The following is a 72089-nucleotide window of genomic DNA, read 5'->3' as shown; positions in this document are numbered from 1 at the left end:
CAAACCGCGCTCCAACTATCACATGCGGAGAGGAGGATGCTAGGAGTATGTGATCTGTGTCCTTCCAGCGTTCCTCCATATGCAGATTACTGCTATTAGTGTTTTAATGGCTATGCATCATTATCATGCAAAAGATGTAACACAAAATTATGAGCCGTCACTAAATTATGTCTCCACAGCCCCCACCCCCATCTGCTTTAACAACTCCAATAAAAACATTTCTTCACTGGTACTTTGCAACTATTTACAGATCTCATGTATCAGCTAAGGGTGGAAGACCAGCCAAATTGAATATGCGGACATTTGTTCTCGGCCATTATAGCAACAATATATGTTGGGCAAAGGACTCATATTTGGTATTGTTATTCATGGGAGAAAGACAGAGGATTATATTGTTATATTGTGGTAAAAAATATAAAATGTAAAAATAATAAAATGTGCAACTTGTGTCCATTTTTTTTCCCATTTTCACTTATATAAAACCTAAAATATTAAAAGATACTCTTTGTATTTGGGTATCATATTAATGTCCCATCTGTGTTGCAAAAAAAAATAAAAAAAATAAATATATATATATATATATATATATATATATATATATATATATATATTTACAGTACCTAAAATTTGAAATAAAAAAAATATATATTAACCTTAAAAATGTGTAATTTTGAAGATTCAATTTTGCTGTGGACATTCGGCTGTTGAAAAGACTCGGTTTTGGAATGGTTGATATATAAAATGGCCTAAAGGGAATTGTGTCTGGGCAAGAGCTTCAGACATGTTTGGGGCAGGGATAAGGTATTTTCCATAGTTTTTTTTTTTTTTTTCAATTGTTATTTTAGTATTATTTGTTTTATTTTCACAAACTTGTTACAACTTGTCCCCCAGTGCCAGTAATTCAGTAATTACCTTTGTGGTACATTATTTTCTTTGTAGTTGGAGCTGCCTTAGCAGCCCCTAGTTACAAGGGAAAACAGCCCTGATAATGTGACAATCGGGCTGCGCTGCCGCTGCCTTTATCGTATGCACTTCACTCATTGTTCATAGATTCTGAAGGCAGAAATGGTAAAAAAAAATAATTCTGTGCAAGCACTATTTTAAAGCACCATGTTTGGCGCCGCAGAACAAAACCCCTTATGGCCGACGTAAAAACTGAGTGTGGTCATTAAAAGGCTGAAGGACTTACAGTATATGACTATGAGATTAGAAAAATGTCTGATTTTTTTTTCAAGTGCCCCTCTTATCCAGTATTGCAGCTCAGCCTTTTTTGGGCAAGGCTGACACTGTTTTTTAAATTTAAATTTTGTTTTTTTCTCAAAAAAATCATAATTTTTTTTATTTATACTACTTAAAACTAGCAAAATTAAAACTTACTCAAAGAGTTCACGGCATACTTTGTGCTTAGACAAATGACTTCTTATCATACAATATGTTTTAATGTGTCATAACATTGATAGCTCTATTGGGTAAAAAGATCAAGCATTCATATAAAGCAAACAAACAAAAATGTAATTAAAAAAATAAATACAAAAATAAAATATTTTTTTTTTATATATGTATGTATATATATATATATGTATATATATATATATACACACACATATATATATATATATATATATATATATATATATATATATATATATATATATATATACATATATACATTTTTTATATTTTATTTTTGTATTTATTTTTTTAATTACATTTTTGTTTATATATATATTATGACCAACAAAATGTTTCATTTCTTCTCTGTCATCAAAGTTTATCCTTAATATTCACTGTGCCTGTTATTTCTGGCAGATCCTGAGTAAATCCTCTCGCATCTGTTCTCAGTTACTTCATTGATTTCCTTGATTCCCGTTTTTCTGCCATGGGAAGGAGATAATCCCTGGCAGGCTCCATGCCCATTGTTTTCTTACACTAATACCCATCTAACCCCTTATTCTGCTGTGATGTGGCTTCTATTCTCTCTTTTTCATTGCACATTACATTTTTTCTGACAGAGTGAGCTCCTCCACCGCATACATTATTAGTATAGTTAAGGTGACTGCTTTCAGTGTGGTGAATGGATAAATGAAGAAGTAGGATCTATAATGGCGCTGCTGTGTGGTAGGACGAGGAGAGTACACGTAGAGTCGGTTCTATATGAAAGGATTTTATTGTTCAAGGTGGCTACGCGTTTCGATGCCGAACTGGCGTCTTCATCAGGCATGACAAACAGGAAACGGCATGTATATATACACAACTGGACTAGTCTTGATTGGGCCAATTCAGACATGGTAAACGCCAAAACCAGGCGGGTGGAAGTTCAAAGGTACATATACATAATAACAATATAATACATATCATGGTGCAGTTAAAAGGCAATACAAAGTAATATGGTAGAACTGTCTGGTTAAAATTTGAAAGGATAAAAAAAGGGGGTTACGTAATTAGCACAGAAACGAATGTCACATATGGATGGTGAAACAGTTCCTAAACAGTGTGTTCTTACTAACACTATCGGGGAGGTGTTGAATGGACACTATATATATATTAGATTCGAGTGGTTGAATACGTTGGAAGGATAAAGCGAGTCCCTGTGTTATAAACAACGATCGTAGTCAAGGGAATTGTAAACACTACGGTGGCCAATGGTGTCCAAAAAAGGAAATGGAACGCATGGTGACCCGCAAGATGCGAGGAGTCGCGGAGCTATACACTCGTGAAACAAAGATACGAAAACACAGCTGACAGCAAGAGGGTAAATATAAATAGAGGCAGAAGATATATGTAGCAGGTATATGTCATATTTAACAGTATATTCATCAACATTCTCAGAAGGGATATCTGAAATTACTGAGGGACACAGGTTCTTCCCTAAGGGATATCCGCTAGGATAAAGAAATAGCCATTGGTGGTAGGCAATAATTAGTACTACTAGAAAGGGGAATACATAGTATGTATAGTCAGTTGATGATAATCGGGGGAATGAAATGAATTGAAAAACTTGCAAGGTATTAAAATATATATAATTCGTAAAAAGCCGTAAAGCCGTGAAGGTAAAAAGGGGAATAAAAAGGTATATATGGGAATGATATGTTCCTAACTCGAGGGACTTGTTCATAAAATAATTTTTATTAGAATTTTGATTGCTAAAGGCCGAGGCGACAAAGCTCTCTTTCCTGCTTTCAGTGTGGGTCATGTTTTATTTCCTGTTTTTATCCACAGTTTTTATTATTGTTTTTGTTATTTGGGTTGCAGTAAAGATATGAGAATTTATATGAGAACCTTTGAACTGTGTACCCTTTTTTAGGTTTTTATTAGTAAAGTAAGGTAGTGTGGTCCTCAACAAAGGATTGAGGGTTGTGGACCCACAACTTTTGTGATGACCAGGCATCTATATGATCAACACTTTACAGTGTACTGCTAGTTATAATCCATATATATTTGTAGGTTTCTTTGCTTATATTTTAGACGACCATAAACCGTTATAGGAGTTTTCCAGACAGTAAAAATTGGTGGCCTATCCTCAGGATCGGCAATCAATAGCTGATGGGTTGGGGTCTGACTCCCGGGACCCCGCCCATCAGCTGTTTTGAAGGGGGTGCAGCACTCGTATGCTTCAAAACAGCTGATCGGCAGGGGCCCCGGAAGTTGGATCCCGATCCATCAGCTATTAATGGCCGATCCTGAGGATAGGCCATCAATTTTTACTGGCTGGAAAACCACTTTAATTCTCAGACCAGACCTTACATCTTCCATTAGTCCCTGCTTGTTCAGTGTCTATAAAACAAGTTCTAAAGGGTGGGGGTGGGGGGGGGGCTTAATTAAAATAGCTCTTGTATTCGGTAAACCATTAATTCTTAGACCAGACCTCAGATCTTCCAGTAGCCCCTGCTTGTTCAGTGTCTATATAACAAGCTCTGGAGGGGGGAGGTTATTATTATTGAGGTGTAATATGTACAATGGACATTTAACAATAACCTAATGTAGATACAGCTAAGGTTCCGTTCACATCTGCCTCCGAGGCTCTGTTAGGAACGTTCATTTGCAGATCCTGTGAGAAATAGCATACAAAATGTCGGGCCACTAGTCCAGAAACCCGCTGGAACCAATTAAGGGCAAGGGGTTCTGTCGGGCACCACTGGATCAGGCCCTTGACAGAGCAGAGCATTGGCAAAACAGAACACAGATGTGCATAAAGCTTGAGTCCCCCAGAATTTATTATTATGGTAATTGTTTGGATCTTTCCAAAAAGAAGAGAATAATAATAATAATAATAATAATAATAATAATAATAATAATAATAATAATAAATTTTTTTTTTATTATCTACAACTACTAACATTAAGCAGATCAAGATATATGATAAAAGTATATTAAATATATCCTTTTTTTATGGATTTACACTATATGGCCAAAAGTATGTGGACACACCACCTATTTATTGAGTTTAACCCCTTCCATCTTTAGCCACTTTTGACCTTCCTGACCGAGCCTCATTTTTCAAATCTGACATGTGTCACTTTATGTGGTAATAACTCCGGAATGCTTTCACCTATCCAAGCGATTCTGAGATTGTTTTCTCGTGACACATTGCACTTTAAGTTACTAGCAAAATTTGCTCGATATGTTCAGTATTTAATTGTGAAAAACACCAAAAATTAACGAAAAATTGCAAAAATTAGCATTTTTCTCAATTTTAATGTATCTGCTTGTAAGACAGGCAGTTATACCACACAAAATTGTTGCTAATTAAGATCAACCATATGTCTACTTTAGATTGGCATCGTTCTTTGAACATCCTTTTATTTTTCTATGACCTCACAAGGCTTAGAACTTTAGCATCAATTTCTCACATTTTCAAGAAAATTTCAAAAGGCTATTTTTACAGGGGCCAGTTCACTTGTGAAGTGGCTCTGAGGGCTTTATATATTAGAAACCCCCAAAAAGTCACCACATTTTAAAAACATCATCCCTCAAAGTATTCAAAACAGCATTTAAAAAATGTCTTAACCCTTTACACATTTCACAGGAATTAAAGCAAAGTAGAGGTGACATTTACAAATTTCATCTTTTTTTGCAGAAATAAATTTTTAACACAATTTTTTTTGCCCAGTTTCTGCAGTTTTAGGAAATATCTCACATGTGGCCATAGCGTGCTACTGGACTGAAGCACCGGCCTCAGAAGCCAAGGAGCACCTAGTGGATTTTGGGGCCTTATTTTTGTTAGAATATATTTTAGGCACCATGTCAGGTTTGAAGGGCTCTTGCAGTGACAAAACAGTAAAAATCCCCCAAAAGTAACCCTATCTGGGAAACTAGACACCTCAAGGAAATTATCTAGGGGTACAGTGAGCATTTTGACCGCACAGGTTTTTTACAGAAATTATTGGAAGTAGGCCGTGAAAATTAAAATCAACATTTCTTCAAAGAAAATGTAGGTTTAGCGATTTTTTTTCTCATTTCCACAAGGACTAAAGGAGAAAAAGCACCGCAAAATTTGTAAAGCAATTTCTCCCGAGTAAAACAATACCCAACATGCGGTAATAAATGGATATTTGGACACACGGCAGGGCTTAGAAGGGAAAGAGCGCCATTTGGCTTTTGGAGCTCAAATTTAGCAGGAATGGTTTGAGAGGCCATGTCACATTTACAAAGCCCCTAAGGGGACAAAACAGTGGAAACCCCCCACAAGTGACCCCATTTCGGAAACTACACCCATTGAGGAAATTATCTAGGGGTATAGTGAGCGTTTTGACCCCACAGTTTTTTTGCATAAATTATTGGAAGTAGGCTGTGAAAATGATAATCTAAAGGACTGAAGGAGAAAAAGCACAGTAAAATTTGTAAAGCAATTTCTCCCGAGTAAAACAATACCCCACATGTGGTAATAAACAGATATTTGGACACATGGCAGGGCTTAGAAGGGATGGAGTGCCATTTGGCTTTTGGAGAAATTATTGGAAGTAGGCCCTGAAAATAATAATCTACATTTTTTCAAAAAAAATCTAGGTTTAGCTAATTTTTTCTCATTTCCAGAAGGACTGAAGGAAAAAAAGCACCACAAAATTTGTAAAGCAATTTCTCCCGAGTAAAACAATACCTCACATGTGGTCATAAACGGCTGTTTGGACACACGGCAGGGCTTAGAAGGGAAAGAGCACTATTTGGCTTTTTGAGTTCACATTTAGCAGGAATGGTTTGCGGAGGCCATGTCACATTTGCAAAGCACCTGAGGGGACAAAACAATGAAAACGCCCAAAAAGGGACTCCATTTAGGAAACTACACCTCTTGAGGAATTAATCTAGGGGTGTAGTGAGCATTTTGACCCCACAGATGTTTCATAGAATTTATTAGAATTAGGCAGTGAAAATAAAAACAGTCCTTTTTCTTCAATAAGACGTAGCTTTAGCGCAAATTTTTTCATTTTCTCAACAAATAAAGGAAAAAAAGAACCCAACATTTGTAAAGCAATTTCTCCCGAGTACGGCAATACCCCATATGTGGTCATAAACTGCTGTTTGGGCACACGACAGGGCTCAGAAGGGAAGGAGCGCCATTTGGAGTGCAGATGTTGCTGGATTGGTTTCTGGGCGCCTGTGGGCCCAAAACAGTGGAAACCCCCCAGAAGTGACCCCATTTTGGAAACTACACCCCTCAATACATTTACCAAGGGGTGTAGTAAGCATTTTAACCCTGCAGGTGTTTTGTAGAAATTAGTGTTCACTCGATGTTGCAGAGCGAAAATGGGATTTTTTTCCATAGATATGCCAATATGTGGTGCCCGGCTTGTGCCACCATAATAAGACAGCTTTCTAATTATTATGCAGTGTTTCCCGGTTTTAGAAACACCCTACATGTGGCCCTAATCTTTTGCCTGGACATATGACAGGGCTCATGAGTGAAGAGTACCATGCGGAGTGGAGGCCTAATTTGGCGATTTACAAAGTATTGGTTCACAACTGCAGAGGCTCAGATGTGAAATAATAAAAAGAAACCCCTGAGAAGTGACCCCCATTATGGAAACTGCACCCCTCAAGGCATTTATTAAGGGGTGTAGTGAGCATTTTCACCCCACAGGTCTTTTCCATAAATGAATGCGCTGCGGATGGTGCAAATTAAAAATTTATATTTTTCCTAGATATGCCATTCAGTGGCAAATATGGCATGCCAAGCTTATGACGCTGGAGACACACACCCCAAAAATTGTTAAAAGGGTTCTCCCGGGTATGACGATGCCATATATGTGGAAGGAAACTGCTGATAGGGCACGCTGTAGGGTTCAGAGCCGAGGGAGCACCATTTGGCTTTTGGAGAGCGGATTTTGCTTGGTACTATATTTGTTTGAGTATTGCTGGTGTTTCCATTTATAATGTGGGGGTACATGTAAGCGGGGCAGAGTATATAAGGGTTAACAACCATAATGTCTCACAGGTATGGTAAATTTGCTAGGTATCACCCACACGGCGATGTATAGTACCTCCAAAAATGTCACTATAAACTAGCGAAAACTCCACAATTACATTGGAAACCATGAGGAAAAGGAGTCAAAAACTATAAGTACACAAAGAAATATAATTTTATTGTTACATACGAAATACAAAAATATAAAAGCACAGATACACAACGAGGTATTTAAAACTGAAAGTAAATAGGTGAATCAGGTATCAAAAAAAAAACCTCAACACGGGGATGCCATAAGTACAAAAATGTAAGAGGTTCTGTTGACATATAAGTACATGGGGGAGAGAAAGCACATCGCCGTCCTATACAGACTGTGCTGATTCACTGCGACGATGCCTGTGCCATCTCACCACCGAACACATGCATGTCAACAATAGACGAAATAACGTCTATGCAATAGTAACAAGAGAGTTGCGTCTAACTCCTTATTTGCATGGTCCCAGAGATAGAACAAGGGAAAAAGAGTCGGCCCAATATAGCCTGGTATGGAGAGGAGCCGAGGTCCACTAAACAGAACCTATAAGATAACAAAACCAAAACTGAAGGCTTACCCATGGAGGTGTTCTTAGAAGTGAAGTGATCCACCGAGTGTTGAGGCACCCCGACGCGCGTTTCGCAAGTGTCGCTTCCTCAGGGGGTGTAAATTACTATGTGTCCCGTCCGTATATATCGCTCTTACATCTGTCTGTAAGTGTAATCAGCTGTACCCATTTCCTAGGTCCACGGCGCATGTGCGGAAGTGCTCGAGGCCACGAGACCTCCAACCCCCGTCGTCATACGGGCACCGCGCCTGCGCGTCTCCAAAGACGCGTCTCCAGGGAGACAGCGCAGGCGCAGAGCCAGCAACCAGACGAAGGGAGACAGAGACGGGCACCCGGCATCCACGCAACATGCGCAACCCCATGGAAAGGAGTGAGGTAAGTATTAATGTCTATGTCTATGGGCATTCTACCAGTATATTTTCCCATGTACTATGTCCAGAACAATATAATGTGAGAGAGTTTATTTAATGTGATAAAACTCAGCAAAGGTTGAACAATATATATATATATATAGCATATGTGTCCAAAAAATGAAGAATAACAAAACGGGATATGCAAAGAGTAAATAGGTGATAAAAAGGTGAAAAAAATATATACAAAACACGATACAGTGTATATATGAAGGGATGGAAATTGACACATCCCTATAGAAGAATATGATAATATATCAATCATATAAAAGGTAGTACATAAAAAAATATTAAATAAATTAATAATTAATTACATAAGTAAATAAATAAGTACATAATAATTAGTGATATTAATTCATGATAGATTAGATACATGTGTAAATAAATAAAAAAAGTGAAACAAATAATGAAGAATAATGAAAAAGTACAAATTATAGTGACAAAATACTAAATTAAGAAGATATAGGAAATTAATAATAAATCATCAAAAGTCAATAATAAATTGACTACTGATGAAACGTGACCATTGTGTTCATTCGCTGGATAAGTACAGTGTATTAAAGTACATGGGAAGATCTTTTCGAGGGGGCCCATATATATAGCACAACCATCTTACAATATTATTAATAGATATAATAGTAGAATGACTAAAGAGAGAACTCCATTCTTCGGTGTCCAACACAGATGGTCAGATGAAAATTCGTCAAGATATTGTTGTTCAAATATTTATTCTCGGGACATCCATGAAGATAACGCAGTACGGAAATAGTTCAGCAACTAAACTCAAAACATCAAAAGACATAGTTACCATCAAACACGGGACAGAAAACACATTTTAGAGCCTCTATAGATAAAAAAATTACTTAAAAACTTTCGGTGGGTTGATAGAGTATTATAAAAAGGCAGAGAAGCTCAGCTGTTCATTCAGTCCAAAAGGGGTCAGAGTGCCTAGTGTGGTAATCCACCTACACTCTTTCTGTTCCAAAATCTTCTTTGCATTACCACCTCTGACACCACAATGCACCATATCTATCCCCCAGGCCATAAAGGTTTTGGGGTCACATCCATGGTGTATTTTGAAGTTAGAGATGAACGAACTTTTCAAAAGTTCGGTTCGGCTAGTTCGCCGAATTTCACAAAAAAGTTCGATTCGGACCGAACTAGTTCGGACCGAACCTGTCACTTCCGTGCGCCGAGCATGCTACTGTCCGGGGTGCTGATAGAGTTAATGGGCTGCACTAACTCTTTCAGCAACCTTGACAGTACATGCTCGGCACGCGGAAAATAAAATGTTAATGTAATAAAAAAATAAAAATAATATGTTCGTACTTACTTTCCTCCTGTCCGGCCTCCAGCGATGACGTTTCATCCCTTTCGCCGCTGCAGCCAATCACAGGCTGTAGTGGCGGTCACGCACGTCAGGATGACGCTTCATCCCACGTGACCGCCTCTGCAGCCAAACACAGGCTGCAGCGGCGACATGGATGAAACGTCATCGCTGGAGGCCGGACAGGAGGAAAGTAAGTATGAACGTATTATTTATTTTTTTGGGCATGTATGTATGTTGTCATGTATGTATGTATGTATGTATGTATGTATGTATGTATGTATATATGTGCATGTATATATTTGCATGTATGTATGTTTGCATGTATGTATGTTTGCATGAATGTATGTTTGTATGTATGTTTGCATGTACGTATGTTTGCATGAATGTATGTTTGCATGAATGTATGTTTGCATGTATGTATGTTTGCATGTATGTATGTTGTCATGTATGTATGTATGTATGTATGTATGTATGTTGTCATGTATGTATATATGTTCATGTTTGTATGTATATTTGCATGTATATATTTGCATGTATGTATGTATGTTTGCATGTGTGTATGTTTGCATGTGTGTATGTTTGCATGTATGTATGTTGTCATGTATGTATGTATGTATGTTGGCATGTATGTATATATGTGCATGTGTGTTGGCATGCATGTATATATGTGCATGTTTGTATGTATATTTGCATGTATATATTTGCATGTATGTATGTATGTTGTCATGTATGTATGTATGTTTGCATGTATTTATGTTTGCATGTATATTTGTGCATGTTTGTATATATGTATGTATGTATCTTTGCATGTTTGTTTGTATGTATGTATGTTTTCATGTGTGTGTGTATGCATGTATGTATGATAGTTTGCATGTATGTATGTATATATGTGTGTATGTTTGCATGTATATATGTGCATGCTTGTATGTTTGTATATATATATGTATGTATGTATGTATGTATGTATGTATGTATGTTTGTATATATGTATGTATGTATGTATGTTTGCATGTATGTTTGTTTGTATATATGTCTGTATGGCCATGTATGATACTGTCTGCTGCCGCCCTGTATCTAAGTCAACTTCGCGGCAGGCTTCTATACATGGTATAAGAGTCAGTATCACACATTAAACTGAATCTAAGCCTACAACATGTTTTATTTCATTTTTTTTTTTTTTTACAGGTTTGATGTTTGGACTACGTCGGTTTCGAGTACTACTTCGATGACAGTTTTTTTTTCTATAATAAAATGGTTAATGAGGGTTGTGTTGGGGGTGCTTTATTTCAATAAAATATTTTATCTATATCTTTGTCTTTTTCTTTTCAAATTTTATTACTACCACTTTAGTAATGGCCGCTGTCTGAGTGACAACATCCATTACTAAGGCGAGGCTTAGTGTTAGCCGGTGCAGAGGCTAACACTAACCACCATTATTACCCCGGTACCCACCACCACCAGGGGTGCCGGGAAGAGCCAGGTACAATCCAGTACCCGACCATCTGTTGTGATGGTCGGGCTCTGGGGCGGCCGCAGGCTGGTATTATGAGGCTGGGAAGGGCCAAAAACAGTGGACCTTCCCACCCTTGTAATGCTAGGCTGCTGCTGCTGTGTTGTATCTGGCTGATTATAAAAGTGGGGGGGACTCCACGTCATTTTTTTAAATTATTTATTTATTTTATATTTTTTTAAAAGACATGGGGTTCCACCCAATTTATCATAACCAGCCACATACAACACAGTGTTATTAGCCTGGGAATGGACAAAACCAGTGGCCCTTCCCACCCATGTAATGCCAGACTGCTGCGGCCTTGTATATGGCTGGTTATTAAAAATGTGGGGGACGCAACGTCTATTGTTAAATAAAAAAAAAAAAAAAAAGACGTGGGGTCCCCCCCATTTTTATAACCAGCCCGATACAACACAGCAGCAGCAGCCTAGCATTACAAGGGTGGGAAGGTCCACTGTTTTTGGCCCTTCCCAGCCTCATAATACCAGCCTACGGCCGCCCCAGTACCTGACCATCACAACAGATGGTCGGGTACTGGATCGTACCAAGCTCTTCCCGGCACCCCTGGTGGTGGTGGGTACCGGGGTAATAATGGGTGGTTAGTGCTAGCCTCTGCACCGGCTAACACTAAGTACCGCCTTAATAATGGACGCTGTCAATCAGCCAACTGCCATTATCTAGGCACTAATAAAGTTTAAAAAAAACCACAAAGACAATTCTTTTTTATTGAAATAAGAATTCCCCAACAAAACCCTCGTTAACCATTTTATTAAAATTTGAAAAAACGTAGATCTACGCAGTAGTCCAACGAATCGAAGATGTAGTCCAATCGGTACATCAAAATCTGCAACAACATAAAAAAACAGTTATCAATGTGAACAATACCAATACTTCTACTCACCTACACACATATATACACGCACACACAAACAAACAACCATACACAAACACACACATATATACACAAACACAACAAGATATACACACACACACATATAAACAAATACACCCATATATACACAAACACACACCCATATACACACATATACACAAACACACACACACAAACATCTACACACAAACATATACACAAATACACCCATATATACACACACATATACACAAACACATATACACAAACACACCCATATATACACAAACACACTCATAAACATACACCCATATACACACATATACACAAACACACACATACAAAAACACACACACAAACATATACACATACACCCATATATACACACACATATACACAAACACATATACACAAACACACCCATATATACATAAACACACATATACACAAACACACATATAAAAACAGACAAAGACACATACCAAAACACACACACTGTTTCTTTTAAATGCTGCTGGGGAACCCGCTCAATCCACTATATAAGGCTGCGCTATAGTGCAGCATTTAAAAGAAACAGGATCCTGACCTGTCCATAGAGTTTAAGGCAGCACAGAGTATTTCAGGAGATGAGCGTGCAGATTCAGTGCTGCTGTGAACACTGTTCTTACCATTACGTAGCTCTCAGTCTGTTACCTCTCCTCCACTCCTGTTCTCAAGAACACCTTCACATGATTGGCAAGTCACCACGTAATGGTAAGAGCAGAGTTCACAGCAGCACAGAGTATTTCAGGAGATGAGCGTGCGGATCTTGTGCGGGGTGGTGACTTGCCAATCATGTGAAGGTGTTATTGAGGACAGGAGTGGAGGAGAGGTAACAGACTGAGCTACGTAATGGTAAGAGCAGAGTTCACAGCAGCACAGCATCTGCACACTCCTCTCCTGAAATATTCTGTGCTGCTGTGAACTCTGCTCTTACCATTACGTAGCTCTCAGTCTGTTACCTCTCCTCCACTCCTGTCCACAAGAACACCTTCACATAATTGGCAAGTCACCACCGCGCACAAGATCCACACGCTCATCTCCTGAAATACTCTGTGCTGCTGTGAACTCTGCTCTTACCGTTACATGGTGACTTGCCAATCATGAAGGTGTTATTGAGGACAGTAGTGGAGGAGAGGTAACAGACTGAGAGCTACGTAATGGTAAGAGCAGAGTTCACAGCAGCACTGAATCTGCACGCTCATCTCCTGAAATACTCTGTGCTGCCTTAAACTCTGTGGACAGGTCAGGATCCTGTTTCTTTTAAATGCTGCACTGTAGCGCAGCCTTATATAGTGGATCGAGCGGGTTCCCTAGCAGCATTTAAAAGAAACAGGATCCTGACCTGTCCACAGAGTTTAAGGCAGCACAGAGTATTTCAGGAGATGAGCACGGCCGGCCACAGGCAGCCGGTCGTTTTTCCAAGCCGTGCTCCCATTATGCACACGACCGTAAAAACACCCGTTATTGCGGGTCGTAATTACGACCCGCAATAACGGGCTCATAGACTTCTGTTACCCACGGGTACCTTCCCGTTTTCTCACGGGAAGGTGCCCGTGCCGTTAAAAAAATAGAACATGTTCTATTTTTCTATTTTACGGGTCGTGCTGCTATAATTAGGGTATGTTCACACGACAGCGTCCGTAACGGCTTAAATTACAGGGATGTTTCCGCCTGAAAACATAACCGTAATTTCAGCCGTAACGGCATGTGCAGGCGCTTGAACGCCGCGTCCATGCGCCTGCACATGCCGTAACGGCTGAAATTACGGGGATGTTTTCAGGCGGAAACATCCCCGCAATTTCAGCCGTACCGGACGCTGTCGTGTGAACATACCCTTATAATGACAACACGGCTCGCAAAAGCGGCTGGCTGCCAGTGGCCGGCCGTGCTCGTAATTACGAGTCGTAATTACGAGCACGGCCCGTAAAATAAAAAAATAGAACATGTTCTATCTTTTTAACGGCACGGGCACCTTCCCGTGAGAAAACGGGAAGGTACCCGTGGCTAACAGAAGTCTATGGGCCCGCTATTTCGGGTCGTAATTCCGACCCGTAATAACGGGTGTTTTTACGGTCGTGTGCATGAGGCCCTGTAATGACGGGTGGCTACATGTGTGCACCCGTCATTACGGCAGCGTTGCTAGGCGACGTCAGTAAATAGTCACTCTCCAGAGTGCTGAAAGAGTTAACTGATCGGCAGTAACTGTTTCAGCACCCTGGACAGTGACTACCGATCACAATATAGAGTACCTGTAAAAAAAAAAAAGACGTTCATACTTACCGGGAACTCCCTGCTTCCTCCAGTCCGGTCTCCTGGCCGTTGCCTTGGTGACGCGTCCCTCGCGACATCCGGCCCGACATTCCTTGATGACGATGCAGCCCATGTGAGCGCTGCAGCCAATCAGAAAAGAAGGTCGGACTGGAGGAAGAAGAGGGACTCGTCACCAAGACAACGACCAGGTACGTATGAAATGCTTTTTATTTTATTTTTAATCAGCAGCCTCTTTTCTCTATCAGTGATTGATAGAGACAAGTGGCTGCCGATTTGTATAATATTTTTGACCGGGTTCGGTCAAAACGGGTTCGGCCGAACCCGGTGAAGTTCGGATTCGCTGCGAACCGAACTTTTCCGGAAGTTCGGACCGAAACCGAGTTCGGTTGTCCCGGTTCGCTCATCTCTATTTAAAGTGTTTAGGGATAGTTTTTAATAGAGATAGGTCGTCAATATCTTTTGCGGCCCTGATGTCTCTAACGTGTTCCCTAATCCGAATTCTCAGTTGTCTTGAGGTTAGACCAACGTAAATCTTTGGGCATCCACATTTTGCATAGTAGACCACGTGAGTTGAACTGCATGAGATGTAGTGTAGAATTTTGAAAGGGCGTCCATTTACGGAATCAAAGGTTGTTGTCCGTGCTATGTTAGCACATGCAACACATCCACCGCATGGGTGACAACCCTGAAAGGGGCCACGTTTCGAGAAGGGATTTGGTTGTAAAGGTACATAGTGGCCTTTTACCAAAATGTCTTTAAGATTTTTACTCCTTCTAGCCGTCATCTGAGGTTTAACGGGTAAAGCGGTCACTAGAGCAGGTTCTGTATTTAGAATAGGCCAATGTTTTTCTAATATCGATTTCATAACTTGCCACTGGTTGTTATAAGTGGAAATAAATCTAATTTTATTATTGACTGGACCATTCTTTTTTGTTCCCGTCGAATGTAGGAGCTGTTTTTGTTCCGTATTTTTGTCCCTGTTATATCCCTGTTTAATGCTTCTCTGACTATACCCCCTATCACGGAATCTATCTTTAAGGTCTCGAGACTGGTTTTCAAACTTCTCATCAGATGAGCAGATCCGCTTCATCCTTAGGAACTGACCAACTGGGACAGCCTTTACTGTGGAATATGGGTGTAATGACGAGGCGTGTAGAAGGGAATTGACTGGCGTCTTTTTTCTAAAGACGTCCGTCTGCAAAGTTCCCTCCTCATCTGCCTCAATAGAAATATCTAAGAAATCAACCTTTCGTCTTTCGTCTATTCACATTTAACTCTTGCATAAACTCAGTCAGCTGTACTTCTGTCCCTTGCCAAATCATGAGTATGTCGTCTATGTAGCGTAGCCAGCACAGCACATGGTCAGCGGCGTAGGCGCCGCCACCTTGCAAAACCTGTCGCTCCAAAAAACCGAGGAACAGGTTAGCATATGACGGCGCGCACGCCGCGCCCATGGCCGTGCCCTGCTTTTGCACATAAAAAACATCCTTGAAGACAAAAAGGTTGTGTATAAGGATGCATTCGAGAAGTTCAACTATCAAATCGCACACCTGACTGTCCCAGTTGCTCGTCCCCAAGAAAAAGCGGACCGCACAGATACCATCATGATGCCGGATGCTCGTGTACAATGACTCAACGTCGGCCGTCACAAGGAGCATATCAGGTTTAAGACATATCCCATCTAGTCTAGTGAGTACGTCAGTCGTGTCTTTCACGTACGAAGGTAAACACTCAACCAAGGGTTTCAAATAGAAATCTATAAATTTACATATAGGGTCGCATAGCCCCCCTATCCCTGACACGATTGGTCGACCTGGTGGTTCAACTACATTTTTATGAACTTTGGGAAGTAAATAAAAGGTAGGGATTTTAGGGTACTGGACCACCAGTCCGTCGAAGATTTTTTTCGGAATTATCCCTTTGTCTAGGGCCAGGTTCAACAGTTTCCCCAGTTCCGAGGAAAAGGTGCCAATAGGGTTATATGTTAATCGCTGATAAGTCTGTTTGTCCCTCAATTGGCGGAATGCCTCTTTTTCATAAAGTTTGATTGGCCAGATCACAACGCAGCTTTATATACCACATCATCATATGTTTGTAATTCTTTTAAGGCTAGCCTTTGGGCTGCCGTGAGATTATCAAATTGTTTATTGATGGCGATTTGTTTGAAATCCTCCATCACTAATTTGGTGAAAATTTCAACTTGTGGACATAGGGACAGGGGGGAGGGAAACCTTGTTGATCTTGGGACAATCGATGTTGGAAACCCACCTTGTTCAGGGGGGATCTGTTCCTGTAATAGTTCCTCCAGGGCTGACAGGGTTTCTTTTTCCATTGTACTATCCAAGCCCACATCTAATTCTCCCTTGCTGTGAATTTTTCTCAGGACCAATTTGCGTGAGAATAGCTGAAGGTCTTTTAATGCTGTGAAATAGTCAAATTGATTATTAGGGGAGAACGTCAGTCCCTTACTCAGAACGTGGGATTATGTGTCAGAGAGGATGTGCGTAGAAAGATTGATTACCTCTAAAAATTTAGATTTTTTCCCTCTCTGATATGGGGATGGGGTCTTTCGTTTTGATGCTTGTCTTTCTTTGTTCCTCCGTGGTAGAATTGGGTCCTGCCTATTCAGGCTAGTTTCCCCATTCCATCTATTGCCAACCTGTTCATCAGAGGTCTGCGAGGATAGTGACCCCGATCTCGAGCGGGGCCCTAGTCGGGATCTTCCCTGTCACCATCTATAAACTCTGCCATGTTGGAAATCTTGTACATCCCTCTGAAATTTCTTGGTTTTAGTGGAACAGATCTCCTGTTCCCACTTAAGAAATTCCTTCTCTAAATCTATATTTAATTTCTCAAGTGCTTCACTTGAGAGGTCTTTTTTGAGGACCAGTTGTATTTCCTCCACCTCCTTCTCAATAGATCCCAGAGATGCCTGATTAGATTGAACCAACAGGTCCATATATCCTCGTGAGCATGTTGTGGAAAGTGTCTCCCATTTGTCTTTAAAACTCTCTTCTTCCATATGGAAGGAAGGGAACACTTGGATTCTGAGACCCCTTGGAATAAGGCCCTTACTCAAATATCTATCGAGAAAGGCCTTTTTCCACCAAATCTTTGTTCTTTGTTTGAGCAAATCTTTAAATCTGCCGATTAGTGTTTGCATATCTTTCCCACCGCTATCTAAAAGTACGTTCAAATCATCTTTAAAAACCTCGTTGAGTTGCGAGATCCAAGAGTATATAAGGGGCATAGTCAGGTGGTATAATAATGGGGTAAAAAAAAACAATAAAATAATCCATAGATGTGTGTTACGCTGTGAAGCAATCCTTTCCGCACAGGCCAGTGTCGCACTGATAAATGGTGTCATTTCTTATCCCCCTTTTGGTCCACACTCCGCACCTTTTGTAGTTTTGGGAATTTTGCTGGGAAAGTGTTGTCCTGGTATAATACGGGCACCGTCGCTTCCAGCGGATATGTTTGGGCTCTCCCCTTCCTGGTTCCCTAATTTTAGTTCCTTGATAAATCACCTCTTGATAAAGAAGAAATGTTCCCCTCGGGCACAACTGCATATTTTTTTATTTCCTGACTTATTGGAGCCATAACTAATTTTATTTTCCATAGACGTAGTGGTATGAGGGCTGGTTTGTTGCGGGACGAGCTGTAGTTATTATTGGTACCATTTTGGGGTACATGCGACTTTATGATCACCTTTTATCCTATTTTTGGGAGGCCAGGTAAACAAAAAAACGCAATTCTGGCACAGCTTTTTTCGTTTTGTTTTTTATACAGCGTTTACCATGCGTTATAAACTACATGTTAACTTTATTCTGCGGGTCAGTACGATTCCGGCGATACCTAATTTATAGCACTTTTTTATGTTTTACAACTTTTTGCACAATAAAATTACTTTTGTAAAAAGAATGTATTTTTTCTGTCGCCAAGTTGTGAGAACCATAACTTTTTAATTTTTTTGTCGACGGAGCTGTATGAGGGCTTGTTTTTTGCGGGACGAGCTATAGTTTTTATAGGTAACATTTTTGGATACGTGCAACTTTTTGATCACTTTTTATTCTAATATTTGTAGGGCAAAGTGACCAAAAAACAGAAACTCTGGTAAAGTTTTTTAAGTTTTTTTTTTACGCTGTTCACCGCGTGCAATAAATAATATAATATTTTGATACCTCAGGTCGTTACGGTCGTGGCGATACCAAATACATATGGTTTATTATTATTTTTCAATAATAAAAGGACTTGATAAGAGTAAAAGGGGGATTGTGTTTTATTTGATTACTTGAAACTTTTATTGTTTTCAAACTTTTATTTTTTTGCACTTTTTTTTACACTTTTTTATACTTTTTTTACACTTTTCTCCAAGTCCCACTAGGGGACTTGAAGGTCCAACGGTCAGATTTTTTTTTTTCTAATACGTTGCACTACATTGCACTACCTATGCTAACTTGTTCTCCAATGTCCTCCAAATTCTCTACTAATAAAATTACAGTACACAAGACCACATATTCTGATGGTGATGTAAAAATGATAGACAAAAAATAAGTCGTGGTTGTAGCAATGCAGTGAGGCAAAAAATATTATAAAATTCTTCCAGTCCTTAAAATGAATGTATACTTTGTAAAACCAAGTTATTTTTAGGTAGAAAAAATTGCAAACTTATGAATTTTTTAATATATCTTTATAGCGGTTAGAGTGTTATTTATCTGATACAGAGCTTCAAATCTCCTGCATAGACTGACCTGACCGATACGTGACAAACAACTGTTATCTGCAGCCACCACTAGGGAAAAAGTAGGAGCTTACTACATACTTTGGACCCAATAAATCACACAGTATTCAGTACGCACCATGGCTCCCTCTAGTGGCAGCTGCAGGTGTTTATAATTTATGCAGGGAATTTGGAGAAAGGTTGAACTTGATACACCTGTGTCTTCTTATTTAACCTATGTAACTATGTAATATTATTTATATAAGGACAATTCTGGTCATTGTATTTTTTCGTGTTGCATCGTAATTTTTTATAATCTTTGTTAAAACATTTTGTTAATTTTTTGGTCAGATTAAGGGATTTTTGCTGTTATTTATTATTTTTTTTTAAATATAATTTCATATATCTGTATGTAAATACACAGGCATCTCTTAGGTCATTTTAGTGTGGTAATGTGGCAGTCGATCATAGTCACAATTCCACTGATGATCACGTGGGCACAGTGGTTGTGCCTGCGCGGTCACTGTGAAGTTCATGTACAGAATTGTGCGGTAATTACATCCCATCACTGGGTAATAAGGAGTTAAACACAAAGGGAAAATAAAAATATCCTGTTAGTGTCCCCTTTAATTGGCCATTTTTTATTTTTAGTACTATTTATTACTTACTGCTGGGACAACAAATATGATTAAAACCACATTAGCTTTTGACATAGATTTAATCAAAAATGTATTCCAAAAAAAATTAAGTTCCAAAATATCATTAACATATTATGAAACGACTACTGGGATGTTGTTTAAAGTTCACTCCCTCCTCCGAGACAGAATGCTGTAAGATCTGAAGTTGTTTCTGACAGATAATACTCAGTACTTTGTGTTTAACTCACTTTCTGACTGCATAAATCAAAGCGCCCGGCACCTGCTCTGCATAAATAGAGATAATAACCAAAATCTGCACTTAGCTGTAAAAATATACAGTAAGGTGTGCAAATTGTTTGGGATCCTTTCCACAGATAGTCTTCAGCATACAGTGTAAGGAAAGTTTACAGCTAATTAGGATTAATTGATTTCCTATTTAGCCAAACCGCACAGCTAAGAAAAATCCTATCTATATAAAGCTGCCCTGGTTTAACTTCCAAAACTTTTTAATAAAGACAGCAAAACTGTAATTTGCAAAGTTTAATAAGCAGAAAAAAATGCTTTTATAGCAGGTGTCCAGTTTAGAAAACCCATTTCCATACACCCTATTAGGGAATACTTACCCCTATGTACAAGAATATAAGTACTATAATACTGCACACTATGTACAAGAATATAACTACTACATTACTGCCCCCTATATACAAGAATATAACTACTATAATACTGCTCCTATATACAAGAATATAAGTACTATAATACTGCCCCCTATATAGAAGAATATAACTACTATAATACTGCCCCCTATATACAAGAATATAACTACTATAATACTGCCCCTATATACAAGAATATAACTACTATAATACTGCTCCTATATGCAAGAATATACGTACTATAATACTGCCCCCTATGTACAAGAATATAACTACTATAATACTGCTCCTATATACAAGAATATAACTTCTATAATACTGCCCCTATATACAATAATATAACTTCTATAATACTGCCCCTATATACAAGAATATAACTACAATAATACTGCCCCTATATACAAGACTATAACTACTATAATACTGCTCCTATATACAAGAATATAACTACTATAATACTGCCCCCTATGTACAAGAATATGACTACTATAATACTGCCCCCTACATACTAGAATATAACTACTATAATACTGCCCCTATATACAAGAATATAACTACTATAATACTGCTCCCTATATACAAGAATATAACTACTATAATACTGCCCCTATATACAAGAATATAACTACTATAATACTGCCCTATATATACAAGAATATAACTACTATAATACTGCCCCTATATACAAGAATATAACTACTATAATACTGCCCCTATATACAAGAATATAACTGCTATAATACTGCCCCCTATATATACGAATATAACTACTATAATACTACCCCTATATACAAGAATATAACTACTATAATACTGCCCCTATATACAAGAATATAACTACTATAATACTGCCCCTATATACAAGAATATAACTGCTATAATACTGCCCCCTATATATACGAATATAACTACTATAATACTGCTCCCTATATACAAGAATATAACTACTAGAATACTGCCTCCTATATACAAGAATATAACTACTATAATACTGCCCCCTATGTACAAGAATATGACTACTATAATACTGCCCTCTATATACAAGAATATAACTACTAGAATACTGCCTCCTATATACAAGAATATAACTACTAGAATACTACCCCCTATGTATAAGAATATGAACATAAACATGTAAGAGAAATCTTACAAAGGAGTTGCTTTTTAATTGGCATAATAAATCGAAAAAAACCTGTGACTAAAAAGAGAGGTATATTACATAATTAGTATAAATAATCCCCAGGGAACATAGTCCATTTCTTTATCAATAGTTCTTCCAGTTCTAATAAACTCAGCGGAATATGAGAGGAAGGGTTTATAGTCTCTTATTTATTTAGCATCCTGAAATCAGGCCAAAGCTATCAAGTGCTTTATGGAGGCTGAGCAGGGTGACAAGCATGTTAATAAGAGTGAGGAGAACATCATCAACAAACTTGAATATCTTGGAGTCCATCCAATGACCTCGAATATTAGTAGAAAGCATTGCCAGATATCAGTGTCGGTTTGTATCTGATATTATTCTTACCTGAAAACAATTCTTTGACATGTTTTGTTCTATAAAATTGTTAAAAATCCTTTATGGCCATTTCTTAGTTATATAATTTTTCCTGGAAATTTGGTGACTAGCAATATGGCCACCATTACAGGTCCCCCATATAGTTTTACTAGCAGTGGTAGAAATTGTGATGACCGATACGGAACCATCTCATAGTTTGCATTGATTACTCCTGTGTTTACTCCATTTCTTTTACTTTTGCATGGTATATACCAATGGACGAGACGGACCAAGTCCACAGGTAGGCGTGTACCACATCTTTTGTTTGACCCTGGAGTGCTGTCCATCCATATTAGTGATCCATTAAAAGCAAGATGATCACAATCTTTATTGGACAATAATGGAAACTATGGTATGCTGTAACTTTCTGCATCTTAACTTTAATTATTACATAACTAGAGAAAAAAGAGTCCTTAAAGCCATATGTAAAGTACAAAAAACTAATTTTATTACATATAATTTGCATATCGAACACTTAATAAAAAACATGGCGAGGTTTTCTAAAAAAGAAGAAGTGGCACGTGGGTCACTGGCAAGTAATATACAATATCAAGTCGTATTATGTAACCATGGGGACATGAGCATGACAGTAAATAGCACAGAAGGATACAGGTATGTAGTGTGATGGTAACTAGTGGATCATTGTAACAGCAGCTGCCAGGTACTGATTTTTAAAACCTCACACTACTATAACTGTATCGCTCCAAAAGGAGGGAGAGGGGGGAAACCCTTTACTCAATTGTATGTATCCTACAGTTGAAACAGCCTCAAAGGAGGTCAAACAGTTGCTCAAGAGGAAAAAAAAGATACCCCCTGAGGAAGCTGATACAGCGAAACGCGCGTTGGGGTGGTGATTTTGCCTGCACGTGGACCACGAACTTTAGGGCTCTAACCATGGGTGAGTGGACTCTTCCCTGGCTTTATCTGGGGATCCCAGATGTATAGCTTTGCACACTCTGTACATCCTGCTTATGTATTGCAGGGACACTTGATGGTACTACTTTCGGCTCTTGGGGATTTGTGTATAGTACAGTTAAATTATATTGAGAATTGATGTTTTTTTTTTTTTTTTTCCTCTTGAGCAACTGTTTGACCTCCTTTGAGGCTGTTTCAACTGTAGGATACATACAATTGAGTAAAGGGTTTCCCGACTTGAACCCCCTCTCCCGCCTTTTGGAGCGATACAGTTATAGTAGTGTGAGGTTTTAAAAATCAGTACCTGGCAGCTGCTGTTACAATGATCCACTAGTTACCATCACACTACATACCTGTATCCTTCTGTGCTATTTACTGTCATGCTCATGTCCCCATGGTTACATAATACGACTTGATATTGTATATTACTTGCCAGTGACCCACGTGCCACTTCTTTTTTAGAAAACCTCGCCATGTTTTTTATTAAGTGTTCGATATGCAAATTATATGTAATAAAATTTGTTTTTTGTACTTTACATATGGCTTTAAGGACTCTTTTTTCTCTAGTTATGCTATGAATCAGCGAGTCTGCTATTTTGTGATATTTTGGGGGTGCTTTACACCAATGTTGGCTGCACCTAACCAGTTACCTGTCCCTGTGAGACATTTGTTTATAATTAACTTTAATTATGTACTTTACAGAAACTTGGATACTTCTTGCGTTCTTTGTCTATTTAGCTTTGCAAACCAAGACGGCCACATATCTGGGCTTAGGTATCTATGTAATGTAAGGGTCACCTTTCATAGAGTACTAGTAATACAGCATTTTGCCTACAAAATAATGTAGGCACAGACAGCACCACCTTCCTGTCTCTGTATGTAAATTATGTAGGCACAGATAGTACTGACTCCCTGTCTCTCCTGTAAATGATGTAGGCACAGATAGTATTGTCTCCCTATCTCTCCTGCAAATGATGTAGGCACAGATAGTACTGACTCCCTGTCTCTCCTGTAAATGATGTAGGCACAGATAGTACTGACTCTCTGTCTCTCCTGTAAATTGAGTAGGCACAGATAGTATTGCATCCTGTAGATGATGTAGGCACAGAAAGCATTGCCTCCCTGTCTCTCCTGTAATGATGTAGATACAGATAGTATTGAATTCTGTAAATGATATAGGCACAGAAACATTGCCTCCCTGTCTCTCCTGTAAATGATGTAGGCACAGATAGAATTGCATCCTGTAAATGATGTAGGCACAGATAGTACTGACTCCCTGACTCTCCTGTAAATGATGTAGGCACAGATAGTACTGACTCCCTGTCTCTCCTGTAAATGATGTAGGCACAGATAGTACTGCCTCCCTGTCTCTCCTGTAAATGATGTACACACAGATAGTATTGCATCCTGTAAATGATGTAGGCACAGAAAGCATTGCCTCCCTGTCTCTTCTGTAAATGATGTAGCCACAGATAGACCTGTCTGCCTTTCTCTCCTGTAAATTATTCAAGTACATATAGTGCTGCCTCCTTATCTCTCCCTATAAATGATGTAAGTGCAGATAGTACCTACAGGTACTATCCCTCAGGGCCACCATCAGGAATCTGGTTGAAATGTAAAAAAAGAGGTGCCTAGCTCTGCCACCCATCATTTTTTGTTCCTGAGCAGTGGCGTTACTGTAGTAATTGGGTCCTGTGTGTCTTGCTTACTTGTTGCTTGAGGTTCCTGCCACAGTTACCCGTCAATATCGATGTCTTTAATGGGAGGATCCTGCCTAGCACATGGCTGACAGTATTCCACAAAACGTGGGGAGGCTTCTGCCCGTCACTCACCAATGCCCCATACCCACTCACTCTTAGAGCCTTGACTCATGCTGCTTGGCCCCACTCAGCATTTCTCAACACAGCAGCTTACAGCACAGCTCCTTCTCTATGGGCATGTTGAAAACAGATGCCAAAGGCAGAGAGAACCCTATTTCCCAACTACCATTAAATTTAGTTAATAATCTTTATTATGCTATTGCAGCAAACAGACATACAGACAAAACCAACACATAGGGTTAAAATTTTCAATGCATGGATAGGGATAATAGCCGTGCGTGGCTATGCTAGTATGCACGTGTGCCTGCCGTCTGTATCGTCCGTGGTGGTAGCAGTGTACCGTCTGGATGAACAGTAGCTATACCAGTGAGCACATATGTCTGTCGTCTGTATTTGCATACAGGCAGGTTCAGCGGTCACCGAGACCAACAACGGATTACTAGGCAGTTAGATTGTTAAATTGTTAAATAGTATTTGCCCTAATTCCAGCATGTATTAAAATAAAACAAAGAGGGGGGGCTCTTTGTTTTATTTTATTTTAATACATGCTGGAATTAGGGCAAATACTATTTAACAATTTAACAATCTAACTGCCTAGTAATCCGTTGTTGGTCTCGGTGACCGCTGAACCTGCCTGTATGCAAATACAGACGACAGACATATGTGCTCACTGGTATAGCTATTGTTCATCCAGACGGTACACTGCTACCACCACGGACGATACAGACGGCAGGCACACGTGCATACTAGCATAGCCACGCACGGCTATTATCCCTATCCATGCATTGAAAATTGTAACCCTATGTGTTGGTTTTGTCTGTATGTCTGTTTGCTGCAATAGCATAATAAAGATTATTAACTAAATTTAATGGTAGTTGGGAAATAGGGTTCTCTCTGCCTTTGGCATCTGTTTTCAATTTGATATATTAGACCTGCCAACTACCAAGGGCCCAACCCCTTCTATTTTTCTCTATGGGCATAACCCGCAAACTGAAACCCATGAGATGAGAACAGCCACCTTATAAAGTCTTAGCACCACGCCCAGAAAAATTATGCAAAGTGGCCATTTGTCAGCAAATAATCATCAAGACTTTTCTTAAATGCTGACATAGTATCTGCCATCACTACCTCTTGGGTTAGGGCATTCCATAGTTTGACTACTCTAACTGTAAAGAATCCTTTCCTATATTGAAGTTGAAAGTATCTTTCTTCCACACTCAATGAATGTCCCCTGGTCCTATGTAGAGTCCTTGGAAAGAACAGATCATGTGCTAGTTCTCTGTATTGACCACAGATATACATATTAATAAGATCACCAAGACTTCTTTTTTCCAAGCTGTACAAGCCCAATATTTTCTAGTCTTTCATTGTAAGCGACACCTCCCATCCCATTTAATAATCTAGTCGCCTGCCTTTGAACCCACTCCAGTTCTCCTATATCCTTTTTACAATGTGGAGCCAAAAACTAAATTCTATATTCAAGATGTGGCCTTACAAGGGATTTATACCTGGGTAATATTACATCTGAATAACGGGTTTTTATCTCTCTTTTTATACACCCTAAAATCCTATTTGCTTTTGCAGCTGCTGCTTGACATTGAGTGCTGCTGTTTAGATTACTTGTAACCAGAATATCCAGGTCCTTCTCTTGTTATATGAACTTAAAGTGGCATATGTCACCCATAGGCTCCTGCGGTGTATACCGTGCGGGATAAAAAAATTTGCACATTGTCTCTTTATGAAATAGCGACTATGCTATGCCGTACAGTTTTAGAAAAGTGCCATGGCGATGTACACGAGGTCAAAATTGCCAAAATTGCTCTCTTTCGGCATACCTCGGATTAATGGGGCCCTATAGATAAATTCGGCATATGCGTCGGGAGCTTTCTCAAATGCAGAAATTGTTAATGAACATGTACAGTAACTATTGCCTGGCAGAAACTGGAGGTTTTTTTTTACTATTCATATCAAAAGGCTTTAAAATGGTTTCAGCAAATATAGTGTTACTATTAATTTATATACTGGTATAAAGGAAATTATTCATCTTTACTATACTCTATTATTTGAAGGCATATCTACATTGGACTATTTGATCTGTTTGTTTCCTGATAATAAGCCAGGGTAATGTCATAACCTTTCTAGCACAAAAATATGAATCGTTTTAGATACACAAGAGAAATAAAAACACATCTGCTGAATGATAGAAAACATTGCTTTTTACAGTTATTAAATTAGCGACATTTCAAACCATCTGCTTTCTCTCTGAATAAATGGGAGAGCTGTCATATTTAATTTAAAGCTGCTGTCAGTTTTTACTGTCGGAATTCTTTTAAGCTCAATGTGGAAGAAACTTGATTGACTTATGTTACAGTATTTATACTCGCAATGAATTCACTGACGTGGCATTGTAGACGGTGACAGTCTTTGTGGCTACAATTGCCGTTATGTGATTTAGGTCTTTAGTTTTAGTAAGAGTGGAGAATTATTTTAAAGCAATTTTTCCATGTTGCCTAAAATTAATTTTTTGCCTATCCTTATAGATTTCTTAAAGTGACACTATTTTTAACCACTTCAGATTGGTGGAGGTCCAACTACCGACATCCCCACCAATTAGATGAATAAATGGGCGAGTCTCGGTGTTTCGAAGGTGCGGTCCTCCTCGCCTCCCGCTGGTCATTCTGAGCCCGGTCTCAGCCGCCTAGTCCAACTTCCGGATTTGCGGCCTACCAACGAGGCTAAAGCCGCGGCCTCGATTTGTGCTGCAGCCGCGGCCTGGACCTGTGCTGCAGCCGGACGGACAGCTGTGGGCCTGATGGGCGGCCGGAGACTAAAGAATTGCAACGTTCCCTCCTGGTCCCCTCCTCCTGCCCTCAGCAGTGTGAGAACGTGTCCCTGTCAGGCTGGATACGGCAGGTACTGAGACGCGGCCGCCATTTTGGATATAATTCCAGACTTCTTACAGCCTGCACGTGTGGATGTCGGTGGGGGACGGTGAGTAGCCTCAGGGAGGCAATCGATTTGAACACGCTCCAATTACTACACTAGCCTCACCCCACCCCAGCCCAAATTCCAACTGCCACAACTGTCTGCCACACTAGCTTTCTCTGCTGGACATTATTTTACACTTAAAGGGCCCTCGACCCAATTTTTTTTTCTGTTGCTGATCGGTTGATCAGCACCACCTGTGCCTGCCGTAACTCGTTTGGTCCCATAACCCTTCCCCTCTGCGGAACCACTGTGACATCGAGAGTAATTTCGATTTTTTCAGGGGCAAGTTGAGATTACCGCAGGGATACTAACCGCTTCAACTGTACGTGCTTTAAGACCACCTATGATTATGTAATACCCCTACAACTGTGGCGAGCTTGAATAGAGAAAATACTTCCGCTACGATATTTTCTTAGTTAATATGGTGAAAATAGGTCCGAAACAAACAGCTACGGTCTCAAGCCCACACCCACAACCTCCACAAGCAGAGATGGACAAATTTGTAAAAAAACAAGGAGGGAAGTCGGGTCACTCCAAACCACTCTCATCCTTAAAAGACATTCAAAAACGTAGAGACCCCGAGCTGGAGCAAATGAACGAAGATGACCAAAATATAGAGGAAAAGGAACTCCCAGTCTCAAGGTCCTTTATGAAGCGAATATTGGCTACAGCACTTGAACCGCTTGCCAACGATCTGTCTGACATCAAACAAGAGCTTTTACAAGTTGGAAATAGAGTTGACGCGCTGGAAAAGACGCAAGCGACCTTAATCTCCTCCTCCTCTGAGCTTACAACTTGCCTACAGTCTCAAGAAACACACATTAATAAAATGTATTCCATACTAGAAGACCACAAAAACAGAGATAGGAGAAACAACCTGTGCATTAAGGGCCTGCCTGAGTCAATTGCCAACGAAGATATACTTACCGCTCTGACCGAGACGTTTCAGAAATTCCTAGACCCAGAAGACCACCCAAACCTAGTTATTGAGAGGGCTCACACATCACTCCGCCCAAAGCCATCCCCTTCAGATCCCCCGAGGGACATTATTTGCAGAATTCTAGATTACAGAATTAAAGATCGTATCATACAGAAAAGCCGACTCTCATCAAACATTCTCTATGGAGAGTCCCAAATTGCTATCTTCCAGGATTTGGCATCCACCACTTTATACAAACGTCGGCTCCTGAAACCCTTCACATCTACACTGAGACAGAGGCAGATTCCATTTCGCTGGCTCTTCCCGTTTGGTCTATCCTTCTCCGTAAATGGAAAGAGATTCACAGCTAGATCCTCGTCAGACATCAGAAATATCTGCTCTGAACTTGACATATCTCTGGAGGCCTATCTCGACTTGGAAATGGTTCATGATGCAGCTCGTCTCCAACATTTCCCTCAATTACCTCAATGGGAAACCGTTCAGGCACCCAAAGGTCAAAGAGCACGACGCCGATCTCACAAGGCTCCAAGGTCTTCTTCAATGTCGGACCCTTCTTGAATACAAGGTATTTCACGTCCACTGCTTCAATCAACAGATTACACCTAGAAGCGGGCGGCTATATCCTTTTAAGGTACTGAACCGAGTATGAACGGAGACTAACTACTATTTTTGTTGTTGATATTTTACATAGCTTGTCTTGATTGAATCTGATTTTTTTTCCACTTATCACCGTGCTTCTGGACTACCTATATGTGACGCTATGTTGAGATGTCTACTTGATGCAACTCATACATGTGGGGTGTATGTAATATTGATGTTGACCATGTTGCATTTTATTTCTTCTAGTTGGGTTTATTTTTGAGGAGAATATTATCATACATAGGCAGAAGATTTTTATTAAATCACACATAGACATCTCTATCTCACCCAGCTTAGAAGCCTCAAAAAGTCCAAGGTACAACCCGTTCAACTCTGCTTCACCAAGTACCTATATCTGATTAAATACCCCCACTCTGATAACATTCACCTAACATTTTCTCTATTTGCTTTGCTCTGCTACGTCAAATGACGATTGTTCACATACAACATTTGTCCATGGTGACACGACTCACCGATGTTTCATCTACAATATGGTTACAAAATTTCCTAGACATAGTTATGTTCCTAGTTCCCCTTCCCCATTTTACAAGACACATCCTTGAGAGAGATTCCGTGCCTAATGGTTGCAACTTGCAACGTCACTATGACTAGTTCTCATACAACGTGGTCAATAGTTTCTTACAATGTAAGAGGCCTAAACTCTCCGGTTAAACGCTCACAAATCCTTCAATACCTAAAAAACGAAAAAGCAGACATCATATTGTTTCAAGAAACCCACTTACGGGCCCATAAATCCCCATCTTTCCATAGATCACACTTCAACACATGGTTTTACTCTCATTCCCTGACATAAAAATTCCTGTGGAGTCGCAATAGCCTTTGCTAAGCACGAACCATTCGTCTTACAAGATTCAATCTCTGACAGCGAAGGCAGATATTTATTCATAAAGGGGCTCTTAGCGGGGTCCCTAGTAACGTTAGGTAATCTATATATAACCAATACCAATCAGGCTTCATGGATCCCGTCGGTACTGGACACAGTTAGGCCCTTTATTGAAGGTACTTGCTTGATGGGTGGGGACCTAAACGTAGCTCTGGAACCGAGCCTTGACTCTTCCATAAAGAAATCCTCGCTTTCACACAGAGCCCTTGCACGAATTAAAAAATCACTGCAAACCTTCCCCTTAATTGACACATGGCGTTATATGCACCCGAATGCGATAGACTATACACACTTCTCATCTCCGCATAACTCATATCAGAGACTAGACTATCTGTTCCTTCCACTTTCGTTATTACCTAACATTGTGGAAGTACGAATTCTAACCACTATACACTCCGATCACTCTCCTCTACTGCTCCGCACCTCGCTAACGCATAGAACGGCTAGACAAAAGACATAGTCCCTGAACGAAAGTTTACTCAACTCAGAATCTAATAGGAAACGTGTTGCCTCGTCTATACTATCTTATTTCCAAATTAATACGACAGAGCAGTGTCCCATGCCGGTGATCTGGGAGGCACATAAGGCAGTGATTAGGGGTGAATTCATCTCTATCGGGTCGTATCAAAATAGCGTTAGAAGACGGAAACTTTCGGTGCTATATGAAGAAATCTCTAAACTGGAGAGACAACACAAAAACATACAAACACTAGATATCCTTACCTCACTCACAAGTAAAAGACAGGCTCTAAAAGATTTACTCAATAAGCAGTCTGACAAATTTTATTCTAACTGGAAAAATCAAATATTCATCCACGGAGATAAAGTCTCTAAACTCATGATTTCGTTGATAAAAAAGAGAAAGTTCAGGTCTTATATTCACTCCCTGAAATTACCTAATGGTTTGAAAACAAGCGACACAGACCTGATTTCAGAGGCTTTTGTAAATTATTACTCCTCCCTCTATCAAATTCGGTCTCAAGAGACTGATAGCGAGTGGAGCAATAGGAAACAAACCATTAACTCATTTCTTGCGTCTCTGACTTTGCCCCGTCTCTCCCCTACACAACAAACCATTCTGCAGAGACCGGTCACGGAGTCTGAGCTTCAGTCTATCCTGTCGAAGTGCCCTTCGGGAAAAAGTCCAGGACCAGACGGACTTCCCATTCACTACTATAAAATATTCCAGAAAAAACTACTACCCCATCTCCTTAGCTTGAGTAACTCTATACTACAAGGTTCTAGCTTTCCTAGACAGACTCTAGAAGTGCATATTACTCTCATCCACAAAGACGGCAAGGACCCTGACTTATGTAGTAACTACAGACCTATCTCCCTCTTAAATACCGACCTGAAATTATTTGCAAAACTTTTAGCTAATCGCTTAAATCCGATGCTACCGGACTTGATTGCTCCTGAGCAAGTGGGATTCGTTTCGGGCAGACAAGGGAAAGATAACTCTCTACGACTATTGCACTTATTACAGTTAGCTAGGGAGAAGAGCAGTTCTATGACATTCCTGAGTACTGACGCAGAGAAGGCCTTCGACAGGGTATATTACAAATGTATACCACTCCGACAGCTAAACTTCGTATTAACGGAACCCTTTCATCTAGCTTGCAAATCCAAAACGGAACTAGGCAAGTCTGCCCGCTCTCGCCACTTCTGTTTATATCAGGCAACACCCAGATATAAAAGGTATCACAACACAATCTACACATCACAAGACAACAGTATTTGCAGGCGATTTACTCATAATCATGTCTGAACCGATTACACAAATACCGGCAGTTCTTGAAATTTTTTCTAAATTTAGTGATTTGTCCAACTTCAAAATCAACGCAGAGAAATCCGAAGCTTTAGGGATTAATGTCTCTAATTCTACGATACGTTTGCTAGAATCCCAATATCCAATTAAGTGGCCTCCAAAATGTATCACGTACTTAGGGGTCAAATTATGTAAACATTGGCCTGACCACTTTATCCTAAATTATTCCCCTCTCCTGTCAGTTACTAAATCCATCATGGAATCCTGGTTAGCTCCCTTTATTTCCTGGATGGGCAGGAAAAACTTGATTAAGGGGTTGATACTCCCCAAATTTAACTACCTATTCCAAATGTTACCTATTCACATTCCACAATCTTACTTCCCGAAACTTTGCTCAATGTTATTCCACTATATTTGGAATGACAGGCACCCCAAAATTAGAGCAGCGACACTTTCACTACCTAAATCCCTGGGAGGAATTGGTGCTCCTGATTTTAAGAACTATTATCACACGGCTTCTATATCCAGGACTGTAGACTGCTTTTGGAAACCGGAGAATAAATTATGGGTCTCAATTGAGGAACTCCTAGCTCCTGTTCCTCTCAGAGCATTACTACTTGCACATCCAGACAGCATAACAAACCTTTCACTCAAAAATGCTCTTACCAAGTTAACAGTTAAATCACTCTCTCTCTTCAGAGACCTGCTGGTCCCCACACCGTCCCCACTGGCACGTATCTCAGACTTGATAGATTTGGGAAGTCACACTAGTAACCCTTCAGCCAAGTTGAATGTTACCCTAGACTCCATACTAGAGGATGGGACAATTATATCCTTACAGACTTGGTCTGAAAACCCAAAACTACCGAATCTTCATCTAATGCACTATATGTCCCTAAAACAAGCAATCCTACCATACCTTACAGCAGGGTCCTTGGAAAGGCCCTTGACTATCTTTGAGTTCCTCCTGGGACAATTAAAATATCCACGGAAATATATTTTCTCAGATATATAAATTGTTAATCAATAGGAATGTCCCTTTTAAAAGATTGTATATCGCGCTGTGGGAAAAAGATCTTTCCATTACCTTGAATAAAAAGGATATAAGTATTCTTTACAGAAATTCTCATGGTCCCTCCCAGTGTATCAAAACACAAGAAAACTATTATAAGATAGTGTCTCGGCAGTATACCACGCCGAATAAAACACACCTTTGGTACCCATCCATTCCAGACACATGCTGGAGATGTTTGGGGGAACCCGGTTCTTACATACATACTTGGTGGTCGTGCGATAAGATCCAATGTTATTGGATACCTGTTCTAGAGTATATAGCGAAAATTTGTGACATCTCTATCCAAATACCCCCAGCTACCATTTTTCTTAATCTACCTATGGCACAATTAAGTAAATCCACAAATATTCTAGTTAAACACCTCTTATCGGGGGCCAAACTTCTCATTCCCCCAAACTGGAGATCGACTCAAGTTCCCACGCTCTTTCAATGGATAAACAAAGTGGAGCAAATGTACTATATAGAAGAAATAGCGGCACTCTCTAACCGCTCTTACACTAAATTTACAGAGATATGGAGACCCTGGACAACATTCCGGTCTTCAACTCAGTTCTTGGATGTAGCCTTGAGTATCCATTAGTCAGATTTGATGGGAAACATTGTAGGAACTGTTAGTTTGCGATTAAGGTTGTTAAACTATAACCGATACTCCTTGTCTCAGATAAAATTATCCTGTAAATCTCTCTCAACTCCTCTCCCTTGCTCTTATTCCACTTATCCTCTACCCTCCTGCTCCCCCTTATATTCGTGTACTTATATTATATCTTTCTAATGTTTTGTTCCAATTTTTATATTTTAACCTGAACGTTAAGTCATTGCTGCATATGTGAAGTTACAATGTATCTAACGACACTTCTCAACTGTTTGGTTGACCATCATATGCTGTCAAAACACCTTTATGCAATTCAGTTGTATGATTTAATTTTGTTTAAAACAATAAAAAGAAAATTGAAAAGAAAAGATGAATAAATGGGCTGTGGCGCTCCAGCAAGCGCCGCATCCCCTTCATTGTTTTGTTAGTGGCTGTGCCTGGTATTGCAGCTCAGTCCTTTTCATTTGAATGGGTCAGAGCTAAAGCGAGCTGCAATACCAAATGTAGGCATGTAGCCATCTTTATCTTGACTCTGATAACTTGCTGCAGCGTGATATCACACAACAAAAGCCATTGAAAAAGTTGCTGGACACTGTGTATTTAATGTGTTAAAAGTCAAAATAAAGATGGCTACATCTGTATGGCGCTGAGCCAGGTAAATAATTAAAGGGGTTCTCCGATATATATTTTTATTTTGGCATTCTTTCTACACTGTCTCCCTTGCCTTGTTAATGTACTTGCTGTTGGTAATTTGCTGCCGTTATCTGCTCTCCCCACTCGTCATGTTACATATGATGTCACTGTTTCCGCCTCTTCCACTGACGTGCCGTATACCCATCACATGGTCTAGGAGCAGATAGTCCTGTTCGGGTATACAGCACAAAAAGCTGGTGACGTATCTTTTTGGGGCGGCCTCTTCTTCAGCCGTGACCGCACATGCTAACCTTATATCTTCTTTTATAGCGGGTAGCGCCCCTGTGCGTTTTCCCGTTATTTTTAGAGCAGGGACCGCGCACATAAACTAGGGAGAGGATTAAAAACTTGGAAGGGACAGGATAAAACTCAGGGAAATAATAGAAAATGGGAGGAGGAACATTTATTAACCATTTGATGGAATGGAAAGGGGAACCGCTGGACGAGGCAGTATGTTGGGGCTAATGAGTGTGAACTAGCGGGAGTAGCCTAATGCACGCACAGTCTACTGTAGTCTGAGCAGCAAGGTAAGTAAACACACCAGACCAGAGATGGAGGTAAGGAAACGGCACGCGGCCTGAAAACTACGATCGGTAAGTAGCATTTTTTTTTTCAACTAATAGTGTCAACATGTTGTGTACATATGGGGTGATGGATTTAACATGTTTTTTTTTTTTTGCATGAGGGAACTCGGAAAACCCCTTTAAGGTACCACTGTCCATTCAGTCATATGGTTGATAAGGGTGTCGGGATAAGGACTCCAACCAATATTTATGGCCTATCGAAAGAAAAAATAGGAGACTTCTTTTCAAGTAAAAAAAATAAAAATAATATGTCTGTTTTTTACAGCTGGAGAAGCTTGTGCAAATTATTGATGGTAATTCTCATCATTTTACTGTTCACAGTACATGATGTTAATATGTTCATATTACTATTCTGAGCTATAGACATAGATTACTTCATCAAAAATCTTTATCATTCATTATGATTTTCCAAACAGTCCGTAAAAATTGTTGGCTCTCCTTGATTTTTAGAAAAGTTGCCCACAAAAGGAAGAACAAATCAGGTTGGCGACCCTGTGCTCAAGACAATGCACACCCAAGAGAAATGCCAAAAGTGTATTTTGCCTAACTGTGCACTCTGTATAGTAAAGGCAGCTACTGCTCCCAGTGATCATGCCACTTGTCAACATAATAGATCAGAGCAGGTCATCTTCTAAAGCTCATGTGCTCATTGCAAACGCATGGGTTGGAAGGGGTCAACATGGACACTTTCACCTTTTTGTGACTACGCAATCCAAATTGCAGCAAGTTGCATTGCTCTGCATGTTCTGACACCTTCTTTTTTTATCATGGTCAGTATGAACTTTTTTTTTTTACCAATTTGTGCTATGGTAGCTCTTTTATGGGAACGGACCAGACAGGCTAGTCTTCACTCCCTATGTGCATTAGCGAGCCTTGAGCGCCTATGACCTTGTCTCTGGTTCACCGGTTGTTCTTCCTTGGACCACTTTTGGTAGGTACCAACCACTGCATATTGGGAACGCCCCAAAAATCCTACTATTTTAGAGTCTAGCCATCAGTCGCTCAGATTCTTACACCTGCCCATTTTTCCTGCTTTCAACAGATCAACTTCAAGAACTGTCTGTTCACTTGTTGCCTAATATATTCTATCCCTTTGACAGACGCCATTGTAACCAAATGATTATTCAGTTCATCTGTCAGTGGTTTTAATGTTGTGACTAAAGGGTGTAATTCTCATTTGATTTTTTTCTGATGTTTTGGCTAAAGACAATGAAAAAAACTAAAAATACTAAACAAAAACAAAACAAAGGCATCTGCCATAGCACTAACTCAAACCCAATTACCCTAAATTGTCCATGTTACATATATAAATGAATGTTAGATAATGGCAAACACATATAAAGTCTATTACGGTAAAAGTTAGCCAGAATCTCACAAAACATATCTTTTTACATATCATTTTTTATTTTGCTATTTTTTAAAATTTGTAGCCCAATGATTGTAAAAATAAATAAATAAATAAATAAAAGCAAAACATTTTTACTAGATCGCTCCAAATAAACCTGAAGCGCATCAAATAATGACCCACGAATGGAGTTTTTCATTTCTTGAGGTTCTGATCCTTGTTCAACTTCACTTGAAGGTTCTCTGTATTTACAGATGTAGCCGTCTTTATTTTGACTTTTAACACATTAAATAAACAGTGGCTAGATCCTTTATCTTGACTTTTTCAATGACTTTTCAATGGCTTTTGTTGTGTGATATCACACTGTAGCAAGATATCAGAGTCAAGACAAAGATGGCGACATACGTAATCTATTCTTCCATGCAAACTGTCCCCCAAGTTTGAGCAATCCAACAAGGATCTGTCCTTCTATATTTGACCTGTTTGGATTTGGTTTTGATGTTGTGTAACGTTACTACACATATGTTAATTCTACTTCTTCTCGGTGCACCTTACTTTCACAATCTCCCAGCCTACAAGTTTCAACCATGTACAAAGTACCTTCAGTATAGCTTGCATTGCCTCTAAAATTATCCAACAGCACACCCCTCTATTCACGTTATGTCGCTCTAAATTTTCACAGAGACTTTCTGCACAGTTTCTGTTCCAACTCATATCAGGAAAAACTGGTGTAATTATTGCTGTTAAAAACACTGTTATAGTCCAATGTTTGATGCTATCTGTAACGTCCGTGGTCGCTGACCACAAACTCCTTCCATCCAGTCGATGCCCTTCTCTCAAGAGATGTATGCACATACTGTCATCCTGCTCCACAGTGACCACCAGGGTTCGCTCACGAGCTCAGTCCAGACTTAAGAAGCCAGAGCGCACGCATGTTGGTGATTGAGCTAATTGCTCCAGAGCACCCTGGGCTATAAGAGGGTCCCAGCCCCATCCTCCCATGCCTGAGCTTTGTTGTTCTATTTCAAGTCTGTCTTGCAAATGGTCCCCTAGTGTTTCCTTCTCCTAGTGTTCCCTGTTCCTGTATCCTGTAACCTGTATCCTGATCTAGTGCTGTGCTTAGCTGTAGCCGTGCTTTGCTCTATACCATGCCTGTCCTGCCTCCCCACACCTGATATCTACCTGCTACCTAGTTCCTGCCAAGCCTGCCTTGCTACTGTCCGAGCTGCCACAGGTACCCTATATAAACTATAGACTCTGACCTGCGCCCTCTTGGCCAGCTGCCATACCGCCAAGGTGGTACGTCCCAGTGGGTCCACGAACCCTACGTGACAGTAAGCTCAGGCCATGGACCCCGCTGGTCGATCCAAGACCATGACGACGTCACAAGAGATGCGGGCGGATATGCTTGACCTCCGGTTTCGACAGGAGCAACTCCTCCAGGCTTTGAACATTATCGCACGTCGGCAGGAGGCACGAGCTGCCGTTCCAACTACTACACCTCCTGGCAGTGTTGATCCTCACACTACACCACCTGGCAGTGTTGACCCGTGTTTTTCTTTGCCACTTCCGGATTTATATGAAGGAGATGCAGGTACCTGTCGTGGATTTTTGAACCAGTGCCAGATCCACTTAAGCCTGTATACTAGGATATTTTCGTCTGATGACACAAGGGTCGCTTTCATCATCTCTCTCCTCACTGGCAAGGCTCTAGCATGGGCGAAGCCTGTCTGGGAGAGACAAGGACCAGAGACCCGTAACTTCCAGGGCTTCCTCCGGACTTTTCGCATGGTGTTTGAGGAGCCTGGACGGGTCTCATCTGCAGCAGCTTCCTTGATTAACCTACGCCAAGGAGACACCTCTGTGAGCGAGTACGCCATCCACTTCCGCACCCTGTCTCCTAAAATTAAGGACAAACTTGCCGCTCGAGACCTGCCATCTGCCCTTGATGACATCATCCTTCTGTCCACGCGGATTGATATGCGGATCCGAGAACGTCTCCAAGAGGTTAATTTGGAGGGAGGCCTTCCTAGTTGTGTCCCTATTTTACAGCAACTCCTGCTGTCCTCAGATGTCGATCCTCCTAAGGAGTCTTTGATGATGGACCAGTGTAAGCTATCCACCCAGGAGAGACAACGCAGTCGCACTTCGGGACTCTGTCTATATTGCAGCCTCGGTGGCCATCTTGTGGGCCTGTGTCCCCAAAAATCCCAAAGCCTAGGTTTGCTAGGAGAGGCAACCTTGGGTAAGAAAGGACTTCTGTCTAAATTGTCCATACCAGTGACCATAGTGTCTGGCGAGAGAACGCATCAGGTCTCTGCGTATCTGGACTCTGGATCCGCTGCTAATTTCATCCGTAGAGACCTGGTGGATCTTCTTCAATTACCCACCAAACCTCTGGAGAGGCCATTGACGGTTGCATCAGTGAATAGACTACCTCTGCCAGACTCAGTTATAGCTGTGACCAAGCCGCTGAGGCTCCAAGTGGGAGCTCTTCACTCTGAACTATTGTCGTTCTATGTCCTATCCAAAGCCGTTAACCGTCTTCAGCAAGAGGGAGGCAGAGACATTGCCTCCACACCGGGCGTATGACTGCCCTATCGAGCTGACCCCTGGTGCAACCCTTCCCCGTGGTAGGGTAAATCCTCTCTCCTTGCCAGAGACTCTGTCCATGTCCAGCTGTGTGAAAGAGAACTTGGAGAGGGGCTTCATACGGAAGTCTTCCTCCCCGGCAGAAGCCGGGTTCTTCTTTGTCAAAAGGAAGGATGGTTCTCTTCATCCTTGTATTGACTACCGAGGTCTCAATCAGATCACGGTGAAAAATAAATATCTGTTGCCACTGATCTCAGAACTGTTTGATCGTATACGTGGTGCAAGATTTTTTCCAAACTGTACCTAGGCTTACAACCTAGTCCGGATTTGCCAGGGTGATGAATGGAAGACTGCATTTAACACCTGTGATGGAAACTATGAATATCTAGTAATGCCCTTTGGCCTGTGTAATGGTCCCGCAATCTTCCAGGAGTTTGTTAATGACATTTTCCGTGACCTCCTCTATGTTTGTGTAGTAGTCTACCTTGATGAAATCTTGATTTTTTTTCTCCAGATCCTATGACGCATCAGAGACATGTCCATCAAGTTTTGCTGCAGGTAAGGGAGAATCGTCTGTTCGCTAAGTTGGAGAAGTGCGTGTTTGAAAAAGATGCTCTACCCTTCCTGGGTTATATCGTCTCGAATCGAAGCCTCGAGATGCATCCTGAAAAGGTAAAGTCTGTCCTGGAATGGCTACACCCTCAAGGCTTGAGGGCCATACAGCGCTTTCTGGGATTCGCCAATTTTTACAGAGAGTTTATTCCAAACTTCTCCTCACTGACTTCTCCTATCTCTATCCTCACTAAGAAGAGTCCGCATTCAATAGCCTGAAGAGTGCCTTCACGTCAGCCTCTATCCTCCATCATCCAGATGTCTCTCTACAGTTCTCGTTGGAGGTGGACGCATCCTCTGTCGGTGCTGGTGCACTCCTGTTCCAGAGAGGCTCCAAGGGCAAGTCAATGGTATGTGGATATTTTTCTAAGCTCTTCTCTTCCGCAGAACGCAACTACTCGATTGGGGATCAGGAGTTACTGGCCATCAAATTGACTCTGGATGAGTGGAGACATCTACTAGAGGAAGCAGCTCATCCCGTCCTGATATTTACGGACCATAAGAACCTCACCTATCTTCATATGGCCCAACGGCTGAACCCTCGTCAGGCCAGGTGGTCACTGTTCTTTACCAGGTTCCAGTTTGAGCTCCATTATCGCCTGGCCGACAAGAATATGAGGGCCGATGCCTTGTCCAGGTCTTTCGAGACAGAAGACACCATGGAGATTCCACAGAACATCATTGATCCGTCTTGCATTGTCTCTGTCAATCCCCTGCAAGTTGGGGACATTCCTCCAGGGAGGACTTTTGTGCGCCTGGCTGACCGTGGAATAATCCCCCGCTGGGAACACTCCTCTAGACTGGCAGGTCACGCGGGGACACGTAAAACTTGGGATCTGTTTGTTTTGTCATTTCTGGTGGCCCACGCTGCCCAAGGACATTATGGACTTTGTTTCTTGCTGTTCAGTATGTGCAGCCAACAAGGTCGCACACTCCAGACCTGCTGGTCTGCTCCAGCCATTTCCTGTGCCCAATGCCCCCTGGCAGCATATAGCTATGGATTTTATTACGGACCTGCTTCTCTCTGCCGGATGCAGTACTGTCTGGGTGGTGGTGGATCGATTTTCAAAGATGGGCCACTTCGTTCCTCTGACCAATCTTCCTTCTGCTCCTCTCCTGGCCAAGCTGTTCATCCAACACATCTTCCGCCTGCACGGCTTGCCGCAGCGTATTGTGTCTGATCAGTTCACCTCAAAGTTCTGGAGAGCCCTCTGCGGACTCCTTGGTATAAAGTTGAACTTTTCCTCGGCCTACCATCCTCAGTCCAATGGTCAGGTCGGGAGGATCAATCAGATCTTGTAGAACTACCTACGCCACTTCATCTCCAAGCAGCATGATGACTGGGTGTAGTTGCTTCCGTGGGCTGAGTTCTCTTACAACAATCATACCAGCGAGTCCACACAGAAGACACCGTTCCTTATTGTCTATGGCCAGCACCCACAAATTCCTCTCCCTGTCCCTGTTACGTCCGAGGTGCCAGCCGGCCTTTTGGGACTTTCCGCAGATCTGGCAGCTGACTCGATCCTCCATCCTGCTGGCGGTCGACCGCATGAAGCGGAAGGCGGACACAAGGTAGAAGAGAAACCCCTCAGTTTCTTCCCGACACTAAGGTCTGGCTTTCTTCCAGGAATATTCGACTGAGGGTGCCGTCGTACATATTTGCTCCCAGGTTCCTCGGTCCCTTCGAAATCCTGCAGCAAATCAACCCTGTCGCCTACAAGGCCATAATGAAGGCCCCCAGGTCCGCCATCTGTGTGCAGGGCTTAACCCCTTCCCGACATTTGACGTACATGTACGTCATGGAAAGTACTGACTTCCCGCATCTTGCCGTACATGTACGTCAAACGTTTGGCACCGGCTCAGAAGCTGAGCCGGTCCCATCATCACCGGATCTCAGCTGTATCTTACAGCTGACATCCGACTGTAACGGCGGGGACCGAAATTAGCTTCGATCCCCGCCATTAACCCCTTAAGTGCAGCGCTCAAACGCGATCGCTGCACTTAAGGTGTTTGCAGCTCATCGGAACCCCAGTAATGAAATTGCCGGGGTTCCGGTGGCTGCAATGGCAACCGGAGGCCTAATACTGGCCTCCCGGTCTGCCTAGCACCGAAGCCGGTCAAGATCCGCCCGGCGGCGGAGCCTGATCGGCTTCCGTAGCTGCCGGCAAGATGGCGCCGGGTCAGGAGCTGATCCGGCGTCATCAGCGGTGGAAGTCAGCTGTACTGTACAGCTGACATCCACCTGTAACGGCAGGAACCGGAGCTAGCTCCGATCCCTGCCATTAACCCCTTCGATGCAGCAATCGAAAGCGATTGCTGCATCGTAGCGGTTACAAGCAGATCGCCAGCCCTGACAGGCAATCGGGACTGGCGACTGCTGTTATGGCAACAGGAGACACAATGGTCTCCTGCTCTGCCATTATGGAAGCCGATTTAGGCCCCTCCGGGAGGCGAAGCCTAAACGGCTTGCTGTCAGTGAATGACTGACAGATCTAATACATTGCACTACATAGGTAGTGCAATGTATTAGAAAAAAAAAAATCTGACCGTTGGACCTTCAAGTCCCCTAGTGGGACTTGAGAAAAAGTGTAAAAAAAGTATAAAAAAGTGTAAAAAAAAGTGCAAAAAATAAAAGTTTGAAAACAATAAAAGTTTCAAGTAATCAAATAACACACAATCCCCCTTTTACTCTTATCAAGTCCTTTATTATTGAAAAATAATAATAAACCATATGTATTTGGTATCGCCACGACCGTAACGACCGGAGGTATCAAAATATTATATTATTTATTGCACGCGGTGAACAGCGTAAAAAAAACCCGTAAAAAACGTTACCAGAGTTTCTGTTTTTTAGTCACTTTGCCCTACAAATATTACAATAAAAAGTGATCAAAAAGTCGCACGTATCCAAAAATGGTACCTATAAAAACTATAGCTCGTCCCGCAAAAAACAAGCCCTCATACAACTCCGTCGACAAAAAAATTAAAACGTTATGGTTCTCACAACTTGGCGACAGAAAAAATACATTCTTTTTACAAAAGTAATTTTATTGTGCAAAAAGTTGTAAAACATAAAAAAGTTCTATAAATGAGGTATCGCCGGAATCGTACTGACCCACAGAATAAAGGTAACATGTAGTTTATAATGCGTGGTGAACTCTGTATAAAAAAAAACCAAAAAAAGCTGTGCCAGAATTGCGTTTTTTGGTTTACCTGGCATCCCAAAAAATAGGATAAAAGGTGATCAAAAAGTCACATGTACCCCAAAATGGTACCAATAATAACTACAGCTCGTCCCGCAACAAACCAGCCCTCATACCGCTACGTCTATGAAAAATAAAATTAGTTATGGCTCCAATAAGTCAGGAAATAAAAAAATATGCAGTTGTGCCCGAGGAGAACATTTCTTCTGTTTCAAGAGGCGATTTATCAAGGACCTAAAATTAGGGAACCAGGAAGGGAGGGCCCAATCATATCCGATGGAAGCGACGGTGCCCGTATTATACCAGGATAATACTTTCCCAGCAAAATTCCCCAAACTACAAAGGCGCGGAGTGTGGACCAAAAGGGGGATAAGAAATGACACCATTTATCAGTGCGACACCGGCCTGTGCAGAAAGGATTGCTTCACAGCGTAACACACATCTATGGATTATTTTTATTTTTTTATACCACCTGACTATGCCCCTTATATACTCTGCCCCGCTTACATGTACCCCCACATTATAAAACACCAGCAATACTCAAACAAATATAGTACCAAGCAAAATCCGCTCTCCAAAAGCCAAATGGTGCTCCCTCGGCCCTGAACCCTACAGCGTGCCCAAACAGCAGTTTCCTTCAACATATATGGCACCGTCATACCCGTGAGAACCCTTTTAACAATTTTTGTGGTGTGTGTCTCCAGCGTCATAAGCTGGGCATGACATATTTGCCACTGAATGGCATATCTAGGGAAAAATATAAATTTTTAATTTGCACCATCCGCAGCGCATTCATTTATGGAAAAGACCTGTGGGGTGAAAATGCTCACTACACCCCTTAATAAATGCCTTGAGGGGTGCAGTTCCATAATGGGGTCACTTATCAGGGGTTTCTTTTTATTATTTCACATCTGAGCCTCTGCAGTTGTGAACCAATACTTTGTAAATCGCCAAATTAGGCCTCCACTCCGCATGGTACTCTTCACTTCTGAGCCCTGTCATATGTCCAGACAAAAGATTAGGGCCACATGTAGGGTGTTTCTAAAACCGGGAAACACTGCATAATAATTAGAGAGCTGTCTTGTTATGGTGGCACAAGCCGGGCACCACATATTGGCATATCTATGGAAAAAAATCCCATTTTCACTCTGCAACATTGAGCGCACACTAATTTCTACAAAACACCTGCAGGGTTAAAATGCTTACTACACCCCTTGGTAAATGCATTGAGGGGTGTAGTTTACAAAATGGGGTCACTTCTGGGGGGTTTCCACTGTTTTGGGCCCACAGGTGCCCAGAAACCAATCCAGCAACATCTGCACTCCAAATGGTGGTCCTTCCCTTCTGAGCCCTGCCGTTTGCCCAAACAGCAGTTTATGACCACATATGGGGTATTGCCGTACTCGGGAGAAATAGCTTTACAAATGTTGGGTTCTTTTTTTCCTTTATTTGTTGAGAAAATGAAAAAATTTGCGCTAAAGCTACGTCTTATTGAAGAAAAAGGACTGTTTTTATTTTCACTGCCTAATTCTAATAAATTCTATGAAACATCTGTGGGGTCAAAATGCTCACTACACCCCTAGATGCATTCTTCAAGAGGTGTAGTTTCCTAAATGGAGTCCCTTTTTGGGCGTTTTCATTGTTTTGTCCCCTCAGGGGCTTTGCAAATGTGACCTGGCCTCCGCAAATCATTCCTGCTAAATGTGATCTCAAAAAGTCAAATAGTGCTCTTTCCCTTCTAAGCCCTGCCGTGTGTCCAAACAGCCGTTTATTACCACATGTGGGGTATTGTTTTACTCGGGAGAAATTGCTTTACAAATTTTGTGGTGCTTTTTCTCCTTTAGTCCTTCTGGAAATGAGAAAAAATTAGCTAAACCTACATTTTCTTTGAAAAAATGTAGATTATTATTTTCAGGGCCTACTTCCAATAATTTCTGCAAAAAAACTGTGGTGTCAAATCGCTCACTATACCCCTAGATAATTTCCTCAATGGGTGTTGTTTCCAAAATGGGGTCACTTGTGGGGGGTTTCCACTGTTTTGTCCCCTCAGGGGCTTTGTAAATGTAACATGGCCTCCGCAAACCATTCCTGCTAAATTTGAGTTCCAAAAGCCAAATGGCGCTCTTTCCCTTCTCAGCCTCGCCGTGTGTCCAAACAGCCGTTTATTACCACATGTGGGGTACTGTTTTACTCGGGAGAAATTTCTTTACAAATTTTATGGTGATTTTTCTCCTTTAGTCCTTGTGGAAATGAAAAAAAATTAGCTAAACCTACATTTTATTTGAAAAAATGTAGATTTTCATTTTCACAGCCTACTTGCAAAAATTTCTGCAAAAAACCTGTGGGGTCAAAATGCTCACTATACCCCTAGATAATTTCCTCAAGGGGTATAGTTTCCAAAATGGGGTCACTTGTTTGGGGTTTTCACTGTTTTGTCCCCTCAGGGGCTTTGTAAATGTGACATGGCCTCCGCAAACCATTCCTGCTAAATGTGAACTCCAAAAGCCAAATGGCGCTCTTTCCCTTCTCAGCCACGCCGTGTCTCCAAACAACCGTTTATTACCACATGTGAGGTATTGTTTTACTCGGGAGAAATTGCTTTACAAATTTTGCGGTGCTTTTTCTCCTTTAGTCCTTGTGGAAATGAGAAAAAAAATCGCTAAACCTACATTTTCTTTGAAGAAATGTTGATTTTAATTTTCACGGCCTACTTCCAATAATTTCTGTAAAAAACCTGTGCGGTGAAAATGCTCACTACACCCCTAGATAATTTCCTTGAGGTGTCTAGTTTCCCAGATGGGGTCACTTTTGGGGGATTTTGACTGTTTTGGCACCGCAAGAGCCCTTCAAACCTGACATGGTGCCTAAAATATATTCTAACAAAAATAAGGCCCCAAAATCCACTAGGTGCTCCTTTGCTTCTGAGGCCGGTGTTTCAGTCCAGTAGCACGCTACGGCCACATGTGGGATATTTCCTAAAACTGCAAAAACTGGGCAACAAATATTGAGTTGCATTTCTCTGGTAAAACCTTCTGTGTTATAAAAAAAATTGTATTAAAAATGTATTTCTGCAGAAAAATATGAAATTTGTAAATTTCACCTCTACTTTGCTTTAATTCCTGTGAAATGTTTAAAGGGTTAAGACATTTTCTAAATGCTGTTTTGAATACTTTGAGGGGTGAAGTTTTTAAAATGGGGTGACTTTTTTGGGGTTTCTAATATATAAGGCCCTCAAAACCACTTCACAACTGAACTGGCCCCTGTAAAAATAGCCTTTTGAAATTTTCTTGAAAATGTGAGAAATTGCTGCTAAAGTTCTAAGCCTTGTGAGGTCATAGAAAAATAAAAGGATGTTCAAAAAACGATGCCAATCTAAAGTAGACATATGGGGGATGTTAATTAGCAACAATTTTGTGTATTATAACTGCCTGTCTTACAAGCAGATACATTTAAATTGAGAAAAATGCTAATTTTTGCAATTTTTCGCTAAATTTTGGTGTTTTTCACAATTAAATACTGAACATATCGAGCAAATTTTGCCAGTAACATAAAGTCCAATGTGTCACGAGAAAACAATCTCAGAATCGCTTGGATAGGTGAAAGCATTCCGGAGTTATTACCACATAAAGTGACACATGTCAGATTTGAAAAATGAGGCTCTGTCAGGAAGGTCAAAAGTGGCTAAAGAGGGAAGGGGTTAATAGGTGCCTGTCAGAAACACGATATACTGCAATACATTAGTATTGAAGTATATAGTGCAAGCGATCTGAAGATTGCTGGTTGAAGTCCCCTAGGGGGACTAATAAAAAAAGTAAAAATTAGTAAAATAAAGGTGTTTTTTTTGTGTAAAAAAAAAATAAAATATTAAAAAAACGAAAAAAAAATATTTTCCCATTTTCCCCCTAGAACACAGTAAAAAAAAAAAAATATATATATATATATATATAATTGGTATCGCCGCACCCGTAAAAGTTTGAACTAATACAATATATCATTATTTAACCCACACGGTGTACGTCGTAAAAAAAAAATTAAACGCCAGAATCTCTATTTTTTGGTCACCTCATCGCCCACAAAAAAATGAAATAAATAGTGATCAGAATGTCGCATGTATCCCAAAATATCATTAAAAACTACAGCTTATTCTGCAAAAAATAAGCCCTCATACCACTTAATCGACGGAAAAATAAAAAAGTTATGGCTCTCCGAATTTGGCGACACAAAATAAATTTTCCTTTTGACACTTAGGTTTTTACTTGTAAAAGTAGTAAAATATAGAAAAAACTATATATATTTGGTATCACCGTAATAGTATTGACCCGCAGAATAAAGTTAATTGCACAGTGAATTCTGTAAAAACGAAGCGCAAAAAAACATGGAGGAATCACTATTTTTTTCATTTTCTACCCCACAAATAATTTTTTCCCCGTTTCCTAGTACATTATATGGCACAATAAATGGTGCTACGAAAAACTACAACTCGTCCCGCAAAAATCAAACCCTCGTAAGACTATATCGACGGAAAAATAAAAAAGTTATGGCTTTTGGAAGGTGGGGAGGAAAAAAAGAAAATCAAAATCTTTGCAAATGATAAACGTTTTTGAAAAAACATTACACTGTAGTCATCAGCATCATAGCGCCTATTATATTAGATAAGAGATAGGGAATTAATAAACTGGTGACAGATCCTCTTTAAGGCCCTTTTACGCCAGCCAATTATCGGGCAAAACGATAATTGACAAAACGCTCGTTCATCGGCTGATTGTATAGTTTAGGCAGTCTAAAATATTATCATTGTAGGCAGCGCAGCTCCTGTAATAGAAAATGATAGACATGATAGAAATATACAAGTGATTGGATAGCGCTCATTCCCATACATTACTGATAATAGCTTCTTGTGAAAGGGGCAAACGAGTGCCGATCAACAAGCTGTCTCGTTAAGCCGTGTAATAGGACCCTTACTCCCACGCTTTTGCACTTTATTAAATTTAGCTGTGAGAAATGTTACATTTCCTGAAGAAATGCTTAAAGCTTTTCCATTCCCATCCAATTCTACCTTATATTCTACCAATGCCACCTTCTCAATACAGACTCAAAAATTGTATGCAAAAGCACTTGACAGCAAACTTTTTTGTTGGCCTCGCAGACCTGTTGTTCAATTCAAGATTTCTGTTCTTCATCCACCAACTGAAACATTCTGTTAACTTCACTTTCTAATCACACACCAAATGTTTCTCTAAACAACTGGTTTGCTTTGGGGATTAAAAAACTACTATGATTTATACTTCAATAATACTTTATTATTCTTCTCTCAACTCCAAGAGAAATTTCGTCATTCCAGGAAATAATTTCTATAAATGCGTTCAAATGAGAAACTTCCTAACCCAATCACCCTCAAGCTCAATCCATCCTGCCCTTTCTGCTCTCTACCTTCCTCCAATTATTCTCTACTCCCCACACTAAAAGTACAAACTATTGGGGATCCATCCTGTCCTCTCTGCTCTCTACCTTCCTCCAATTATTCTCTACTTCCCACACTAAAGGTACAAACTATTGGGGATCCATCCTGCCCTCTCTGCTCTCTACCTTCCTCCAATTATTCTCTACTCCCCACACTAAAGGTACAAACTATTGGGGATCCATCCTGCCCTCTCTGCTCTCTACCTTCCTCCAATTATTCTCTACTTCCCAGACTAAAGGTACAAACTATTGGCCATTCTTCTCTTAAAAAAATCAACCCAACTGGAGAGAGATTTTGCCAAATCCTTTACCCCTCAGGATTGGAAGATTGCTCTTTCCTGGATACACAAATCCATCTTGTGCTCCATCCACTGACGGCATTACTCATATGGTATTATACTCCATTGAGATTTTCTTAAATTTCCCTGATTCCTCACCAAACTGCTGGAAAGATGGCGGAGCAACAGGCTATCTATTCCGCATTTCTGGAACTGCCCTAACATTACTCTATTCTGGTCATCAATCTCCACCCTGATCTCCCATATGTCTACAACATCTATTACCCTACAACCCGAATTTGCTCTACTTTTACTGGGGATTAATTCAGTTCCTTTCCATATTAGCGTTATAGTGTGCCAAAATTTTCATGCCACCCATTAATTATTAGCGAGGAAATGAAAAAAAAACATTCATTCCAGCTATGAGTGAACTTACTTTAAGCGTTTCTACCAATTGCTTGTAAAAAAAATTGCTGACTAGTCATAAAGGAAAAATGGAATCATTATTTTTTTATAGCCATATCTAGTCTATTTGGTCAATTGCCGCATTTAGAATAAATAACATATTATCTTCTTACTTTGTATGTGACTGCTCGTAAAATACAAGTTACATAGTTAGTACGGTGGAAAAAATATATATGTCCATCAAGTTATGTACGGATGTGCTAAGGTAATGAAGCCCATTTATTTAGATGTACCCTCTACGCCCCCTTACCTTTGTTGACTATCACCCAGTTATATTCTTTCTTCTAGACAGTACATACATTACATACAAACATTACATACATTGTACAGTATTTAATACATTTTATTATTGACATAATATGTAAAGATTTTTGTCAAAGACTTATACCTCCAATTTTATCATGAAGGTTTTTATTCTATTTAATGTTTTGCAGTTTATCGATCATACTTTGTGTTCTCACTATAATCTATTGTATATTGATTTTCTTGATAATTTAGTTTAACATTTTCAACAAAAAACTATTGAAAGAGAAATACTCCATCACGGGCCATATTTTGTCTAGGGGAAAATGTGGTGCCTCATGAAGAAATAGGGACCAGTAGGAACCCCATGTGCTGCCTTACAGGGTAAAACTGTGTCAAAAGTTTTAATTGAAAAGTTGGTCTTTAGTTGACTAGTATGAATTTGACAGAAAAAAATTAAAGCATATTACGGAGCCACAGGGACTTAGTGCACTTTCATCTAAGCTCACGATTCCACTGTGTACATGTGTAATGGTCCGATTCCTACGATACCCTGGAAAAGAACAGACCGGACGGCACATTTTTTTTACCATTTTAGTTAATGTTGAGGTACTTAGCTGGCCCCACGATTCAAGTGCCTCGGGAGAACGACAAAGAATCCGACGAAATGGGGACTTTGGCGGTAGAGTTGCTGTAGGGTTATATGACAAAAGTAAAGAGTCTCTAAACATTCTGGGAAGGGTACAGAAGCATGGTCAGGCAATCCAGAAGTCAGCAACAGGGTTTTCACCCACCCACCTACCTAGTGAGTATGGCCTTTTTTGTGGTTTTGATATTTATGTCCCATTTTTTCTGTTTGTGTTTTTAAATTAGGAACGAAAAGTTCTGGTTAGGGACTCGCAAGGCACTGGGGACCCTTGACGTTGGGTTGCGAGCTTTGCGTATTTTGGCCAAAATAACAACTAATACCCCATGTTTCATGGATATTTCTTACTACGTATACTACACTTTTTTTCAGGACGCAGCCGGGTCTTATATGCTGGGAGGGCATGATGTGCTGGCGTTTGGTTTGGAATGCAGAGCAGCCCGCTTTAGCTAACACTAGCGGCGTTACAAATAGGCTGTTATTCGGCAAGATACGCCATGCCTGACGACCAGCACATTATCCCTCCACGTATTACACATAGTACTGACACCCCATGTACTATTCACAGCACTGACCCCTATTCATCACATTTATTTTATTTATTTTTATTACATTATTACACAGTTCTGACACTTTCATACATACATATTTATTTTTTACCATCCATTCACACCCTAGCACTACACTGACACACATTTATCGCACACCTTTGAGCACTTAGTCCGCCACTCCCCTCAAGACTAGTGGGAGGGGCTATCACTATTTAATGCACACTCCTTCTGCAGCATTCTTTGACCCGTCTGCGTCCTGATGGGAACGGGTTTTCACCCACCCACCTACCTAGTGAGTATGGCCTTTTTTGTGGTTTTGATATTTATGTCCCATTTTTTCTGTTTAAGTTACATAGTTAGTACGGTGGAAAAAATATATATGTCCATCAAGTTATGTACGGATGTGCTAAGGTAATGAAGCCCATTTATTTAGATGTACCCTCTACGCCCCCTTACCTTTGTTGACTATCACCCAGTTATATTCTTTCTTCTAGACAGTACATACATTACATACAAACATTACATACATTGTACAGTATTTAATACATTTTATTATTGACATAATATGTAAAGATTTTTGTCAAAGACTTATACCTCCAATTTTATCATGAAGGTTTTTATTCTATTTAATGTTTTGCAGTTTATCGATCATACTTTGTGTTCTCACTATAATCTATTGTATATTGATTTTCTTGATAATTTAGTTTAACATTTTCAACAAAAAACTATTGAAAGAGAAATACTCCATCACGGGCCATATTTTGTCTAGGGGAAAATGTGGTGCCTCATGAAGAAATAGGGACCAGTAGGAACCCCATGTGCTGCCTTACAGGGTAAAACTGTGTCAAAAGTTTTAATTGAAAAGTTGGTCTTTAGTTGACTAGTATGAATTTGACAGAAAAAAATTAAAGCATATTACGGAGCCACAGGGACTTAGTGCACTTTCATCTAAGCTCACGATTCCACTGTGTACATGTGTAATGGTCCGATTCCTACGATACCCTGGAAAAGAACAGACCGGACGGCACATTTTTTTTACCATTTTAGTTAATGTTGAGGTACTTAGCTGGCCCCACGATTCAAGTGCCTCGGGAGAACGACAAAGAATCCGACGAAATGGGGACTTTGGCGGTAGAGTTGCTGTAGGGTTATATGACAAAAGTAAAGAGTCTCTAAACATTCTGGGAAGGGTACAGAAGCATGGTCAGGCAATCCAGAAGTCAGCAACAGGAGTCAGGGAGGTAAAGATTTGTGGAAAGCCAAAGTCTGGTAACGGAGGCTGAGCAGAGCTGAGTATGCGGTACTGTAGGGAGTACAACAGAAGAGCCAAAGAGTCAGTATCTGTAATTTAGCAGACCAGTTTTGTGGTACAGTAGGGAACGAGGCAGTAGAGGAAACAAGTAATTCAGGTCAATAACAGAAGTTCTGAGTACAAATACTAATAGCAAAAGAACAAATCCAAACTAGGGTATGAATCTCTATTTTAAATGCATCACCTATAACTCTGATTGGCAAGGCGGCAACACTCTGCTTATATGCCACCAGACATCCCTGGCAGTCCTTCTGGGACTCATTGCGGCAGCAGCTGGCGTTCTGGCTAGACAATGAGACGGTGCCGGTCCGCAGTGGGGTCAATACAAAACAACATGTCAATTTAAACTGTCCAGGCCTGGAGATGTGAATTTGGAAAATACCTAAAAAAAAGAAATATTATGAAAGGCTGCTCTAGACCATTGATTTCACCACCGTTGAATTGTTGTAAGTCATCATAAAAACGTTCTGCGCAAACAAAAATTGAACAATTAGCATGCTTGACAGTATGTTCTTGATATGATAGAACAGGTAAAACTATCCTCCAGATAGTAAAGAAATATATAAAAAAAAAAAAGTAATTTCACGATTGGGAGATCATTGATGATAGCTGAGAAAATGTTTAGCTATAAATAAATAGAAGAACCCAACAAAAATTATACTCTGTGCGTATTTTGAATGTAATTTGCCTTATCTCTAGGACCAGATAATTGAATTCACTATTAAAAAGAAATGCCTGAAAACTCTGCTGTACATTCTGAATTAATCATTTAAAAAATTTGAGTATAACGACTTTTTTTTTTACTATATTTGTATTGTAGTGTTTTATTAATTATAATGGTCATTTATTGATCTTCACCAAATACAAGGAAGGGGTAGAATATAGACCTAATCGGCCTTGGGTTCAATGTTTTTCAATAAAAAAAAAGCAAAAAAAACATAACAAATAAAAGAAGTAAAACAAACGTAAAGCTTAGAGGAATTCTTCAAGGATATCTTCAATCACATTGCAATTTAATTTTCTGCTTGATGACTCTTGGTATAATATAAAGTATATAAACGAAAATCCGCTTTGTTGTGTCATATGAGATTATATAATCATTGAATTGATTGATGTTATTAAATATTCGTATTCATGGCACATTTTCAAGCTTACAAATAGGAATAAGATTCTCACACTGTTAAATATTTTTTCTGATAGCAATTATGTCTTAAAAAAATATGCATAAGAAAACAAAAAGTTTTGTAGGTACTATTAAAATGAGGCCTCATCCACACAGCACTAGAGATGATCGAATATCCTGAAATTTGTTTCGGGCCCGAATCTGATTCATTTTGGTCCAAATAAATTCACTGCGATTCGTGGGTGCCCCAATTACCCTGAAAAGTTGTGTCTGACTCTCTAATGTCTACTAGGACTTTATCTAACCCCTTTATATATGAGCATCATTTATCTATCTATCTATCTATCTATCTATCTATCTATCTATCTATCTATCTATCTATCTATCTATCTATCTATCTATCTATCTATCTATCTCATATCTATCTATCTATCTATCTATCTATCTATCTATCTATCTATCTATCTATCTATCTATCTATCTATCTATCTATCTATCTATCTATCTATCTATCTCATATCTATCTATCTATCTATCTATCTATCTATCTATCTATCTATCTATCTATCTATCTATCTATCTATCTATCTATCTATCTATCTATCTATCTATCTATCTCTCTCATATCTATCTATCTATCTATCTATCTATCTATCTATCTATCTATCTATCTATCTATCTATCTATCTATCTATCTATCTATCTATCTATCTATCTATCTATCTATCTGTTACCTATCTATCTCGACATAACATTCACTGTGATAGCTCATTTTCTTTAGCTTGCATTTGTGGTGTTTGTTTGGATCCTGCACTACGGATGACGGGTGCTAAGTACCATAGTCTGTAGTTAAAGGTGAAAACAGCGCAAATAGTTATTATTTGTTACTTGTAAAGGAATAGCCTGAACGACTTAAATGAACACTAACTTCTTAAACTAATTCTGCTGACATATATCACCTGATATATATCAACTTTGTAAATTACTCACTGTTAAAACGTTGTTGTTTCATTCATGCAAATTCTCTGTGAAGTTACTGCCACTATGTGTCTCCCTTCTTTTAATTTGCTGTCCACCACTTGTCAAGCAAAATCCATCCCTACTTAAAGAGCAGAGGAAAAGGACTTACAGGATGTGGGGATGTGTCTCTTCACTGCCTGCCAATAGATGTCTATGGAAAGGGTAGGGGGAGCAGGAGGAAAGAGACGGAGCAGAGAGGAAGACACAGATGCTGCTGCCTATACAAGTCAATGGAGAGGGGAGAGGGAGTAGAAGGAGGGAGCAGAGAGACACAGAAAGACGTGCTGCAGCTTTGTGGTAAGTGTTACTGTCTCATCCCAGTGCTAGATTCTCAGATATACAGCTTATATATATATATATATATATATATATACTCCCCTCTTCTCAATGTCTTGATGCAAAATTTGTAGATTTATTATTTGAATACACAGTGTTTCTGCTGGCAGGTCAGAGTAGTAATAGGTGAACTTTTCGACCAAATGACACCTTCATCAGACCATCTGACTGCCCGGAATTGTAAGCCTAACAAAGGTATTGTGGCATATAGATGTAGCGATGTAATTGCTCAATGAAGTTGTTGTGGGTAAAACGGCCATTTACCTGCAAAATCGTGTGGCCATAAAGTGTGTATTAATAGCTGCCCAATTTTGCAAGTAAAGGGATGTTTTACCTGCAACAATGCGCAGCCATTTACAGGCTGCTTGAAAGCCGGGCCGAACATAGTGCTGGCGTGGTTGTTGGCCGCATCGTGGCCAGGTCTGTGCCACTCTATGTGGCCTTATCCTTAAGATTCCATATAACTTGGAGGTTGTATGAAGCTGTATTATGGTTGTGTTGCCTTAGGTTTGGGGTTCAAAATTTGCTTTCAAAACCCTGGAACATCCATTAATAGTCTCCTCAAAGAAGACCTGTCACCTCTTCTGACATGTCTGCTCTCGAAAATAATTTAATTCCCTATGAAATAACAATTCTCGAGCATCTTTCCTAGAACTCTATGTTATGCAGTTCCCCTGTTATTCCTCCTACAAATTGATGAATAAATTGACAACTGGGTGTTACCAGTGACAGGGTGTGCCTCTACATAGACTGACAAGGTTCAATCAGTGCTGACAGAGTAAGACTGTGTAGGAACACACTTTCTTGACAAGGGGAATGGTAACACCCAGTTGTCAATTTATTCTTAATATTCTAGGAGGAATAAGAGAGGAACGTCACAACACAGAGTTCTAAGAAAATACGTTCCAAAATTGTTGTCAGGAGAGGTTACAGGTCCTCCTGAAATACAAATAAATTGTTATAAACTGAACCTGTGTATGGAGTAGTATGTGGTTTAGCTGACCTTTGTAGACTTTAAGTTAACTTGGGTTTAATTTTACATCGACACTGCTAAATGAGCTGTGCAATGTTTTAAAAATTCCCCTTTCACAAAATTATCATCCAGAAACAGATGGTCTTGCTGAGTGTTTTAATCAAATACTTACACAGATGTTAAAAAATTAATCAGCAGTGAACCAAAACACTGGGATGAATTGTAGAACATAGCTTATTTAGTGAATTGGGAGGTTCCAGTCAACCAGAGTGTTCTCCCATATTGTAACTTTACAAAGCCCAAGACGGTGGTAAAATTAATTACTAAACACTAACAACACAGAATCTTTGATTCCGATGATTTTAATTGGTGGTAATACTAATACTTACTTAAAAGACGACTTGTTTCGCTCAGGACACATGAAAAGTTAAGCTGAAATAAATATTTCTGCAAGAGGACAAATTACTAGTTTTAAAGAGAGGACCTCTCACCTCTCCTGACATGTTTGTTTTAGTAAATACTTGTATTCCCCATCAAATAATATTTTTGGAGCATTTTTTTCATTGAACTCTACATTGTGTCGTTCCTCTGTTATTCCTCTTACAAATTAATGAAACCATTAAACACTGGGTGATACAAGTTGGGGGTGTGTCCCATACACTCTGACACTGCCCAATCAGTCCTGACAGAGTGAGATGGTGCAGGGACACACCCTTTTGACAAGAGGAATGGTAGCACCAAGTTATCAGGTTATTCAGAATTATTTAGGGGAATAACAGAGGAACGGAACTACACAGAATTATGAGAAAAGATGCTTCAGAATTTTTATTTCATGGGGAATACAAGTATTAACAAAAACAGTCATGTGATGACAGGTCCTCTTAAAATATTTTAGATTATTCTATATTTCATCTGTCAGCCATCATATTACAGTATCGGGGTCAAGCTATGCGGTTGCCTAGGGTGCATCACCCCTCCCTAGTAAACAGGGTGCTGCCAATACACAGGTTACCATCCAATGCAATACATTACTCAGTATCACCATCTTGCGAGTGAAGGGGGGGGGGCTAATCCTGAGGTATATGCTTGTAGGAGCCGTCAGCAGCTCCTAGAAACTGCTATGTGGTTCCTGTAGCTGAGCTGAAGTCATTGGTAGTGAACGTGCTCTATTAAAGCTGAGCTAAACAGCAGTCAAGCATTTAATAATGAAGAAAATAGTATTTGATCATTAAAGGGGTTGTCCACTACTGGACAACTGATGACCTATCCACCGGATCTGTTGATCATGCACCGATCAGCTTCTCTGGCTGCCTCCGAGCACCGGACGTACATGCTGGAAGCAATTAGCTCCAGCTACTGAATAGCGGCCGAGCTGTCGTACTGCAGCTCTGCTCCTATTCAAGTGAAAAGGTTCTAGAGCTGCAGTTTGGCAGCACGGCCGCTATGCAATGTACGGAGCCAACTGCTTCCGGCTTCCGGCCATAACATTCAGTGCCCGGAGCCAGTTGGAGCAGTTTAACGGTGCGGCGTCTGGGTGTCGGTCCCGTACCGATAATATACTGACGACCTATCCGGTGGATAGGTCATCAGTTGTCTAGTAGTGGACAATACCTTTAAATTGATGATTAGCCTCTAGGGGCTCAAAGGGAGGATCAAAGATGTTTTGAAAAGCCAGTCAGAGAACCCACAAGAGGGACAGGTTGCAAAATCCTAGACCTGAATTTAGACACAGATACTTTCCCTGAACAAGGGACTAGTCCAGTCAAGGAACTGGTCCGTTCAATATTATATCATTTCATCCTGTTTAAAAAAGTTCTGCTTTACAAGCTCTGTTTGCTTTCTGTTTCAAAAAATAAATAAAAAGGCTTTTATTTATATCTCCTGCCCAAAGTGGAGTTTTATTACTAGCAGCACCTAGTATCCCACTTTTTTTCCTACACATGTTCCACATACGGACAAGATATTTGCATTACCGGATGCCTGTAGGGAAGGACGGCAGCAGCTACGACATTCTACATGAATCAATAGATGTTTTCCTCTAAACACAACACCAATAGGTGATTAAACTAACCTACGGCTATATGCCTGCTGACCTCTTTTATTTTGAACATATTACACCATGAAGTGCTGTTCTTTTCTTTTTCTTTGAGCTATTTTTTAACCAAGTAATGAAACTGGGAGTGGAATGAAGGAAAGGGTTAGAAAATTAAATAGCGATAAGAGGAAAGGCGATACGGATACAAATACAAAGTGCATGTACACTAATGCCAGACACCTCATTAACAAGACTGAGGAAATAGATTGTATAATGCTGGAATACAAATATGACAATTGGGCAGTGCCGTAGATATAGGGGTCACAGCGGTCGCAGTTGCGACTGGGCTCCTAAGTCTGGGGGGGGTCCACAGGGCCCCTGTTGCCACACAGATCGCTAGTGATGTAATTCTCGTGGTGCCGTGATGCCGGCACTTCCTGGGTATGGGCAGAGCTCCTTAGACGTCACGGTCACATGTTACACTCAGTGTACCATGTGACCGTGATGTCACGTGAGGAGCGTTCCAGCCAGTGTGGAAGAGCTGGCACGGAACATCTTGGTGAGCTGCAGAGGGTAAGGTATATGTGTTGTTTTGTGCGGTCTGTATTTACATTGATGAGAGGAATGGGAGGCCTTTAAATTAAACCCCCCCTCTCCACCACAAACACAGAGAGCACAATATATTACAAAATGTGGGTCACGACCCCCTGGGGGGTCGTGTGAAGATGATGACTATAGACTATGGCTGGATGATGACTATAGACGTGACTGGATGATGACTATGGACATGACTGGATGATGACTATAGACATGGCTGCGTGATGACTATAGATGTGGCTGGATGATGACTATAGGTGTGGCTGGATGATGACTATAGACGTGGCTGGATGATGACTATAGACATGACTGGATGATGACTATAGACGTGGCTGCATGATGACTATAGATGTGGCTGGATGATGACTATAGGTGTGGCTGGATGATAAATATAGACGTGGCTGGATGATGACTATAGACGTGGCTGGAGGATGACTATAGACGTGGCTGGATGACCACTTTGGATGTGGCTGGATGATGACTATAGACGTGGCTGGATGATGGCTATATATGTGACTGGATGATGACTATAGACATAACTGGATGATGACTATAGACGTGAATGCATGATGACTATAGATGTGGCTGGATGATGACTATAGGTGTGGCTGGATGATAACTATAGACGTGGCTGGATGATGACTATAGACGTGGCTGGATGATGACTATAGACGTGGCTGGATGATGACTATAGGTGTGGCTGGATGATGTCTATAGACGTGGCTGGATGATGGCTATATATGTGACTGGATGATGACTATAGATGTGGCAGGATGATAACTATAGACGTGGCTGGATGATGACTATAGTCGTGGCTGGATGATGGCTATATATGTGACTGGATGATGACTATAGGTGTGGCTGGATGATGTCTATAGACGTGGCTGGATGATGGCTATATATGTGACTGGATGATGACTATAGATGTGGCTGGATGATGACTATAGATGTGGCTGAATGATGACTATAGACGTGGCTGAATGATGACACTAGACGTGGCTGGATGATCGCTATGACTGGGCTGTTAATTTGCAGGGTTACAGGGGGAGGAGTTTGCTTATATGTAAAATCCTGCCTAAAGTAGATCCTGTGTAATGATATCTTTGAGGCAAATTAATATGTGTATTCCTGATGGGTGGAAATAAAAGGAAGAAGAGAGGGGGATTTCAACTACCCTGATTTAAATTGTCAGAAACCTGCAAGTCCAACAAAGGAAACAGGTTTTTGACAATAAAAAAGACAATTACATTTCACCACTAGTGCAGTATGCAAGGGGGGTGCATTTTTATACTTGAATAGACCTGTCAGGATATCAAAGGTACAGGCTGGGGGTGAGCTTGGTAATAGTGACCACAACATTATCATTTTTTATTTATCCTTTAATAAGATTTTTAGTAGAGGAGCTATAAAAACCATCAACTTCAGAAAGAATCATTTCCATGGGCTAAAAGTTGACCTTAATAGCATAAACTGGCACAATGACCTCAAAAATAAAAGTACACAAACTAAATGGGACATTTAAATAGCCTCTTAAGTAGGTCCTGTGAAAGATATGTACCTTATGGGAATAAACAAGGTAGAAATAGTAGGAAACCGATGTGGTTAAATAAAACTAATGGATTCAATAAATTTACACAGTAAAATCCCTTGACAGATGAAATGTCACCTGCCTAGTCAAGCAAGTGCCATCTTAAAAAACATTTAAATAGTCAAGTACCCTGATCCAGATGGCATACAACCCAGAGGTCTGCAGGAATTAAATACTGTGATGCACAGACCCATCTCTCTAATATTTACGGATTCTATTATGACCGGGTCAGTGACATGGAGACATGGGCGGAGAAATGGCAAATTAAGCCGAGTGTGGTTATGCACCTGGGTCAAGATAACACATTTTACAATTATGTATGAAATAGTAAAACAAAAAAGTTGGGGATATTGGTGTACTGTAAACTTAAATTTAGTCCCCAGTGCCAGGCAGCTGCTGCCAAGGCAAATAAAATCAGGGGATGCATGAAAAGAGGTATAGATGCTCATGACAAGAACATAGTTTTGCCTCTATACAAATGACTAGTCAGACCACATATGGATTATTGTGTACAATTCTATTCACTTGTGTCAAAGAATTACCGGTGCACAGGAAGGCGAGATAATTAAGGTAATGGTTGGAAAGATTATCAGACTGAAGACAGATCAGGGGTGATCTATTAGCTATGTACAAATATATAATATTTTTATTTCTTGGCCTGTAACCATGACAAAGTGTCATCCTCTACATCTAGAGTAAAGACGGTTTCACCATCATCACAGATGGGGCTTCTTTACTGTAAGAGCAGTAAGACTATAGAATTCTCTGCCACAAGATATTGTGATGGTTGATTTGTTCAAGGATTTGACCTTTGAGAGTTCAGGAGGGGCCTGGATGCCTTTCTTCTAAGATATTATATTACAAGTTAGGGTATATGTACTAGATTACAGGAGATTGGACATTGATTCATGGATTTATTCTGAGTGACATATTTAAAGTCGTGAAGGGATTTTTTTCCCCAATTTGAGGCGATTGGCAACCTTTAAAAAAAACCTGCCTTACAAAAAAAAAGTTAGGTTTTTGCCTTCCTCTGGATCAACACAATAGGACTATAGGGTGAACTTGAAAGACCTGTGACTTTTTTTAGTCTTATCAACTATGTAAATATATTGCCCAATACCATTAGGTCTCATGCACAAGACCGTAGCCATGTGCACGCCCGTGATTTTCGGGTCGGACGGCCGCAGAGTGTCACCCGTGGGCCGTCCGCTAATTGCGGGCCGTGCACATGGCCGCGTGCATTCATTTCTATGGGCCTGGACCGCAAAACACGGCCGTAATAAGACTTGTCTGTTCTTTTTTGCTGTCCAGACTCCTGGGCCATGCACGGACTGTGGAAACCACTGTCCCCTGTGCATGGGCCCATTGAAATGAATGGGGCCGAAATTCACCCGCAGATTTACGGGCAATTTGCGGCCGCAAAAATACGTTTGTGTTCATGGGGCCATAGGCCTCACGCACATGAACGTGTTTTTGCATCTACAATCCACCCGCAAATCTGCGGGTGAATTGCGGACCCATTCATTTCTATGGCACATGCACATGACCGTGGTTTTCACGGTTTCTTCCAGGACCACAAATATGAGCCGCAGAAACTCAGGACAGGTCTTATTACGGCCCACAAATTCGCTATGGAAACTGCGCATACACCTCCGTGTGACAACCGTAATTTGCGGATTTGCGAAAGTGTTGCTAAGCGACTACAGTAAATCAGCATCATTGTTTTCCTTGCACTTTTTTATATGATCCGCATTTTGCGGATGACACACTGATGCATTACGAATGACATTTCATCCGCAAAATACAGACCACGGTCCGGGAATTTGCAGACCAGAAAAACACTACGGTTGTGTGCATGAGCCTTAGATTGTAAGTTCATATGGTTAGCACTCCCTCTTTCCTTTTACAATGGCACAGTACCCCACCATTTGCATATTTGATGACACCTTTGAATAGTCTTTTTTCTTAATTGAAGATTTTGTATTCACATGTCACCGAAACCGAAGGCAAGAAAAATTGTGATCTGCTATAGAAATATGTATCTAATATTAGTTTTATGTATTTATTCATAGAAAAATATGTGGTTTTAGTTATTTTCATACATTTAAAAAATAATTAGTTCATGTAATTATGAGAAAATATTAAATACGAAGCAGCTCTAATATGCACAACATTTACTCTGTAAACCCAAGGGAGGGATTCTTCCCAGGAATACATGGCAACATATATTATCTATGGTTTACTGAGTGCCTCATATTTTTCTTCTTTGCTTTTATTAGCATTTCCCGATTTTAATGGTCGTACAATTAAAGTGTAATTGGACATTTAAACAAATACATATTCATAGACATGTAGATATAACAAACACAAAATAATAACCTGGGGATATAGAGACATAATAAGCTGTTCTTTCTTTCTTTGGTCTCACACGACTACTACGGTCTTATCAAGCACATGCACCTGTAGTTTATGTAATATATATATATATATATATATATATATATATATATATATATATATATACATATATATATATATATATACACTACCATTCAAAAGTTTGGGGTCACCCAGACAATTTTGTGTTTTCCATGAATACTCTTCACACTTATATTTATCAAATGAGTTGCAAAATGACTAGAAAATATAGTCAAGACATTGACAAGGTTAGAAATAATGATTTTTATTTGAAATAATAATTTTCTCCTTCAAACTTTGCTTTTCGTCAAAGAATGCTCCATTTGCAGCAATTCCAGCATTGCAGACCTTTGGCATTCTAGCTGTTAATTTGCTGAGGTAATCGGGAGAAATTTCACCCCATGCTTCCAGAAGCCCCTCCCACAAGTTGGATTGGCTTGATGGGCACTTCTTGCGTACCATACGGTCAAGCTGCTCCCACAACAGCTCTATGGGGTTGAGATCTGGTGACTGCGCTGGCCACACCATTACAGATAGAATACCAGCTGCCGGCTTCTTCCCTAAATAGTTCTTGCATCATTTGGAGGTGTGCTTTGGGTCATTGTCCTGTTGTAGGATGAAATTGGCTCCAATCAAGCGCTGTCCACAGGGTATGGCATGGCGTTGCAAAATGGAGTGATAGCCTTCCTTATTCAAAATCCCTTTTACCTTGTACAAATCTCCCACTTTACCAGCACCAAAGCAACCCCAGACCATCACATTACCTCCACCATGCTTGACAGATGGCGTCAGGAACTCTTCCAGCATCTTTTCAGTTGTTCTGCGTCTCACAAATGTTCTTCTGTGTGATCCAAACACCTCAAACTTCGATTCGTCTGTCCATAACACTTTTTTCCAATCTTCCTCTTTCCAATGTCTGTGTGCTTTTGCCCATATTAATCTTTTCCTTTTATTAGCCAGTCTCAGATATGGCTTTTTCTTTGCCACTCTGCCCTGAAGGCCGGCATCCCGGAGTCGCCTCTTCACTGTAGACATTGACACTGGCGTTTTGCGGGTACTATTTAATGAAGCTGCCAGATGAGGACCTGTGAGGCGTCTGTTTCTCAAACTAGAGACTCTAATGTACTTGTCTTGTTGCTCAGTTGTGCAGCGGGGCCTCCCACTTCTCTTTCTACTCTGGTTAGAGCCTGTGTGTGCTGTCCTCTGAAGGGAGTAGTACACACCGTTGTAGGAAATCTTCAGTTTCTTGGCAATTTCTCGCATGGAATAGCCTTCATTTCTAAGAACAAGAATAGTCTGTCGAGTTTCACATGATAGCTCTCTTTTTCTAGCCATTTTGAGAGTTTAATCGAACCCACAAATGTAATGCTCCAGATTATAATGCTCCAAATCTAATGTGTAAACTGACCCTAACATTTTTTGGCGAGTATTTTTTATGCAATAACCGCGCCGCAAAACTCCCCAAAAAACGGCCAAAAAGGCCTCCCATTGATTTCAATGGGAGGCGGAGGCGTTTTTTCCCGCGAGCGGAAAAACCGGCTCGAGGAAAGAAGAAGGGACATGCCCTATCTTCGGGCGTTTACGCCTCTGACCTCCCATTGACATCACTGGGAGGCAGAGAAAGCGTATTTCACTGCAGATTTTGAGGCAGATTTTCCTCCTGCAAAAAACTCAGTGTGAACCCAGCCTTAATAAGGCTAGGTTCACACTGAGTTTTTTGGAGGAGGAAAATTCCTCCTGCAAAAACTGCTCCAGACGTTTTTTGCACAGTGGTTTGACAAAAACTCGTCAAAACACTTTGTCGAGGCGTTTTTTTTCCCGTTTCTGACTGATTTAAATGGGGTTTTGGAGGCGGAAACCGCCTCAAGATGGGTCATGTCGCTTGTTTTTGCCGCAACGCGGTTTTTCCGCTGGCGGCCAAAAAAACTTGTCCACCTCCCATTGAAATCAGTTTCGGCCAGTTTTTGACGAGTTTTGCGGAGCGGATTCCGTGCCAAAAAACTTGTCCAAAAACTCTTTGTGAACATGTAGCATGTCACTTCTTGAGGCGTTTTTTTGGAGCTGATTTCCCATCGGACACTATGAAAAACGCCTCAAAAGAAGCTCCAAATTTATTTTCAGCTTAAAAAAGGCTTGAAAATTCCCTTGAAAACAGTTTGGTATTTTCAGACGTTTTCGAGTTTGCGCGTGAACATACCCTCAACCTACATGATCGTTATAAACTACAAGAACATTACAGAAGTTGGTATCCAGTAAAGTTCTAGATATTATATTTGTCCGTTTTAGTAACTGCTCATTTTTGCAGACAGATTAGAAGATTCATGAAAAATATAAACAACCTCTCGCTCACGTTGTGAAGAATTACTCCTAAGTTGTTATTTCTTTGCTCCAAGATCAATCTATTTTCTTCGTAAAAATGTATGAAAGACTTTTTTTATCTCAGTTAGTGAGACTCAGGTAATTGAACTCACCTTTCTTCTTATGCCAACATATGCCACAAATATTTGCCAAGAAAATTAACGAGTAAAATTTGCCGAAACAAAGTTTGTAGTTAACAGCTTGGCTGACGTGTTCAGAAATGCAGTATCTGCTCCGGATAAAAGTACAATTAACGAATGCCAAATACTTATTTATAGTTCTAAAAATGATCCTAAAGTGTTCACAACATTGATATGATAATGTGGAAGCTAGAAAAGATGATCAAGAGAACAGGATTTGGGTCTGTTTTTCAAAAACTGGATCAGAGAATCATGTTAAACCTTTGACCACCTTTGAAACCAATTTTTTTAGTTGTCCCAATAAATCTAAAATCAAAAAGAAGCAACTCTGCGATGTCTTGATTAAAAATGTCCTATTGTTTTGTTTCTACAGTATCTTGCAGACCCATGTAACTACGGTAATTAGGCAGGCCATGGTAACAGACAACAAACTAATCCTACAAAATGTAGTCAGTCATACGCCCTTCCATCTGTACCCTACTTCTTGGTAATGTATATTTGGTAGATTAGCAAGATTTACATTAGGGGATAGATGGAAGGGATAGATGGAAGGGATAGATGGAAGGGACTTGACTGTGGGATCAGACTACACGCGGTTTATTTGTTGTCTGTTACCATGGAGAAGCAAAGGTCTGCATAGAGCTGTAGAAAACTGTTCATTAAGACCTTTTGAAAAGTTGCATAATTTTTTATTTTAGATGCATTTTAACAATAAGCAAAAATTTGGTTGGGAAGGTGGCCATAGCTTTAACCCTTTGGTGACATTTGACGTAACTGTACATCATGGTCACCAAAGAGGAGTACAGCACGGGCTTACAGGCTGATCTTACTTCATACTTAGCGGAATGGAATTCTGTGTGGAAATTCCAGAGCATTTACAGCAGCAACAAAGTACATGAGGTTTAGATAGTCTCATGCTCACGCTGCGGAATTTTTTTTTGATAAATTGACCTGCGGTGCGAAATTTAATTCCACAGCATCTCAATTTATGCTGCATTTTTGTCAAATTTTCCGTTGCAGGTTTTCCCCCATTGAATTCAATGGGGATGCAAAACCCGCAACAGAAAGCCAAGTTTTGCGACCTTTGCGGCCTATTCCCAGCGATTACGTCCCAAAAATCAAAACTACAGAAAAAAAAATACCCAGTACAGCCTCCTTCTTCCTGCAGTCCAGCATCCTGGGATGACATTACATCCCATGTGACTGCTGCTGCAGCCAATCACAGGCTGCAGTGGTCACATGTGCTGCAGTGTCATCCAAGGAGGCCGGACTGGACTTCACTGGAGGGATGCGTCGCCATAACAACGGCTTACTTAAGTATAAGCTTTTTTTACCGCTACTTTCTGCAGCGGATATTCAGACTGAAAAAACACAGCAAAATGTGGTGAAGTTTTCGGACAGAATGTACTGCGGGTTCCAGGTCGGATACGCTGCTTGGTTTTTACGCAGCGTACCCATCTTGTGGGAACCCAGCCCACTGGCCAGAATCTGAGCTAACTCTGAAACCGAATGTTTAACCACTTAGATGCTGTGGTCAATAGGGACCGTGGAATCGAAGCTGTTAGAAAGAAGGGTACAGACACTTATGTCAGCCCATTTTCCCCCTGCGACATGTTTGCAGGGTGCCGATGGTTGTCATGACAGCCTGTGAGTCTAATGAAATCCTCCAGGTCCGCCATGGTTTTCCTCCTATTAAAACCCACCAGAGGCAGGTCTTTATAGGAGCAGGTTTAAAGTACCATACACTGTAATACATAAGTATTGTAGTGTATGGTACCAGCGATCAAGTCCCCTAAGGGGGGTACAAAAAAATGTAAAATATATTTTTTCTTTAATATTAAAAAAGTACTACTGTTCCAATAAAAACCTTCTCTCCATTTCCCCCCTAAAGCAATGTTAAAATAATAAAATGAACGTAATTTCCACAATTCAAATTTTTTTCTTTCTTGGTGTTGCAATATCAATGTTGAGGAGTTTAAGTTGATAACGTAGATGTGATCAATAACAGGTGGATCCTGCATGGTCAATGACATGCAGGACCTGCTGTCACCGAAGCAGTCAGTCCTGCTGACCTAATAGATTCAGGTTTTAGGGCAGGATACAGCTTCTATGTATCCAGAGTACATAGAAGCTGTATCTCAAAAAGTATGATTTTTTTTTTAATAAAAACAAATTCCAAACTTACGCAAAACACATAATACATCGTTTTAGTAAAAAAAAAAAAAAAAATTCTTCCAATGTTTCCACAGCCTTTTTGCTCCCAGGCGGCCATAATTTAATCATTATAGACTTGAAATCCATTAGTTCATTTACTGTTGATGAAAGTCTAGACTTTATAGAGACTCAAGTGACCTTATTCATCCTGGTCTGTACTATTATTCTGAAGAACATGATTCCATCAAGCAAGAAAGCTGGAGTTTGGCTGACAGTTACTATTCCTGTAATTAAGTGCTATTTTACGTAACATGACATTTCATCACTATGAATAACACATCATAAAACTGCACTGTGAACACGGACCAGAGGGACTGAAAACTGGAACAAGCAAGAATCAGTAAGGTAAGTATATTTTTAATTAATCATATTTTTCTATTTTGGGGCCAAATAAAAAAAAATGGTATGTTGTCGTGGAATTCAGAGAAAGTGAAGTGTTTTCCCAAGGACACCCAGCATTATGTTTGCTCAGAAGGTGGTATTTGCATCTTGAGCTTAACCCCTTTGTGACCCAGTTTTAATCGTCATAACGCGGGGATTTATTTTTTTTTTGTTTTTTAATCCCCACCTACCGAGAGCCACATCTCCTTTTCTTTTTTTTTTTTTTTTTTTTTTTTACTCTTGACATAATCCTATGTAGGCTTGTATTTTGTATTGGTAGCATTTAAGGTTATATATAATGCTTTTAAAAACTTTTATTCATTTGTTTGGGAAGGAGAGTGGTAAGAAAAAAAAGCTATTCCAGTTTTCATTTTTGGCTTTGATTTGTATGGTGTTCACCGTGCATGTCAATATGATTACAATGTTTTTTTAATTTATTTTCTTTTTTTTTTTTTTTGCTTTGTTTTTGTTTGTTTGTTCTTTTTTTATTGGTATTTGTATATTATGTAAATGTTGTAATTAAAAAATGATTAATAAAAATATTTTAAAAAAGAAATATATATATAATTACAATGATACCAAATTTATATATTTTTTGGGATGTTTTACTACTCTTGCACAGGACATAACTTTATTTTTTTACCTTTGTGTGTGCTTCTTTTTGTGGGATGAGTTGACATTTTCTTTGTTACCATTTTGGAGTACATACGACCTTTATATCGTTTTTGTTTTTTTCGGTATGATGAAAAATAACAAGCAATTCAGGCATGTTTTTTTTTTTTCTATTTCTACTGTGTACACTATCTAAGTTAAATAACATGATGATTTTATAGTTCGGCCCATTAGATATGCGGCAATACAAATTATGTGTATTTTTTTATAAAACATTTTTAATGGGGAGAATGTGTTTTGTGTTTATTTCTTCTTTTTAAACATAATTTTATTATTTCTTTTAACTTTCGTTTAATTTTGTTTCACTAAAGAACTAGACTATGCGATATTGCAGTATACTATGAGTGCTAGCATCACACTGACAGGATACTATGCCCTGTTTTTGTAAAATTATAATTAAATTGCACTTTCTTTTTTGCATTTTACATCCTATAATAGATAATGTCCAAAGTTATTTCTATGTATTTTTTAAGTACGTACCGGCTCTATTGCCACTATATATTTGTGGTAAATGGCCATCAATTAAAGGGAACTGTCACATATACCCTGTTCTAGTTATCCAGTGAAATTGTGCCAACAAATGATAAAGCATATAAAGACCCAATCTAATTAATTTTTGAGAAATCACAGGTCTTTTTTTTTTTTTAAGATGAGATGTAGTAATCACAAAGTCCTGCTCTATATTTTACTTTGATTAAAATTATTTTTAGCAAGAACATTACTTGTTTTAGAAGAGGAATGATACAACAAATTGATAAGAATGTACTCATAAATATTGCTTCATTTCACTAGAAATGGTATTTAATTAGCAAAGTTTTAATGTAATTAAAAAATTACAAACTTTTAAATAATATTTCATTATAAATATTAATGTAGTGTGAATTTTATTGGAATTTTTATAATTAAAAATAGATCGAGATTAAACTCTTGTATAATAGTAATTGTTTTGTCTCTTAGATGTGCTGGAGTGTATATTAGAAGGATTACATAAATTAACAATCTCTTTATACTTTTTACAGTATTTGCAGCACACTTTCTAATTATAGAAAAAAAGAATATATTTTATTAGTGCTCTAAATGTCACTATAGTATTTTATAAGTGAAGTGCTTCTCTTTTACTTTTTTATCGCTATATTGTATTATATATGTATTTTATTCAAATCCTACATTTTGCTCCTGCCAATTTTCAGCACAACATTTGTCATAATAATTTGCATTTTAACCTCTTAGAGATCAATGAAAATACAAACAACTCTTTGAAATTTTTTTGTGGCAAAAACAAATTTTAAAGTATTACTCCAGGAAAAAGTATTACGATTTCCAAAATGTATTCCTGAAGTGCCATCATTCCAGAGATCCCTCACAATCCTTAAATTAGCCACAGCTTAAGCCTTTGCTGACCATAGGTACATGATAGCCGAGCAGCACTGGCATGAGCTACAAGAGGTCAACATAAGGCCACGCTCAGAGGTGGCGGAATTGCTGTTGAATTCCGCTGCGGACAGTCCGCAGTGGAATTCTGCAACAGCCGTTTCTTTCATATGTTTCTTTACATTTTTATGAAACTTAGTTCTGATGCAGAAAATAACTGTGCGGAAATTAGGCTTTTATGAAATTTTCCGTCCGCAGCAGCTCATTATGTTGAGGAGAAGCAGCGGAATTTCACTGCGGATTTCAGCCTTTGCAATGAAAAACTGAAATCTGTGGCAAGTCCGCTGTGATACCCGCAACGTCTGAATTACCTGTCAAATATGCAAATGTTGCTGCAGATTCGTTGCGTAATTGCCCCAAATCTGCACCAACATTTACAGCTGAAAAATTCTGCCACATGTGAACGTGGCCTAAACTGGAATCACACATGCGTTTTTCGTATACATTTTTGTGGCAGTTTTTGTGTGCCCGAGCTAGGAGTAAATACAAAAAGAAGGAATAGTAAACGAGAAAGTCTGATACTTATTCTCTGTTTTGCAACTACCACTGTAGAACTGCAACACAAACTGCCACAAAAACTGCATGTGTGTTTCCAGCCTAAGAAAATGTATAATTGCCAACCACTGCAGTTGGAAGTTGCAGTATTTCCTTAACTAAGACCAGTTGGGACCACAGGAACGGTAGTGTTAGGGCAAAGCCACACGTGGCGGAATTGCTCTTGAATTCCGCAGCGGACACTCCGCAGCGTTAATACGCAGCGGAGCCGTTTCTCCATTGCCTTCCACTTCTTTTTAGTAGGCTTCGTTTAGACGAGGCTGAAAATTCCGCTGCGGAGCATAGGCTGCGGTGCGGAATTTGGTGTCCGCAGCATACAATGGATGTTGCGGACCAGTGGCGGACTGGTTGCGGACTCATTGCGGAAGTTCTCCATTGACTTCAATGGAGATTCTAAGTTCCGCAATGAAGTCCGCAGCTGTCATGCACATGTTATGTGTGCTGCGGATGCGTCTTGCTTTTTTGACATGACATTTCTTCATTCTGGCTGGACCTATGTATTTATAGGTCTACAGCCAGACTGAGGAAGTCAATGGGGCTCCCGTAATTACGGGAGCGTTGCTAGGAGACGTCAGTAAATAGTCACTGTCCAGGGTGCTGAAAGAGTTAAGCGATCGGCAGTAACTGTTTCTGCACCCTGGACAGTGACTACCGATCCCAATATACAGCAACCTGTAAAAAAAATAGAAGTTCATACTTACCGAGAACTCCCTGCTTCTGTCTCCAGTCAGGCTTCCCAGGATGACGTTTCAGTCTAAGTGACGGCTGCAGCGAATCACAGGTTGCAGCGGTCACATGGACTGCCGCGTCATCCAGGGAGGTCGGGCTGGATGCCGAAAGAGGGACGCGTCACCAAGACAACGGCCGGTAAGTATGAAATTCGTTTACTTTCACTAGGGAAAGTGCTGTCCCTTCTCTCTATCCTGCACTGATAGAGAGAAGGGAAGCACTTTTATCGCAGTACACAGCAGCTAATCCGCATCAATTTACTGCACATTTTGGGCAGATCCGCCACAGAATCTGCAATGCAGATTCTGTGCGGCATTGATGCGGACAGTTGCGGAGGAAATCTGCCACGTCTGGCCATGCCCTTAGAGCGGTGGGGGATTGAACAGGTGAGTGTTGTTATTGTTTTTATTTTATTAACTTTTCTGCTGTTTTTTTTTAAAATCCTGTTAATTTCTTTAACTAAAACAACAGCTCTGACCATCACTTGTGTTGTACCATAAGGAATTCCTTGTCCTACATGAAAGTTAGAGTGATGGTTGCAATTATAAGCTTGGTAAAAGAAATGGCCAGGGGAGAAGATATTTGGAACTTAGGACATTACTAATTTGCATGATGGACATGGAGTGAATCCCTGTTTAAAGTCGCCCTAGGACTAAATGCTAATTAAGTTGTGTTATGAGCAAAATACATTTATACTAAAACAACACACAAAGCTTTTATTATCTGAAATATTAATGAAGCAAGTCACAGATTACTTAGAGCTTTTTTAGGTCAGTGATACTAAAGGTAGATGACAGTCCTATAAATATAAAATGGAGCTGCCCATCATATTGCTGCTTTGCAGCCACTCGGCATTTCTGAGTTTCCTTTATTTATTTTCAACTGCTTACATAGTGCCAACTAGAGATGAGAGAATTGAATCTTCACAAATCAAATTTGGTCGAAATTTACCCAAATTTTTGTATTTGATGAGTTGTTGCAAAATGCTGGCTGCCGCTGATGGCCGGCTTACATTTTACAGAGTAGATAATGGAACAAGTGACCTCAGGCAGTCTTAATCAAATTGGACTGCGGTTATCCTTCCCTCTAGCATAGACAATCATGTGGGGTATAGGTAGACGACATTACATGATGACTTGGCGAGAAAGAGCTTGAAAGGGGTTGGATATAGTCTAGGAGACATCAGAGATTTAGACACGGGTTTTCAAGGTGATCACTATTCGCTGCAAATTTATTCAGAGCAAATTAAATCATAGAGCCAATTCTACCGAACCGGACCTGAAACGAGTTTTGGAATATTTGCTTGTCTCCAGTGCCAACGTATTCTGCAGTGCTGTACAGAGACTGTCACCACTCACATCCGCCCCTGTACTCAATAGGGCTAACAGTCTAATTTCATTATCTCAGACACACACTGAGATTAATTGGCTTGCAATAAAATTTGCTCACCGTATGATTTTGCTCACCAGACCATACAAGCTCCATGCAGATGTTGGTTAGATTTAAAACCAGAACTCCAGTGCTGCAAGGCAACAGTGCTAACCACTAAGCCACCGTGCTGCACACTACGTTTTCTCAGCGGCACTAAAGATCGAAGAGGCCTCCTCACTCCAGTACAGGAAATAGTAAGAGAGTGGTATGACTGGGGAGCGAGAATGTGAATGCAAAACAAAAGTAGGTGCATAGGATAAGAGTGGGTGCACAGGGTAGACAGTAGTAAAGATTAAAAGTTTAAGGCGAAGCACTGTTCCCCACTTTTTGGTTCTCTTCATGTCTCTATTGCCTTAGAGGTGGCAAATACAGCTCAGAAATATAATATTTGTCACTTGGTGAATCGGTGATGTTGCTAATTTTTAGGGTTCATTAACCTTTATACCTTTATTTGCCAAG

The sequence above is a fragment of the Rhinoderma darwinii genome, chromosome 1, assembly GCF_050947455.1.
Source record: "Rhinoderma darwinii isolate aRhiDar2 chromosome 1, aRhiDar2.hap1, whole genome shotgun sequence".
NCBI classification, from domain to species: domain Eukaryota; kingdom Metazoa; phylum Chordata; class Amphibia; order Anura; family Rhinodermatidae; genus Rhinoderma; species Rhinoderma darwinii.
This window is presented reverse-complemented; position numbering follows the sequence as displayed.